The 70036-nt window shown below is 38.4% G+C and overlaps 3 protein-coding genes across 3 annotated transcripts; 1 reads left to right on the top strand and 2 right to left on the bottom strand.

Moving 5' to 3' along the window:
• Positions 1-29293: 29293 nt before the first annotated feature.
• Positions 29294-39649, bottom strand: LOC118797063 (frizzled-like). The gene is made up of 8 exons (XM_036556283.1): positions 39414-39649; positions 37630-37992; positions 34991-35054; positions 34310-34353; positions 32876-33023; positions 31432-31545; positions 30793-30863; positions 29294-29545 (listed from the first exon to the last, which is right to left on the bottom strand). Exons 1-8 carry the CDS (start codon positions 39492-39494, stop codon positions 29522-29524), a joined length of 909 nt encoding a protein of 302 aa, XP_036412176.1. The 5' UTR covers positions 39495-39649; the 3' UTR covers positions 29294-29521.
• A 7034-nt stretch (positions 39650-46683) lies between these two features.
• On the bottom strand, positions 46684-60575 carry sri (sorcin). The gene is made up of 8 exons (XM_036556511.1): positions 60414-60575; positions 52776-52844; positions 50640-50709; positions 50305-50348; positions 49200-49347; positions 48984-49097; positions 47585-47643; positions 46684-47344 (listed from the first exon to the last, which is right to left on the bottom strand). The coding sequence occupies exons 1-8, from the start codon at positions 60456-60458 to the stop codon at positions 47318-47320; spliced, it is 576 nt and encodes a 191-aa protein (XP_036412404.1). The 5' UTR covers positions 60459-60575; the 3' UTR covers positions 46684-47317.
• Positions 60576-63898: 3323 nt separating this feature from the next.
• On the top strand, positions 63899-69373 carry LOC118797184. Its single transcript, XM_036556440.1, has 4 exons — positions 63899-64111; positions 67107-67418; positions 67519-67606; positions 68573-69373. Exons 1-4 carry the CDS (start codon positions 63940-63942, stop codon positions 68643-68645), a joined length of 645 nt encoding a protein of 214 aa, XP_036412333.1. The 5' UTR covers positions 63899-63939; the 3' UTR covers positions 68646-69373.
• The last annotated feature ends 663 nt before the right edge of the window (positions 69374-70036 follow it).

A 70036-nucleotide genomic window follows, 5' to 3' on the forward strand; every position in this document is an offset into this window, starting at 1 on the left:
CTTGTTTCCATAAGCATGATTATTGAATAAAAATGAACTAAAAATAATACAGGTATTTTTTTTAATTTCCAGAAATCATGAGGACTTCTTACTTCAGGTCAGGCCTAGAAGACCTTGATGGCTCCCCTATGAACATTTCTCACACCAAGCGACAAAGGTGTCCTAGCTGATCTGATGACAGATTAAAAAAATATTTTATTTGATTATAGTAATTAAAAATGTCAGGGTTCATTTCCATTCTAACATCAGAATGACCAATAGTGAGCCTGCAGAAGGAAGCTACTTGGTTTTCTGTCCTTGTCTGAATGTATTAAATACAGGAAAATGAATCAAATCCACAGACTGTATGATACAGATGCAGCAGATTAGATTAAAAATGCTGTAGTATCCGTTTAACCCCTTATAATCCCAGGCGTATTACATACTAAGGCTTATTGTTCAGTAACTACAGGGACTTCAATGTAAACTGGTTAAGCTATTCTTAGGTTATAGAAGTGTATAATAAAACTTTGGCCCAGGCCATTTAAGGGGTTAATGTCCTCAGTTTGTAAGTCAAACAAATCATCTTGGTTCATTTCTTTGCATATGAGCTCACAGTAGGCAACACTCCTCACTTCTTCCACAGTTAGGCCACATTCATTACTGTTACTTAATCCTGTGAACACAGCTTGCTTTCACTGTTTTGTTGCTTGTCGGATCGCGTACACACCCAGAGGAACGCCCGTGCCTCCCACACGACGAGAACGAGTAAGGCCCGAGGCATGACCAGACAAGCGCCGGCCTTACTGTATGTGACCCTGTGGTTACGGATTGACAAACCCTGCTGAATTGCGGGAATGACATGCAGCCGCCGGATTAGCCCCCGCGGTCATTGCTAATTTCAGAAATGAATTGAGAAAAGCACTGTTTCATAATGACGCACAGGTGAGCATTTTCGCCCATTGTTCACCCGCGGTATGTCATGAGCGTAGCGCATAACAGGGCAACCTGTTTGCTCATTTCGCACAGCCAAGCTCCTGACAGCCGTCAATGGAGTGTTTCAAAGCAGAGACTGTTTTTTTTTTTATTCTTCAACTCAAGCCTTGAAGTGTAGAGCTGTTGTTTACAGTAAATACATGTTTGTGTGTGAAGCAGCTATGAGTCAGCATGAGTGAGGCTTTGTAAACACGAGCTAATGTGCTAACAAACCCCAGGTAGGACCCATTTTTCATGTCGCAACCTTTGAATGCCTGATATTGCCACACACTAACTTTTTTTCGGTATCATCACCGCACACGTTAACCACCTGTTTAACACGGTGTTGAGATTTTTTTTTCGTTCTTGCTAAAAAAGGCTATCTGTAGTGTCTCTCTCTCTTTCTCTCTCTCTCTCTCTCTCCAGCGACTAATAAACAGGCCTATAAATAACATCAGAGCTCTGCGAAAACAGAGGGGAAGAAAACTTTTGTTGTGGTTTTTTGTTTTGTCGCTGGAGGATCCTGCAGACACACAAACATCCAGACCAGTAATTAGCGTCTGAGGAGACGGAGAGAGGAGGCCTAGGGTGCGGAGGGCCACTCGGCGGTCTCTCCGTTAACCCTCCGGTCCATTAAAAAGTAGCACCAACATCTACATCCCAGCCAGCACAAGCGCACAGGGCGAGTCGGCTGAGCCAGAGTGAAAATAAGCTTTAATTGGAGTCGCAGACGGAGCGGTTTGGGTTTTGCTTTCATTTTTTGTTGCCGAGGTGAGCCGCAAGCGTTCCTGAGCAAAGTATTTACGCTTTCAAAAGAAGCAGAAAATGATCGTCAACATGAACATCTGCTCACAGAGAGCTTTGACAGCAAATGCATCATGGCTAAAAGGGGCCAACAGTCTGGTGAGCAGATTCCGACATTAGACAGAAGAGCTCTGGTTTGTCACTTTAACATTACAAAGTCACTTTGTATCATCCACATCCAGCCTATGATGGTTAACTCCCTTAACCTGAGAAATCAAGCAATACTGTTGCTATTCAATGCTATTCAAATGTAATTACCTAATTACATAGTCAATAACATAGTTATGTAACAGATTTCTTTTATGTTCTGTATGAACAGGTTTGGATCTAACTTTTATTTCAGATCATTTCAATGCCAAGAAATGTCAACAATGTAAAAGTTATTAAGTTATTATAACTATAACTTTTAATCAAATTCAGGTCAAAGTAAAATACAGTCATGAAACAGTTTAAATATACCTTACATGAAAATAAGATGACATCCTCTACAGGGAATAAATTTAAACATGGCATTTCTGCAAGTTTTAATGCACCATTTCTATTTATTTGCTGGGTTTAACACATTGAAAAAAATAAATATTGAATATAAAAATTAAAACATTAAACAGAAGATGTGCCATAACTTTTGCACAGGCCACATTTTTTGTATTCACTTTTTCTCAGCAAATCTGTGCAAAATCACAAAGATATCAAAGAGACATTGTAGCCCTCTTGAACATATAAAGCTTTCCACATGGAAATCTGATACATAACAATATATAAATTTCAAATATGCCTTTTATAAGCATATATGGATGCCAAATTGCCCATTTTTTCAAATATGGGACATAAATTCCAGCTGTTTTAACATGTACAAACAAAGTATGACACATATGTTTAACAATACAGTACATGAAAACATCATTCCTACATGGATTACATATATCGCTCAGATATGTCAGCTTCGTGGTGTGAAATATAAGTTATGTTTTAAATATATGCAGTACGATCCATGTATTGATGTGTCCATGACATATATTAGACATATATTAGACAGAATATAAATGATCCATATATTATGTGTATTTGTCCAATATTTTATCTTTCCATATACATGCACATATATTCATATATTTCATATACATTTGGTTTATGTGAAATGTACGCCTAATCCTTCTTGATATATGTCCATATATCGCTATATGATCAGATTTTTGATGGTTTTCAAATGGCTTTGAAATACCTTCAGCATCTTCAGCAGACATTGCTGGACAGTACTTGCAGGATCCCATTGAATACATTAATGAGCAGCAAACTAACAAAAGCAGCAGCAAGACTACAATCATACTCACTGTATGATATGTATAATATACACACTCATTGATTGGACCATGCAGCCTCTGTTGCTCTCACTGGATTTTAACGTTCATGAATGAAATTGACAGTAAGGTCACTTAATTATTGAAAGTGATAAATAAGTTCTAGTAAAGCTGATTTTGTAAGAAAATGAATGGTCAAATTAAATCAAACCTCTTGCACTTTTGCAGTGTAGCTCTTCTTGTCATAAGGCTTAAAAGAGTAGTGCTGCCTAACATGTCTCCAGTTGCGCCTAAAGCAGCGTCCATTGGAGGATCTGAGGATTTTTGGGCTGGTGGGCAGACGCTGGTAAACAGGAAGAAAGAAGCTATGGTTCAAGTGGTGGACACACACACGCACATGCACAGATACACACACTTCTTACGTGCAGGAAGGCAATTCTGTAATACCCAAGGGGTGGAGGAAGCTCTTCTTTACATGTTTTTGTGAGAAACAGAGAGAGAGCAAGTCTCGAGAAGAGAAAGGAAGAAAGAGAGAGTTTTAGCGATACGCTAACAGTGGTATGCTAACTCCAGATGCTGTCTGTAAACATCACTCCTAGTTACAGATTTGATTTTCCTCAAAGGTAAATGTCAGTGCCTGTATGTAACAACAATGTGTCTCATATGTATTATATATTTGTTATCACCTATATGTGATGAAATGTCTCATATGTATTATTTTGTTGCTGTCCAAAAAAAAAAGTCAACAGTCTCAACTTTTTGCATTTTTTAGTTTTCTGCATAATTTCAGTTCAGCGGATGTCCTTTGCATGATGATTGGTCCAATAGAAATGCTTCAAAATTGCTTCAAATAAAATCTCTTTACATTAACTTGCATTGACAGTAAAGAATGTTTTTGTAAAGTTACTATTTTGGAGATATTTGTTTTTTTGTGGACAGGGACAGTATGTTAAAACCTATATGTATTAATATGTCTCACATATATTTTATGTCCATTATTACCTATATGTAATAATTTTGTCTTGTATGTATGTATTACAGATCTATTATTACCTACATGTAATAATAATGTCTCATATCACGTCAGAACAAAACCTCATATCTCCAAAATAGTAACTTTATAGGAGAAGGAAAAAAACATACTTTACTTTTAATGTAAGTCAATGGAACCAGACAAAAATGGAGATACATCCGCGATATGTATTATACAATTATTATCTATATGTAATAATATGTATTATATGTATTATATATCTGTTATTAACCACATGTAGAAATGTCTTATATGTATTAATGTCTCATGTGTATTAGATATCTTATTACTTACATGTAAAAATAATACAGTACAATGCAAAGTACCAATTTTCTGTACCAATTTCTGTCATTTCCAGTCAAAACGAAGTACAAGTTATTAAGAGATAATGCATAAGATAATACACTTGCATTGAGAAGAGTCAAAGTCAAATAAGTAAAGGAAACTACTGTTCAATTATTTAAACAAGTAGACAAAAATGGGACTCGTAAAAACTGTGCAAGAGCCGCTAGACCACCAAAACTGCCCCTATCAGATAAAGAGCACTTAATGTTTTCATCTTTGAGAGAGAGGAGAAAATCAAGCTGCTTCAGATCTGAAAACATCCACAGGTGTTCCTGTCTATCCTTCCACAACTCAACACTGAGGGTCTGAAAGCAAACAGACAAATCAAACAACCTGCTGGTGTTCTTAGAACAATGGACTGACCACCCCAGAGTCCAGAGCACATCACTCCCTGTGTTTGGGTTTACTTGGATTGTTAGAAGCTGAAAATGCAACCAAATTTTAAAACCGAAATTTGGACATGTGGTGAAGAATATCACCCAAAAAGAATGAAAGTTAAAGCAAAGCAATAAATAACTTGTACTTACTGGTCACTTTGGCATGAAATTAAGTACATGACCGTGGTCTCTGGCTGCAAAGTACTGTATGTAAGTATCTATGTGTAATTGGAATAGGTCAATCCTAATACTAGAAAAAAAGAAAGAAGTCAGAAGCATTTTGACTGTATGAAAATCAAATACACACACACACACACACACACACACACATACAGGCTGTGCTGGCACCTGTATTGAGACTATTGTTTAATTCAGCACCTGGTGCCATTCTCCCTAATTCTCCATCCTGTCTCACTCACTTACACACACGCACACGCACACACACATACACACACACACTCGCTCCAGAGAGTGTTTAGGGCAAAAACACCGCTCTGAGAATAGCCTGAGTGGAAGAGGAAATCTAAATCCGGCCCTGACAGGAAGAAAAGTGTGTGAGAAGTATAAACAAACCAGGAAGTGCTGGACTCTGAATCCCCCCTCCCCGTGTCCCCAACGCCCACTCCCTCTCCTCCCTCTTCCCCCTTTCCCCTTCAGACTCTCAGTCCTAATTACATACAGCAGTAGCTCTGTCTTTATACTGTCTGTGTATCTTTTTTTTCCTCTTGTTACCCCCCCCCCAGCCCCGCCCTCACTTCAAACCTTTTGGAATGGGTGGAGCACTGATGTGGGATCAGGTTTTGTCTTCCATGATCAAAATAATACAGTCATGTGGGCAGTTAAAGCAAAAAAGTACTTACTTTCAAAATGTACAGAAGGATCAAACATGAAAGTGTAGTGAGTTGGATGTTATATTATATTGTTTGGATGAATGGTTCAACTATCACAGAGAACTGTGTGGCTGCAGACATGAAAAACAGCAATTAAAACAAAGCTAACATTAACACGGAGCATTTACTTCAAGTTATGTCTTCAATATTTCTCTTTGAGTAAATTACCAATTCATTCTAAAATAAGTAAACACAACTTTGTGGTAAATTTACTACAGCTGTTTACATTGTGCATGTCTACAGCTTTTTAGTTTCATTTGAGCTTTAGTTATCTGGGCTAGACAGATCAATCACATCAGCAAATGAAATGTTATGATTTGAAAGTACATCAGGTTTTGAAAGATATCTTAAAGGACCCCTATCAGGAGAACCCAAGTTTCCTTCCTTTTTGCAAATGAAACAGTTTGATTGGTATGTAAACACTTTTCAAAAAGTACTTTTTACTCCCTCAGTCCATGCAGTCCATGTGTGGAAGCTAAACTGCAAAAACAGCCCATTTTGAATGAATTATTTTTGTGATGCCATGAAAAACCGTTGTATTTAAATATATTTCCACATTCAGCCTGAAGAAGTTGGTCCTGCCCATTGGTGTTGAAGTTACATGGAGTGTCCAAGCCTGGACTGCTTTTTGAATGAGGCACAAAACCAGACAGCCAATCAACACTGAGCTCATGTACATGCAGAATGTAAAAAATGAATCATGGCTGTTTTTGGTGAATAAAGCCCCACAAACAAAGGCCAATGTAGAAAAGTGGCTATTCCTGCTGTTTAATCTGCTTTAATCTGATCTTTATTTAGTGTCACAAACTACCATTTTGAAGAAGAAATTGCCTGAACAGGAATTCCTATTCCACAAAAATGATCACAGTGCATCCAACAATAAAGGCAGCATGGAGCTTCGTTTATACACTGATAGTACACAGAAAACTCCGATTCCACATGCTGATCCCTCTTACTATGACCAATGTGGACATTCATGCTCACCAAGTTCTCTAGCAGAAGATTTTAATGAAGGGCTATTGACAAAATCTATGACTATAATAGTAGTGAGATATTTGATTTGATAGAATTAGGACAGACACTTCAAGGAAGTACTTAAGTATAGTAATAGGAATAATAATAGGGATTCCTATATATCACAAAAAAACTATCATAGTGCATCCAGCAATAAAGGCAGCATGGTGCTTCTTTTATACAGTGAACACAGAAACACACAGAAAGCTCAGATTCCTTATACTGATCTGTTTTACTATGACCAACATGGACACGACATGCTCACCTCGACAAAATCTATGAATATAATAGTACTTATTGGTTCTTAAGTACAGGTACTTGTCTACCACTACAAGTAAATGGCCTGCTGGACCCAAGTTTGGAAGCAATTGCTAACTTCATTGAAAATAAACACAATTATTATTATTATTTTTTTAATATTGGACAAAACAACATATTTTACAGCAGTGTGTGCTGAAATTGATTGTTATTCAGCTTAGTTCCTGTTGATTCTTAGCACTTTTATGCAGCTCTAATCAAATCCACCTGATTGCTCAGTTCAGATGCTCCTGAAAGCTTCACCAGTTCAGTCAGCTCTGTTAGAAATAAAGAATTAGAACTGCCCAATGTAAAGAAGCCTCAAGCATGGAGGATAAACAAATATACTGATGTGCTGCACTGGAAACCTATGAAAGATTCAGGAAAAAATCTGGAACTGAACAAGATGTCAGTAGGAGCTGTGCTGGTTGTTTGTTATTTGGCTTCCATACTTTTGGTCTTAGATCATATAAATTCATTATATATCCAAAGGTAATAGATAAACCTTAATTAGTGAATTCAGCTACTTTACAATACATCAATTCTTAATACAGTTTAACTAATCACCCAAGAAAAGCCTCACCAATAGAATGGGACCCTCTGGAGCAGCTCCATGCACCATGCCCATTGCCAAACCTAAGCTAGAAGGGTATAAAGCAACATTGGGCGTTGAAGCAGTGGATCTGCAGACTCTGAAACAATGAAGCTCCGTCATTGGAATGAGATGAAGTTCCAGAACTAACTGACCTGACCCCTAACTCTTTTGGCTGAATGCAATCAAATCCTCACCGCAATGTTCCAACATCATCTTTGTGTAAATCTTTCCCAGAAGACAAACTCCCTATTAATATCCTACATGTCGGAAGAAATGCTGGATAAGCAGGTGTCTACAGGATTTTAGTGTAAAGGTTTTCAGCCTTGTATTGTTTAGAATTGTTCTCCATCAGGTGCTGCAGTCAGAGTAGCAAACCCAGCGGAAGTGTTTGCGTTTCATTCTGTGGGACGTCCGGGTCGGCCTGCGCTGGAGAACTCGTTTGTTCTCTAGCCAGGTGTTTTGCAGAGGGAAACATATCCCTCATTCCCTCTCTCCGTTCCACTCTCTCTCTCTTTCCGCTCGCCTCGCTCTCTCTCGCAGCTGGCCAAGCTGACACCTGCCTCTCTCTCCGTTCTCACCCATTCACACGGACGCCATTGTCTCTGTGGAAGAGGAGGAGGATGTAGCTGGCTTTCTCTACAGCTGTGAAGAACATGGCCTTGCATAGCTGCATGTGTTTGTATGCGTGCATGTGACAGATTCAGAGCTCATAAGTGTAATAAAGTATAAACCATTTATAATAAACCATATACATATATATATATATAATGTATGTGTGTGTGTATACACACTGAATTTATACTTAGATATTTATGTATGCATACACAAACATGTCTACACCTATATATACAAATATTAACTTATTTGATTTGTATATGGATGAAAACTGTATATTATGTATAAATGTATATGTATATTATGCACATGAGAAACATATATATATATATATATATATATAATATATATATATATATATATATATAGGTACTTATATACATATAATACATATGGGACATTGTTATTGTATAGTAAAAACACAGTATATCATCATTGTGGATCTTCGTTTTCGGCATTTTGTACGGCTTAAAAACTTAAACTTTTAAAAAGTTTCAAATTTCCATATTGAATTACTGTTAGAAACTGTCTGAAATTACTTGGAAACGAAATCTTGTTACCATGACTTTCATTTAAAGCTGAAGAATGTTTTCTTCTGGAAACGTGAACATTTTGGAGATAGATAGATGAAGTTTTTGTTCTGAAATCTCCATGTTTGTTGTTTTTCACTTTTTGACATACTTTGAAAAAGGCTGTTGGCCTTTACATTGTGTGTAAATTTTATGATTAATGGACTAAAAAAAAGGGCCCAAAATTACTTGGAAAAAGTCTGGTTTCATTGACTTACATTAAAAGTAAAGCATGTTTGTTCCTTGTATTGTAAAGTTATCATTTGGTTACTCCAAAATGTTGCTCCAACAGCAGCGAGATAGATATATATATAATGTACATTTCTGGGACTACAGTTACATCAACTCCCGACACACAAGAACGAGCAGAATGCATACGACCCCTGAAACAAACAGCCCGTCAGGGTCATACAGTCAGGCCAAGAATGGCTTTCATCAGCTCTCTCCGCTCCACTCACTCTCTCACAGCAGACGGAGGGAGAGGGACGGGCTTCATTAGTGTATAAGGCCGCCACCTACTGGACATGCATGTACCCTGTCTGTGTAATTCAGATCAAATTGACTATTCTAGGCCTTGAAGCCAGTTCAAACCTTGTAATGTTGAGACTTTCATGACATTGAGAGAGGGAGAGAGATGAGAGAGAGAGAGAGAGTGATACCAGTTGATGCCATTCTTTGTTCTTTGAGTCTTGTCGCTTGTCTAGTATGTATCTACCATCTGCCATGTGTTCATATGACCTCATGGGTATCTATTACACTCTCTCTCTCTCTCTCTCTCTCTCTCTCTCTCTCTCTCTCATTAAGCCAGGGGTCTGGACCTGTGTAATCACATGGCTGGTAAACGGGGGCTGCCAAAGTGATGAGTCTGCGTCCAGTCTCTCTCTGTCTGCCCACAAGCACCGTATACACACAAGCTCGGACCCAGAAGTGATAAAACTTTACAACCATGACGCCACACACCAGACCACTTCTCATAAGAGCCGTGCTTGTCAAGCCGTACATCAGATTACACTGCATGCGTATGTATGCGTGAGTGCGTGGACATTAATAAGGATTTTAGAGGTGGCAGGAAGCAGCCTGTCAGGACTCACATTGTTCTGCTTAGTAATAAGAGGGACTTTGGAAATGGGCTGAAATTACTCCCATCTTTAAAGCAAGGCCAAAAATCACATTTGCATAAATCACCGTTTACCGCAAGCATAGTGCTGTGCGAAACTAAGAGACCAAAACAAACAGTATTTAATGTGTCTACTCTTTGCCCTTATTTCATTCCTTTCAGGAGACTCACATTCAGTTTTTCAAAGAAATCTGTGAAATATTTTTCCAATTTCAGTCTTAGAAGTTGGTTTAGTACCAACTAAACACCTACTAAATTGGCCATAATTTCCTTTAATTTCCCTAAACACACCACCTTTTAGAATCAACTGAGTTTCAACAGATAGTTTGTTAACAATTTGAACATCTGTAGATAATCTATAGAGAAGTATGATGGCCTATCCAAATAAAGTGAGACCAGGGTGGTCCCCAACATTCACCCAGAACTGTAGTCAATCAGCTAAGGTTTGTTTGAAGTCTGCTTCTTTAGTTTTGCACTGGAGCTACAAGGCTATTGTAGCTAACAAGTAATGGAATGCAATTAGCACAGTGCTAACTGGATTCTCAAACTTATCACATGGTTGCTTGTTAAGTTATCTCTAATAGACGTGTGGTTTGTGACTCTATGGCTTACTGTCATCTACAAAAATGGATGAGTACATATCATAGCAAAAAACAATAGCAGCTAATTTTAAGTCTAAATTTTGTCTGCACTTTTGGCATTTTTATTTGATATTATTTCATAACTCAACATGATTTGAGGCAAACGTATTGTGATTTTTGTATAATGAAAACTGGCAGCTTTAAGCTTCCATTACTTATTAGCTACGTTAGCCTCGTAGCTCCAATACAAAACTAAAGAACCTTCAGGCACCAAACAAGTCTTGGCTGATCAATTACATTCAAGGTAAGAGGAAAATTGAGTAAGCTTCTGCAAACCATTGCTTTTAGGGGATTTTTAAACTGTCTTTAATATTTTGCTCTGTTATTACACAGGCTAGTCATTACCAGCATCCTCAGTCATGCCAAGACTTCATCCGTGTGTGCTTGGTTCCGGCTGAAATCAGAGGGGGTGATTACGCTTGTAGGTCATGAGCCGGCCGCTATTATTTGGACAGGATTTACCCCCCCTGCCCGGAACCTAACGGGGTGACATGGTGGTCAACAGCAAAGCATATCAGAGAGTCCATATATCAAACTTTTATTAGGAGGAAGTCATTACGGTTGGTCTGACCCCTCCTTGACCCAAAGGGCAGATTAAACTGTAGCCAGAGGTCAGGGCGGGGTCTCGGCCTCCACCGTGCACTGTCCAGCTGAGCAAGTGGCCTTTCAGTGCAAGTGCTTCATCCCACCGAGTGCTGCGGCACAGGAGAGCATATTTTCTCTTCTGTTTGGATTTATGTCTATTGGCTTTTGACTGAGCTTGGACACTAATGCTAATTTTATATAAACAGAGAGTGACTGGGTGAATTAGATGACCACAGGGCTTTAGTCATGCAATGTGCTGTAAATGGTCCACATGTGGGTTTGACCCAATGCACACTGATACCCCATCAAATAAAAGTGATCTGTACAGTCAGTTATGTGAGAATGTGCAGGCTGCCGTAGTGGTTTTAATATATGTGTCCAGACTTAAGACTAATTAAGATGATTAAGTTTCTCCCCGTTTTAATTGATACTAATTTTACTATCATTATTATTATTATTATTATTATTAGTAGTAGTATTAGTATTATTATCATCATCATTATTGAAACATTGTTGAAACACCACATTGCAATTATACTGTTTCATTTTTCAGTCACAGTGAGTGAGTTTATGTGCACCTAATCATCAGGTTACTGCAGAAAATCAGATTTTATCAGTAATCCGATCAACATGTTAACATGCACTTGAGTAATCAGATAATGCGAAACTCCGGGTCCACATGAGTCAGAGAGTAATCATATTTCTGCTTTGCAACCAGCCAATAAACTCACAGAAGGAGACGTGACAAGCACCATGTAAAACTCAAACTTCATGATGTGGCTTTTTTTAAAAAAAACATTGCGCCACTTTACCAAAAAAACATGAACATATGTCATCTAGAAGATGAAGAATATTTAAATCCTTCATTTCGTCAGAAATGTATTTGGTTTCAGCATCATTCTAACAGTGTTTTGCTGTGTCTTGTGGCAACACTGCTTGCTTAGTTCCGGTACCGCAGTCTGTTCCGCACCTGTGCAGACTGAGAAATACAAAAGAAATCAGAATAAGAGTTTACATGCTCTGAGAAATCTGATTACTGAGCTAAAATACAGCTCTCTTTATCAGATTTTTTAATGGGATTTCTATGGTGTTTAAATGACCATTTGAATAATCGAATAACTGCAGAAATTCGAGTGATCAGATCGATGTTTCATCTGCAAAATGGTAACTTTACAGGAGAAGGAAAAAAAAATTAATGTAAGTCAAAGGAACCAGACGTTTTTCAAGTCATTTTGGGCCGTTTGTTTTGGTCCATTTATCATGAAATTTATACACAGTGTAAAGGCCAACAGGTATTTTCTGGTCAAAAAATGAAAAACAACAAAAATGGAGATACGAGGTTTTGTTCTGACAGCAGCGATATTCAAAACACATTGATAAACCCTTTATGTGGATCGATGTTACGTGGTAATAGAGGCAAAGGCCAACCTCATGATAGTAATTAGCAAACTGATATACAAAAGTTTGCGCTCCCCTCAAATGACGATATGTTGATTTTCTAAGTGAAAATAAATTAATTCTCTACAGAAAATACACTTCTACACATTTTAATTCACAAGTACTGCTTATTTGCTGAATTTACATATTTGGGAAAAAAAATAAAACAGAAAATGTGGCCTGTGCACATGTGTCGTACACTTTATACTTTGTTTTATTTATTTCTCAATATTGCAGGCCCACAGAATTTATGCACTAATTTGCTGCAAAGCATATGTTAACCTAATTTCACTTAGAAAATCAACAAAACATAATTTGGCAGAGGATGTGCAAACTTTTCCATGCGACAGTATTCTGCATCCCTAGCTTTAAATGAGGAGAAACTGGAATTTTACCTCGAAATCTAGAAAATGTGTTGTATGTTTGTGTATCTGCTCTATACTGACAGAGTTCATAGAGCATGAGGGGGTCATATGCCACAATCGGGACAGGGACGAAGGGGCACCCGAATGCCTACAGGGCCCCCAATACTCAGCAGAAAAGTGATGATGGCTCCTGCCCCGCCATCACCCACATTATCACCCGGCTCTGCCTGACCCCTGTCCGGAGGTGAGTGGGGAGTCCTAATAGCTGACCTTTGGCCTTTTGCCCCTCTGAAAGGTGATACCATGGCAGGAAGGTAAAGCTTGTGTCAGGACAAGGGGATGGCCTCCGGACCGTCCACTCACACAACTAAACTCTAAACATAATAGCCTCTTGATGTCTACAATTATTACAATCGTGATGCTATATAATTTCACATAATGCATCATTGTTGATATATTCAACATCATCATCATCATTATCATCATCATCATCATCATCATCATCATCATGGTCATCACTTTTAGTTACATAGCACCTTCGCCATGCTCAATGGTGCTGTACAATCAGACACTTTACAAAAATAAAAAATACATAATCAACAATAAATAAAACAACACACACACACACACTCACACACAGAGTTCTGGCAGGGGGCATTCCCCAGTACCGCAGTACAGAGTCACTTAACCAGCCCGGAAAAAGTCCTTAGCAATAGGGGACGGTCTCACTCTGCCTGGGGGCCCTTCAATTACAGTGCAGCGTCACACAGGCGGCCAGTCCGGGAAGCCTCGAAGGCTGGAAATGTCCTTAGCTGCAAAGGGATAGTGTTTTCATGCAGCCGAACACCACCAGTCCAGCAGCCGTCCAAGGCAGCCATGTAACTGCGATGTAGCATCACTGAAGCGGCCAGCCCAAACAGCCTTGTAGGGGCATAGCGCTGCTCATGCAGCCACACACTAGTCCAGGCAGCCCCACAGCTGCAGTGCAGCATCATCCAAGCAGCCGGGCCAGGCAGCCATGTGCCTGCAGTGTAGCGTACAACAGCCGATTGGTCCAAGTAGCTTTGCAGCTGTGATACAACGCACTCAAGCAGTCAGTCCAAGCTGCACTGTAGCTGCGATGTAGTGTCGCTCAAAGGCCCATCCCAAGAAGCTATGAGCCACAGATGGAAAGTCACTCTCAGCCGCTATCTTGGTGGATGTGATGGCAAAGTCCTCAGCCAGTGGGGAAACATCAAAACACACACACAAACAGTGCAAAATAAACAAAAAACAATTTAAAGTGGCAACCATATTGCACCGGCATACTTACACCGGCACACACACACACACACACACACACACACACACACACACATGTGCAAACATTCATTATTGGTTTGCTTTATTAGAATAGCAATAAAAGGTGCCTGAAGTGTGAGGTACAGTCCTATTTATATATTGGTTTGCTTCTTCAAATTGGCACAAACAAAACATAAATCACTTTTTGGTTTTGTATAATCATGTTTTTCTACATATCAAAAAGTAACAACAGCACTGAGAAATCACAGCATTCAAGGAGAAGAGAAGAGTAGACAAAAGGGCAGAAACAGACACTTTGTGGCCCTAGGATTCATTACAATGACACAATTAGATGCCCAATTACACAGTTGATTATTGAAGGAATTCCATTCACACTACTATTCATAAGTTCATCACTGTTTTCAATCTTTTAAAACCAATTTGTAGATATGTGTACAAAAATATATTGTACTGTGATGCTGCCTCTCTGCAACTTCAATTCAACTAATTAGTAGGAAACTGTAAAAAAAAGACATTTTTAGTGTGTCCAGAATGATGAACAAATATGTACAAAAGGTGGAAGGTGATGATCTAATCTCGAGGTAGGTAACTTTATAATCCTAATCTTAACCTCAACTATGAGCTAATCTTGGTCCTAAACCTGGTTTAGATCGTTGCCCAACCTTACCATAACATTGTTGAGTTTCACCAAATAGTTGGTTAATCTGTAGGTAGTTGATTTGGGATTTGGGATTTGAGTGAAACTGTAGTTTATGACATTTCAAACTACATTGTATAAATTATTATTGAATAAAATTTCAGCAATTATTTATACGAGAAGTGACACATTTAATTTACATTCTGTTTAAACAGATTTTCAACTTTTTTCATTTTTTGCCATGTTTTGTCAACAAATGACAAAACATGACAAACTTAAAAGATGTTTTTTCTTTCTACAAAACAAGTAATAATAAGAAAAATGTATTAAAATGGGAAAGAAAGAAAGCAAGGGATGAAAAACGGCAGAATACAAAAGGAAAGAAGAAAGAACAATAAGAAAGGAAGAGACAGAAAGCAAGCAAGGAATGAAGGAGGAAACAAAAAGGAAGGAAGAAAAAGAGACAAAGAAAAACGGAAGGACAGAAAGAAAGAAGAAAGGAAGGTTGGAAGAAAAAGAAGAGAGAAAGGAAGAAGGAAAAGGACAGAAGAAAAAGAAAGAAAGCAAAAGAAAATGACAAAGAAAACACGTTATGAAAGGAAGAAAGACAGAAACAAAGAAAGAAAGATAAACAAGTAAGAAAGAAACAAACAAAAAAGGCTGAATCGGAGAGCAGTGTGCAGTAAACGCACTTTCAACAAGCTCAGCCAATCACCTTCAAGCACACTATGACATCATCAGCTGTGGTAGCTGTGATTCAAACTGTGTAAAGTTTCCACCATACAAATCGGTGGGAAAATTACTTTAATCTAAAATATTTTAAGAAGTATAAAAGGTATCAAAATGAAAAACAGACAGCACAAATCTCACCAACATGATCTACAAAACAGCGTTCGAACAGAGTCTGTATGTTAAGTAATGTGAGCTGTATTAAGAGCTTTAGGAGAAGAAAAAGAAGGAGAATAACAGCTATAAGCAATACAGTGCTCGCCCTACAAGCACAAATGTGGTTCGGATTAAAAAGGTTAGAATCTGCACTTTCAACACAATTTCTAAGCTTGTTTCAATGAGAAATGGTTCATATCGAATTGAGGGCTAGAAAAGCTGAAGGCCGTATGCTGAGCTTTTCCCACGAATCTGACCTGAAGACCTGTTTTTGTTTTCTTCAGAAAACACCCAATAAACTTTTTCGAGTGGCTCCGTGCCGGTGCGTCCGAGCTGTTTACAGTTGGGGGGGGCGGAGGGAGGGAGGGATGGCCGGCCATTTTTAGGCTGAACTCGTACAAGCTGGTTTCCTCTGATTTACTGTGTGTTGTGCAACGAGAGAGAGAACATTCTGCCTCCTGCAATCTTTATTTGCTCTATTTGCCCTCCTGGAGCACGTTCTTGTTCTTTGTCATCACTCAGTAGAGGCATTTTGATGACGCATTAGTGGAGTGATTTATTGCGTTTCTCGATGTACTTTCCAGATAGGTCCTCCATCCTGTTCCAGCAAGACTGGAACACCAGTTAGCCAAGACCACTTTGGGATTTAGAGCTTCTCATCATGAGCCGGTTATTGCGTACAAATGTGTACATTCTAATGGCTTACTCACCTCAACAGGAGCCTCCCTGCCTCGACACTTGGACCACAGATTGGGAGGGGGGCACTTGGGCTGTGGCTCGACCTAATTTTTTATGGGCTAAAGAACTTTCACTAACTTAACCCTGAATAAAATCCCTATGTATTCCACACATATTGTTACTGTCATAACCTAAATCCCAAAATATTATCTCCAAAATATGAGCTATAAAATATGAAGAAAAAATTCTGCTGTGTGTTAACAAGATTTTAATCTACATATCTTTAGAGCATTTCTCCTGGTCCTTGTGGTTATGACGAAAATGTGAATGTGAGTCCTTGAAAAAGTCCCGTTGTAAAAGTTGAAATCTGCCCATAAAGTGCAGATGATAAACTGCCAGTTGAACATCACTGTTTGCCGCTAACTGACTTGCTTAAATGTCTGCAATTTGCAGGCAAACTGGTAGGTCACTTCTAGTCTTCATAACTTCAAAAAGGTTTAAGGTACAAACATGATCCACATATCTGGACATTCAGCAGACCCGGCCCTAACTAGCTAACTAGCATCATCAAGCTTTGATGTCAGCATCAGTGAGTAATTTGGCTCAAATCACCTAAAATCCTGATATTATTGCTCTGCTTTTTGGCCTTAATATTCCAACAAAAAAGGTGAAAAAGGCGATAAGAAGGCAAAAAACTGCAGTGTCCCATTCAACACAATGAGCGCATCTTTCCATCTTTCTCTCAAAATCACAAAAAACAGGCCCATGCATTTTAACAGATAAATAACAATAAATATGACAAACACTGTAAAATTAATAATATCTAGCTCTTTGTTTACATTGATTTTGAGTATTAAAAATATCTGATATTAAATATGCAACTCAATTTGTAATTAAAAATAAAGCCTGTCTTGCTGTGCATCTACTGAGTTTTAGCACTCAGTATGAATCCAAGAGGACAGAAAATCAATAAAAAAATCTGCCTTATGCTATTCGGTTATTTTTACTCATAATGACCAATAGAATGAAGCACCATCAAATTATCGCACTTTCAGCTCAGAGACATTCCAGACTAACAATTTCTGAAAAGGTTTCCTGTTTGCAACTTGTTTTCTCGATCTCTATAAGCAAAAAAAAAAAAGGTTTTTGACCAGCAATGACCCAAATTCATAAAGATGTCAAATTTCTTTTAGCATTTACATGTCAAACAATGGCATATCTGAGTGGCCCAGTGTCTCCTGAAAATAACAACGTATGGCTTGTATGACTGTCTCATGTAAATACTTTATAATTGCAATTGTAATTGACCGAAAATACCAGAAAAAGCTTAACTAGTTTACATGTTATATTTTGTTTATAACCCTCACTAGCAGGCTGAGCATATCAGCAGAAATTATTAAAAAATGTAAATGAAATTAATTTGTTAGCGTGAATAATTGGTGTAGGTTATGAACAGGGTCCTCTGACTAAAGCATTTCTCTCCCACAGGTTCAGATTTCTGTTGACAAAGTGACACGTCTTCAAGCATCCAATATAAATTATTAATATTTTTATTTATTTGGACATTTCTCTTATGTTATGCTGTTATAAGCATCCAACTCACTGTTTCTTCATGCTTTCTGTTTATAAGTCAGTCAAAGCATCATGGAACCACAGAAATAAAGTGAATTCCAGGGAGTTCCACTAGTTTTTCAACTTTTCTGCATAATTTAATCATTGAGATAAAACAGTCAGTCATTCAGATTGGTTTGATGTAAACGCTCCAACCCAGAGAAACTTAGAGTCAGATTTCTTCACAGTGGTGGTGATAGGTACCAGGGGTCACAATGTCAACAATACAAATGCAGCCATTTAATTTCTAAATTATCTAAAAATCTAATATCTTAAATTTAATTTAATATCTAAAATTACCTGTAAACCTACAAGTGTGAGCTTTAATATTTAATGTTGATTATGGTAAAATATGGTATATCTGCATATAAGGTACATATATGCTACCACCACTGTGAAAAATTCTGACATGGTAAGTTTCCCTAGAACACATCTTTTCACACGAAACCACTCTGAGTTTGTTTACATCTTAGCGATTGAAATACGCAGAAAAATCTGTGGACTTTCCCTGTAAGGTAAATTACTGGCTTACCTGTCACATATCCAGTGCAATAATAGAGAGGTTTTGGAAAATTGCTAGGATTCTCCTTTAAAGTAGCTCACTGGCCTACATGGATCAAAGTCATTTAGGCAAAATTAGGCAAAAACTCTGAACATTTGGTGGAATTATCCTTTAAAGTAACTTCTAAGTTCTACTGGTCTCACAATCAGCACAATTGTGCAGAAATTTTGCAAAAAAAAATGCTGGAATTCCCCTTTAAAGTAACTTATTGGCCTATCTGCCACAATCTATCACAATCACTGCAATAAAAATCTTTTGTTTCTTAATGATTTAATTCTGCACCCATTGAATTTTGACCAGTGAGGCCTCTTTCTGCAAGTGATGACAAACTATCACAGCATTGTGGAAGCAGACTAAACACGCTCTGTATGTCATCTTGATGGTAGTATAACCTGCACTGAGTGACTACCATAAAGCAAAAGAATACTTTCTATAAAACAACCAAAGATTCTTTCATTTGTCCACTAATCAGTGGACTGCAGCCTCGTTAGAAGCACTGTGATTGGTCAGGAGCTGCTGTGTGATGTATAGGGCTGCTGATGGAGCTCCTGATGACTCTGATAGCCCCTGAGAGAGGACGCAGAGGGGTCGGCGAGGGTCAGTCAGAGGGAGACACTGTGGTCATAGTGATGACAGAGGAGGACCGGGGAGGGGCTGAAAGAGAAAAAGACATGATGAGGGACGCAGTACGGCAGGAGGAAAACAGGAGAGAGAGAAAGAGAGAGAGAGAGAGAGAGAGAGAGAGAGAGTGAAAGACTGCAGAAAACACGTCAGCTCTGGAAGAGAAAAATTAAAGCAAAAATGTAGACTTGCCCTGTGACCTTCCACCTGGGGGTCAAAAAGAGAGGAAAGGGGTGGGCACCATGAGACATTAAGCTGTCACCATGTAGCCTCCCTATTTCAGCACAACAAACCCACTGCATGACCATTTAAAGTGACAGTTTGGCCAAAAATCAAATGTAAACAATTTTTAACCTCTCTAAACTTGCTAGGATCTAAAGACATTGGGAGTTTAGCCTGGACCATCTTTTGAAGGGGGGTCTGTGGATCATTGGATCATTTTGTTTGGAGGAGATTTCATGTATTCACTGCAATTTGAGACAAACAAGAAGACCCAAGATGACTGTACTTTAAAAGTACCTCACAACAAGAGAGCAGAACCTAAACGGTGAATCAATGTTACTTTTTTTAAAAATAATTAAATTAACGTTCATACCTAATAAAGAGCGTTAAGCCATTAGGCCACATTTTCAGGTTACTGCTGAACGATTTACACCATTCAGTATCAGGTGCACTCACACATGCACAAACAGTCCAAATACTTTAAATATATTATAAACAACACAAATAAAAAGTGACAGTTTATTGAAATGTGTACTCACTTCACTCTCCCTCTCTCTCCATCCTCTTCCCTGAAGTGTTATCGGTCTCTCTTCCAGTCCCCTTTCGCTTGCTCGTCTTTCATTTCTTCCTGTCTGTCTGTCTGTTTTTCCTCTGCCTTCATCTCTAGTGAAAAGGAAGACATTACAGTTGTGTTAAATATAACCAGAGTGTAGTTTGTCTTTGTATTTCCATTTGAAAGCATATTTCTGTAATGTTAACTAAGGTTAAATTATCAATATTCAACAAAGCTGTTTACTGTTACAAAAGCACAAAGCACCATGTTTGTATTACACGGAAGATGGATAACATTATTTAAACAAACAATTATACATTTATCTAGTTAACTTTAGTCCTTAACTAACACATACGGAGGTGAATTGTTCTATAGTTCAGTTCACAGAAATTTTCCGTTTTAGTGTTATCCTCCCACAAAGTTACGTTTCAATGCATTTTACTTTTTATTATTCTAACCATGATGGCGTTTTTTGCTGCAGTTAACTAGTTCATCATGTAATGTTATATTTAAAGATATTTGGTTACTGCCATTATTCCTTAATGACTGCTATAAGTGCAGTCCCTGCTGTAATGTGATGTTCCATTCATATTGTGATTGATACCGTTCTATACTGTTGTATCAGGATTGTTCTCTTAGCCATGCGTGAACGTCCAAGCATTTGTTTTCAAAAGCTCGGCATCAAAGGCTCAAAAAACCCAAGTTTTATAATAGTAATTACGACACTGCGGTGGCGTTCATGCGCGCTTATCTTGTAAAATCAATATTTTCAACGTGACTTGAAGACGGCATTTGATTTAGCTTCCTTAGTCGTGGCTGTCATATCTGGCTTCACAAGCTTGGCTTGCTACATAACAAGGATTATTTTTATTTAACAGCATTAATAACGGCAAACAGTCTAGGCTACTTAAAGGTCTAGTTAACTTTAGTCCTCAACTAACCCATACGGAGGTGGGGTAGATATTTCATGAAATGTGAGCAGACAGCCGTGTTATAACGTTATAACGTTCATGATTACTAGCAAGTAAATCTTTTAGCCAAGTTACCTACCTATAGCTTTGTGTAGTAGTGGGCAGCTAATGTCAGCAAGATTCATGTTTGTAGGGTAAAATAATGTTAAGTTTAAGTTATGTAAGTTAAGTTTAATCTATGGCTTGGGGTTCTTAACCTATTCCACTTCAAGCCACACCCATTTCAGACAAGCAATAATTACCTGCATTCCTAAAAATATTTAAAAAAAAATTAAACACCATGTTAATTCTAAACCTGAATGATGAAAAACACTTATTAGCAGATTTCTGCTTCTAATAAAGGGCATCAAGTGATACTTTTTTATAGAATGACCCGTCTGTACCCATGCCTGTCATACATACACATAGGTCTAGTTTGCCATGGTTTAAGGCAAGCGTGTGATGAGTTAAGCATGCAGTTAGCAGAATGCTAATTGCTGGAGCATGGAATGCCATACTTGTTAGCTACAGTAGCTCTGTTGGTACAATGCAAAGCTAAAGTAGCAAACTTCCAGTACCAAACAAGTCTTGGCTGTGTGACAAACTTTTTGCGTCAGGGAGAAATTGTGTAATTTTTGCCGTTTTATTTCTGTAAGCTTGCGACATATACCGTAGGTTGGTTTGACATGTAGTCAGTCTTGGAAAACAGTGAAGACTTTGTCCGAGATGGACCGAAAGTAAACATCCTAGCAAAGCGGGTTGCGCAAGAAAGAGAGGGAAAGAAAAAGCACCTTGACTCATGTTATCAGCCGAGCTTGAAAGCAGTAGCTCGAAACCCAGCCCTAAACAACCCCCACCCACTCTGCAAACGCAGCAGATACACCTCCAGAGCATCGAAAACGAATCTGTCTTGCGCTTGCCTATTAGCGATGGCATGTTATTGCTCAAATAGGGCTATTAGCAATGAGAGTGACGATGAGAAAGAGACGGAAAAAGAGAGGGAGAGATCATGGGTCATTACAAACAATAAGGACGATGAAAAGTGGCGAAAAAATAAGCGATCGCTTAAGACCTGTCCTAGCACTTAGCACTAGCTTTGCCTTTCACAACAGCCTGAACAGAAAGCAATTGTAAAGTGATGGTTGGGGGGGTTAGGCCTGAAGGTGATAAGCCTTTTTAAGGGACCAGGAGCTCCTGGCAGGTCCAAAACGTCTGTAACTTAAGAATAACTCAGCTAAGTTGCATTGCTGTCCATATCATTTCTAAATAATAAGTCTTTAGGATGTAATCAGGGTTTAAACTGAGATTTTGGAGTTGGGGGAAGGCATATTTTTCCATGTATTGTAAAGAGATCTCAGCACTGATACCAAGAAAATATGATTAAAACTAATAGCCTGTATTTGGAATGGGAAAATACCAGCCGTCGTACCTAACTGACTAACCAGTTTACCTCTGCTGAATTGATGGAGCTGATTAGCAATATTAAAGCAGAGACACGATTAGCTCGCTATGTGCAAGTGTGCACCTCTGAGTACATTTACCAACAATCAGTTGGTAAAGCAGTAGTAGCATGAATTCCATGCTGGCCTAAGATGGTCTAATCTGGTTTATGCTGGTCTACTGCTAGTCATGTTGGTTGACCAACATACCAGCACCAAAACACAACTGGTTTTGACGGTCATCAACATATTAGCTTCCATTGCTCCTGACCAGCATCCTAAACAACATATGCTGATTTTGTTGGTTTTGTTAGCAGGGAACCAGCTCTTCATGAACTCACTGTTTTCCAGCTAAAAGTTATGAGGAGAAATATGAATAGGATAGGAATAGCAATGTTAGCTGAAGTGAAAACAGGCACTTAGCACTTTGTCTATTTATCTTATCGACTTTACATTGACTACTCTTTCATTTTAAACATCAAGTCACATGTAATCTACTATGGATTTTATGGGATTTAGTGTAGCACAGTGTAATTTGCGAGCATTGTTTGCAAAAAGGCTAGCTACTGTGAAATATGCCAACTTGGTGAAAGTGGTTTTGGATGGAAAAAAGATGGATGCCCAGTGATTAATGCCTTTTTTCAGCAGTCATCTATCGTATTGATTAAATACAGCAGATTGCTGTAAAGAATTGATGTATTTCAGGAGAAATTGATCAAGCTTTTTTCTAAGAAGTTAAAATACTGAATTTTACAGTAATTAACTGTTTTTTGCAAAACATGTTGGGAAAGTAGGAGGTTCTAAGCAACCTGTCTTTAAATGTTATATATAATAAGACAAGCCTATACAAATAAGACAGTGTGTATGGTGCTTCCCAGCATTCCTTGTAGTTTTGTTTGTTTTTGCTAATTTCCTTTTATTCTTCATTCTACAGTTCAGTTCACAGGAATTTTCCGTTTTAGTGTTATCCTCCCACAAAGTTACGTTTCAATGCATTTTACTTTTTATTATTCTAACCATGATGGCGTTTTTTCTGCAGTTAACTAGTTCATCATGTAATGTTATATTTAAAGATATTTGGTTACTGCCATTATTCCTTAATGACTGCTATAAGTGCAGTCCCTGCTGTAATGTGATGTTCCATTCATATTGTGATTGATACCGTTCTATACTGTTGTATCATGATTGACGTCCAAGCATTTGTTTTCAAAAGCTCGGCATCAAAGGCTCAAAAAACCCAAGTTTCATAATAGTAATTACGACACTGCGGTGGCGTTCATGCGTGCTTATCTTGTAAAATCGATATTTTCAACATGACTTGAAGACAACATTTGATTTAGCTTCCTCAGTCTTGGCTGCCATATCTGGCTTCACAAGCTTGGCTTGCTACATAACAAAATGTTTCAGGATTATTTTTATTTAACAGCATTAATAACGGCAAATAGTCTAGGCTACTTAAAGGTTGAGACATGATGAACAAATGCGTTTAGCACATGAAAACATGTTCAAACAGCAGAGAGGATTCAATGCTATTAAATACAGGAATTATTGTGAAACCCAGTAGAACGATACGAGGAAACAGTGCGAAATATTGAAAAGATTTGTATGATACTATAATGTAGTGTTGTATTAAAGGTTTAAATTAAAAGAAAACAATAATAAAACGCAGCTTAAGCATCACTTAAACATAAATATTAGCTCTATCTGAGAACTATCTGGGCATGGTCATAAAATTCTAATACATGTGCCTGATTGACATCCCTTGTTCTAACACAACCAACTTGATAGACCACTAAAGCAGGACAAAACTCGACAGCCGAGCAGGAAGAAATGAGTGAAATGGGCTCATGTTGAAGACTTGCCCGCTGCATAGATGACTCACTAAAAACATTATGCGACTTTTTTTTTTGTATGGTGACAAAGGTTGCTCTTGACTTTTCAGCTCGATACGCATTCAGGGCCTGTTGAACGAACAAACATTCGAATGGACAGATGGACGGACACATGACAGGCAAATAAGTAAGCTAGCTCAGTTATGCTTATTAGGTTAGCTTTCGCTTGGTTGTTAGCTTTCCACACAGAACATTTCTACAACTGGAATACAAAGACAGCCGGGGAACACAGTTTTGTTTATGCTGTGTTGGCGGGACAAACTACATTGGCCTTGTGATTGGAGAAGATACTGCTTACACTGTTAGAAATAAAGGTTCTGTGCAGGTACATTTGTCGTTCATCAAGGTACAATCAATGTAAATGTTCCATCATAGGTATAACAGTGGTTTTAAGGTCCAATTTTGTACCTTAAATACATTTTTCCAGGTACATTTGTACCTTTTCATAACCTAGTGTTTTAAAACAGAACAATAAAATAAAAGCCTGGAGACGAGACGGGGTGTGTGGAGTCAGTTCAACTTAGACAGTATCATTTCAGTGAATTATGGTACAGTTATGTTCCCTGACTAAAGGTACTGAGATGTACTCTTGAGGGTCCCACCCCAGTGACAAGAGGGGTACTGCCCCAGTGACCGTTTACTACCTTTTCTCTGAGAGTGTATGTACCCTGACCCAAGATTAAGAGTGTCCAGTTCACATTGAGGGAGAAAATATTGGTAAAATACATTTAGTGGCCATTTAATAATTGTTGAAACATCATTCGCATGACATACGTTGTGTATCTATATTCTTAGCCCATATGAGCATGATTAGCATACTTAGAAAGATATGGGTTTAGGTTCCCTGGGACTTTAACTCCTGCATGTAATGATCCTGGGACTTTGAGGGGTTACTCAACAGTTAGTGGGATGAGAGTGTTAAGGAGTGTGTATAGGTCCACGCCACTTCTCTGACGAGCCCCACGTTAATCTGTAACCACACACACAAAAACCAAGGATCATGTCTGCCACCATAGAAACTGCTGTGCGTGCGACAAACACACAAGAGTCATATGTGACCTTGTCTAATTAAACCTGCTAAATTAGTCTTTAAGTCGTTAGGCCTTATCTTGGTCATTCCTCTCCTAGATATTGCACTGCTTTCTCTCTCTTTAAATCATTATGGTGCAATAGCATGTGACATGTTCTTCACACACACACACACACACACACAGGTTGTGTAGAATTAGTGTTCATACATTCTTTCAGCAAACGCATACGTAAACAAAGAGACACACCTCAGAGACTCTCTCAGCAGGAGATGTTCTGCTTATTGAACACAATGAATCTTGTTGGGATAAATGATGACTATAGTTTGAAATGTTTATTTAGGCCAGGAGTCGGCTCTGGAGCCACATGAGGCTCTATTACGGCCCCGTTGTGGCTCCACAGCAGAATTAGATTTTTAGATAAAAGTAAAAAAATCCTAATTTGCAGTAAAAGTAGGCTCTGCTGATCGTTCTAACAGTTTTAACACTAAATGGTCTTGAGTTAATGTATGACACCTTTTATCACACCTTTGAATCTAGCTAGTACCAAACAAAAATGCAAAGAAAAAGATTTAAGATGAACATCGATAATTTGGAGACTAATGGACTTATTTTCCATTTACAAATCATTCCAGCTGGTTTCCTGATGTGATTAATCTGCAGCCTCAAACTGTCACACTAAAAAGTCACGAAGCTCAAGTCGGCTTCTCATTTGAATTCTCCCGTTCCAGCTTAAATGGTGCAGCAGTTACATTCTGGTGCCTCAGACACCATTTAAGTGGAACGGGAAATTTCAAACAAGAAGCTGGCGAAAGTGAAGCTGACTTTAGCCTTGTAAAAAAAAAAAATCAAACATTGAGAGACATTTTACCAGAGATGCGAGAAATGCAGCTATGGCTGAGCTAAAGCTTAAAGCAGAGCAAAGTAAGTCTGTGTTTTCGTTTATATTATATTTTTAGCCAATACTAGTACATTAGCACATACTGAAACATATTTACAGCCAAGATGTTCAAACATTATTCAATAACATGGACATAAAATCCGCCCAATGACAGCTGGGATAGGCTCCAGCACCCCACCGCAAACCCAGAAGGATAAGCGGTTTAGATGATGTATGTATGTATGTATGGACATAAAATGTGGGTCCCAAAGAGGTTTGATTGTTGTTGACAGAACAAAATGGCTCTTCTTAACATTTGAGTTGCCGACCCCTGATTTAGGCTGAAAAAGCACAGACTGAACTTACTACAACAATTAGGATGCCATCTAAAGGAGGGTTATTATTCTGATGTTGATTTATTTATTTCCTTTTGGTTTAAATACCCACCTGGGCTAAGTACCATACCCATCAGCCCTCTTCAAAGGTGTGACAAAGGGCTGCTGTTTGCCATGGCCTTAAGTAGAGGAGTGCTTGGAGGAGTACTTGTTTGTCTTTGGACAGTGACGATATATATTTATATATATCTATAAAAGGTATATACCAAATCACTCTTCACTCTTTCCCTAAAAATAGAGTTTTAAAAGTGTATATATTGTTGTTGGAACAAAGATTCTCCAAAGTGGTAACTTTAGAGGAGAAGGAAAAAACTTATAAATAGATAAGATACAAGGTTTTGTCCTAATTTGTGACGATATGTCCCCTTTAAAGAAAATGTTACTTGCATTCAGTTTTGAAACTTTAACAATATTTACATAATATGAACTCTTATTTCAAGCAAGGAACATTTCGTTTTCCATTAAATGGGCTCTTTAATCTGCTTTCTTATTCAATTTGTTTTACATGATGCGGTTGCTGTATATTGGTCTCTGGGTTCCCTCACATATAACTTATTTTTTACCTATTTGCTAATTTGGTGTTTGTTATTTATAGGACTTTTAAATGTATCTTTTAATTGGTGCAGTTTCAGATCATGTGACCCCTCATGGCTTTGCACTGGCTTATGCCGGTCACCTGATACTGCTTTTAACTTTTGGTGGTACATTTTGAACAATGGTTCATATGCATATACTGAAGTAAGCGCTGCTCTTTCACCTGTCGGGGGTTTCTTTTTACACGTTACAATCGAAGGGTCGAAGTCCAGATCACCCAAAGCCATCATAATTTTACAAACATCCAAGCTTGTCCACCTTCGTCCAATCAGGTGCAAAGTGTATGCTAAGTGTGTGATAGCCAGCTGACCTCCTCTGTGGGTCAAAACATTTAGCATAGCGGAGCTGCCGTAATCAGCGATGCCCTCACGGGTCACCCTGGAAGGTTTCATAATCGAAGTGCTGGAGTCCATGTGCAATTACGCTTTCTCTGCTTGTAGAGAGTGAAGTTGTCAACAAACACAGCTTAGGCTGGCTGTATCTGCAAAGCAGGTCAGGTTAATGTGTGCTAGAGTTTAACTCACAGCACCTTGAGGAGGGTGTCAGGGTCACTATTAGATAGGACTCCTGAAATATCCCTTCATTAAAGAGAAATTCCAAAATTAATTTAGTTGTTATGATGTAAACAAAGACACACTCACACTGTGAAAAGGGTTATTGTAGAGAAACTTACAGAGTCTGATTTCTTTACAGTGATGACGATGGGAGCCAAGTGTCACAATATCTACAACACAAATATAGCCATTTTATTTACTATCCAAAACCACCAGTGAACCTTCTCTTGTAATGTTGATGGTAGTAAAATGAGGGGCAAATATGAGAGAAATATGTTTTGTTTAGGGACTATTTTGCCTCAAAACACCCAGTATGTACCACACACACACACACACACGTATATATATATATATATATATATATATATATATATATATATATATATATATATATATATATCTCAAAGCTATTGTAAACAATGTCTCGTCAGACACCATTTTCATTATGTAATGTCATCATGTAATAACTTTTTGTGAGGGAGCATTTAGAAGCTTCAGCTTTAGACATCTGGTTTCTGTCACCACCACTATAAACAATTCTGACTTGGTAAGTTTCTCTACAATTAAGCATTTCACACCAAACCACTCTTAATTACTTTGTTTACAATGTAATGACCTAATTATGCCCAAATTGAGAACATTTTGCATAATTCACTTTTAACACATAAACAGCTGTGTTTTTATGGGCGTAATTGGTATGACTACACATACAAAGGTGAAGGATTAGTAACTAAACGTGTTTAAAATACTGCTTTATGAAGACTTCTATAGATAAAGAGCGTCAGTGATGGAATACCATTTGCCTTGATTGATTTTTCACTGTGGACTTTCTTGTACCAAACAGACCTTTTTTTAGTTTGTGCCTTTATAATGACTATGTCCTATGTACAAAGGACAGCGAACAATAAGGACCCTGCTGGAGCAAGACACAAGGTGGAGCAGTTGGTTTATTTACTCCTTCTCCGCTCAAAACAAAGCTCTTAGCGCCATCTGTTGGAGGATTTCATTTTATTTTATTTTGCAACTACATTTCTACATTTCAGTAAGAAGAACATATTACAGGAGTAATACAGTACTGTGCTGTGCTTATGATTGAAGGGAAAGCACCATCACACAGAAACCTGAACCCACTCACTCTATAACTCTAGAAAAATTACATACACAAGCCTTGACATTCGTGCAAATTCTGCACATTTTCCAGACTGTTCTGTTGGTTTGATAGAGCACCTACCTCAGCGTTAGTTCAGTTTATACGCATGCACATGAAATACAGAAGGGAAAATGTATAATATACGACAAACAATATGTAATGTAAACAGTTCAGATTATAGTGTAGGGGTGGGCAATATGGCAAAAACACAAATATAAAATACAAATATACTTTACAATGTGTATCATGCCAAATCATGAACAAAAACTATACGTTTTTATAAATATAATGTTTTTACATTGCACTAAATCCAATTAAACACGACTAACTATGTTCTCTTAGCAGACACAATTTGATACATATTGCCATATTACCCTCCTCTATTCTAGCACCTTTTGTCTATATATAAAACTGTCTTTAAAACTGCTGGATTTTTTTTTTTTGTTTTAGTCACTAAAAAACATTATTTTTGGGAAGGCTTGTGTTTTCTGTGAATCCAGAACATGGTTAACCTAGATAAGGTGGCTTGTGGTGATATTGTGAAATTGTTGGTGGTTCCTGGCGTGTTCATGCTCCAGAACCACAGGACGTGTAGCTAAGCATCCGTTCCCCACAGCAGAGCACAGAACGCTTCACAGCAGAGTGTCTCTGATGAACTGAAAGAAAAAAAATGACACAGTGAAACGCTGGGTGCGAAAATCGGTGTTTGGCTTTTAGAAATTCAGATATCTACTACAACACAAATCACTGGCATTTTATATTTCATTTTCCTTCAATCTAGTAACTTATTTTCCAGTAATGTTCAGTAATAAACTTACTAGCTAATCAAAACTGTCCAGTAAGTGTCCAGCACGGTTCACGTCTTACACTCTTAAAAAGAGAAATAAAGGGTTCTACTTATGACCATGAACCATTCTCCATCAATATGAGAAACCATTTAACCATGCAACAAACCATTTTAGTATGAAATGGTTCTATATTCCCTTTACTAAAGAACCCTCCAAGAACCATCTTTTTAAGAGTGTATTGTCTAGTATCTAGTAAAGAATAAACTGTATAGCTACAAAAAAGAAAGCTATTTGCAAATCTAACATAGAAGCTGCTGGTGTTCTCAGAACTGTCCACTCCAGAGTCCAGACCTCAAAGTGTTTGGGATTACTTGGATTGTGAGAACCAGAAATGCAACTAACTTCTTAGACTGAACTTCGGTGGAGTGGAAAAATATCCCTGCAGATTTCTTAAAATCCAGAAAGCAAGTCTCCTGAAACAAATGGACGAAGTAGGCAAGAGTGCACACACTAAATACTGAATGATGTCATATTTAGTTGTTGAGGTTTCTACACGTTTAAAAAAGATGGTTCTTCAAGGATTCCTTAGTGAAGAAAACGACCACTCAAAGATCCATTTGCATGACTTAATGGTTGTTTGCATGGTGAATTGATTCTTCAGATAAATGGATGCATTGTAGATGGTTCTATAAAGAACCCTTCTGACAATGTTTCTATTTAGCACCAAAAAGGGTTCTTATATTGTTACAAGTTTGACAATGTAACAATAGAAGAGCCCTTTTTGTTGTTATTTAGAACCCTTTTCCTAAAGGTTCTATATAGAACCTTCTACAGGGCATTCTCTATCCATCTAAAGAACCATTTAAGCACAAAGTGGTTCTATATAGACTTGGTGGTTCTAAATGGAACCATTCCTTTACCAATGAACATTTGAAGAACCATCTTTTTTAAGAGTGTATAAAGGCAAATACTTGAGGTTGTGAGTTATTATGAATCCAGTTCGTATCAGCGACCCAATCACAGTCACAACGTTATTCATGATAATACACTCTCTCCTGTTCTATCGCTTGAATATGCATTATCGGCAACAATTAAATCAATAGAGTAGCTCTTACATCGTCCAGTGAAAAGCTGGCCATCACACAGTCACATGGCAAATTTGTCATTCGATGAGACTTGAAGCGCTCTGAAATGAAAAAAAAAGGATAGTGTGAATAAACAATCTTAATTCAATTGTATGTGCTGTTAATCTTCATCAAAACAATCTGTTAAGTACACATATTCTACACTGACAAATGAGGTGCACTGATTTTACTGAACTATTGCTACAGTTGCTATAGTACGGTGGTTCACAGTGCTGCCACCATGTGGAAGACTGGGGTTTAATCTCAGGCCTGGGTAATCACACTATGCTATACCAATTAGAGTCCTTGGGCAAGACTCCTAATGCTACATCCGCCTATCTCTGTAATATCAGCGTCGCTCTGGATAAGAGCATCTGCCAAATACGTAAATGGAAATGGCAAATTTGTGTTGATGTCATATATATATATTTCTATATTTATATTTCTAGATGAACAAACACAACGTAAATTGAATGCACCACTTCTTTCTGTGTGTCAAAGCTCTTTAATGTCATACCCTAACTCATATTTATATGAATGTATGCAATATGATTAGACAATGTGAAAAAGAAGAAAACAGCAAAAGCTGGTCAGTGATCTTCATCAAATGTTCCTGTTAACAAGATTTACCCTTTAAGGTCTCCAGTCTTGCAAGAAGGGCCACAAAGTCGTCATAGTTGATCCGTCCTGCAGTGCTGTATCTGTCCCAGAGCAGGCCGAAATTCAGGTCATTTAGCCGCAGGTCTGCATAGAAGTGGAAAAAGGGTCCACAGTGTCAGGACCACAGTAAGATCACAGTACAAGCTAATCATTTCCACAGACCACAGTGCCAGAATATAGTGCCAGATACATTTCGCTTGAAAGGTTTGCATCAATACAGCACTCATATGCAGTATAGAACTGCTCATTCCAAAATCAACCATCCTAAAAGCAGTTCTTCAAAGGTTCTCAGTACATACTTAAAAAGACAGCTCTTCTTTTTAAAAATGGTCCTATATAGCACCAAAAATAGGGTTCCTCTATTGTTACAGGCTTGACATCGAACAATAGCAGAACACTTTTTGGTGCTATATAGAACCCCTTTCAAAAAGGTTCTACATGCTCCATAAATCTGAAGAACCATTTAATGATGCAAAGAACCCTTTTATCATGTACGATAAATTATCATGTTCTATGTAGAACCGTTTTCTTTACTAAAGAAACTGTGAAGAACCATCATTTTAAAGAGTGTAGTAAAGACAATGGTTATGTGTGGTTTTATGTATTTGTTATGGTTATGTGTAAAACCCCAAAAACTCATTATTATTATTATTATTATTATTATTATTTATAATCTGTTTCTATATTTCTGTAAAAAAAAAAAATCTTTTTCAAATGGTTTTATAAAAAGTTCTGCTCTTGTTGAAAATCACAAAACCCTTTTTATGGTACTGTACAGAGCTCTTTTTGCTTGGAGTGAAGGTTATTATAATAGAGAATAATACATATGCAGTAGTCATTGCCTCTACTCTTCTAGCAAGGATTTCCACTTGCTGTTGGAATGTTGCAGCTGGGATTTGATTCTATTCAGCCACTAGAATGTTAATGAGGTCAGCACTGGTGTCAGCCGGTTAGTTCTGGATGATTCTTCCCAAATGTATTCAGTGGAGCTCCATCTCTCCAACTGGTGCACAGTGGAGCTTCATCACCAAACTCATTTCAAAAGGTGTTCAGTGGAGCTCCACCACTCCAACTCATCCTAATAGTGTTCAGTGGAGCTTCATCACCCCAACTCATCCTAATAGTGTTCAGTGGAGCTTCATCACCCCAATTCATTCCAAAGGTGTTCAGTGGAGCTTCTCCACACAAACGTATCTTAAAACTTAAATTTCCAGGACCAGGGTTGGTGACCACTTGTCTACTACATCTTGAATGAAAGGGTAGATTTCTGGATACTGCTTAAGACTAAGACTTCACTGCTGGCAGGGTTTCTTAGTTTATTATCCATTTGGTCTAGGAACTAGGACTAGGCCTAAACCATGTGGAGAAAACTAGTCCTGAAAGTTGCGAGTTTTTTTTTTTGCATTTGTCTCACCATGTGCTGTGAGGGCATTCTTCATTTGACTCGCACTGACTGCACCGTTTTTTGCTCTTTGATAGTCCTCAAATTCTCTTTTGGCTGCAGACACGTAACTCTGCAGCTCCTGATATCTCGGTTCGTCCAGTTTTCCTGACCTTTCATCCTACACGGCCATCATTAAGGAATTTTAAGGCATATAAAAGACAAAATTGAAGCAAAAGCAGAAATATGACTGAAGGTACAGTCCTGCGCAAAGGTCTGAGGTGCCTAAACCATTTATCTGGGCAAAACGACACATTAGAATAAATACAAATAAACATAACAACAGTAATAAGTAACAAGAAGTTGCACTGCAAAAAATGGTATCTTGTCAAGTGAAATTATCTTAAATCTAGTTGATAAATACAACATTTCCCAATTGAGATGGTTGTGCACCTATAAGATTATCTAGCTTTTTTTCCAGAATTTTTTACTAGATTTAGGTCAATTAATTAAGTGAAATTATCTCACTATCCTGGCATTATAGTGAGATAATTTGTTTCTTAACACAAGCACAATTATCTGCCACAATAGTGAGATAAATCTTTTCGATAAAATTACCTAAAACAAGTAAAAATGTCTAGAAATTAGTCAAATAATCTTAAATTAATCTTACAACAATATGAACAGGAGAAATAGAAGATTTTTTGAGTATATTTAAGACAATTTTACTTGACAAGACACCATTTTTTACAGTGTGGTAAGATGAAAAAAGTTTGATTACAGATTTCACTTTGATGCATCCAGTCACTGCATGGATTTATTAAACTCCATCATCAGCAAACTTGACTTAACACAATGAAGCATTGTTTAGCCAAACCAGGTACCGGATTATAACCACAAGTAACACCAGACTTCAGTGAGGAGAGTTTTGGAAATGGCTAAATGAACATTTGGTATGCATAAAATCACTACTTTTTATATTAATAATCCTTCTATTTCTTATCTAAGCTGCTTATCCTCCTGGGTCACAGGTGGTGCTGGAGCCTATCCAAGTGGTCATTGAGCGAAAGGCAGGAAACACCCTGGACAGGTCGGCAGTCCATCACAGGGCAGACACAGACATACACATTCACACTTTAAATTAGCATCTGCAATTCACCTAACTGCATGTATTTGGACTGTAGGAGGAAAATGTAGCGCAGCTTTTTATAGATAAAAGCAAACAGAAAAGCCAAATCAATCAAATAAGCTGCTTGTGTTCACAGAACAATGGGACCACAACCCCATCACTGAATGTGTTTATTACTTGGATCATTAAAAGCAGAAAATGCAACCAATTTTTAATACTAAACTTTGGATGTGTGTAAAAATATCCCTGCAGATTTCACTGAAACACTGAAAGTAAGTCTACTGAAAAGAATGGATGCTGTAATGAAGGTAAAGACCATGATAGCATGAAAAGGATACATCCTTCAGAGACACCAAGACACGAACAGTCTGAAGACTCAAAACTGTAATAAAAAAAACATTTACAAATTAGTGTCTGCAAGATTTCGTTGTTTATTACAATCTTTGTTCTTTCCTAAAGGGGAATTCCACAGATTTTTCAACATTTATGCATAATTGATGGCCAAGATTTAAACAAAGACATTCAGAGTGGTTTGGTGTGAAACGCTCTGTTCTGGAGAAACTGTCAGAGTCAGAATTGTTCACAGTGGTCTTGATAGGAACCAAACGTCTGTAAAAAGCTCCATCACAGAAAGTTATTACACAAAATGGTTGCCTGATACCTGAAAAGTTGTCTTATGATCGTGTGTGGTGAGATCAAATAGCACTGAAAGTAAAGGATGGTAAATAAACGGCTATATTTGTGTTGTAGACATCACAACCCCGGTTCCTATCAACACCACTGTGAGTCGGAAAGCTTCTCTACAGTAAACTATTTCACATCAGACCACTGGGCCTTGTTTAACCCCTTAAAATCATAGGCTTAGCCTTATCATTCAGTAACTACTTCAATCCAAATTGGTTGAGCTGTTCTTAGTGTATAGAAGTGTGTAATAAAACTTTTGTGGTCGCTGGCAGACCCTGGCCATTTGAGGGGTCAAATCTTGGTGATTAAATTTTCCCTTTAAATGCTCCACAAACCTTGGTCTCCAACAGTGTGGCCTGTTTGAACCAGTTTCTTTTGGATTTCAGGAGCAGTTAAGTCCTGTGAGGGGAAAAAAGCATTATTTCTTAACAAAAATCAATCAGTGCAGTAAATCAATTTATTTAATAAAATGAATTAAAATCAGCCTTGTCATAAAGACACAATTTCAAACTGCCCTAAAGTGAGCTACACAGTATCTTCACTGTTGACTGTTGTTTATTAATCTCAAAAGACAAATGTAGGTATCAATGGAAACAGTTTTGGGGGGAGTTAATCAGCTTGTCTTAACTGTTAGATGTAGTTTGGGCTGTTTGAGTGGAGTACTGCTTGAATATAGGACACTGGCTATCTGCTAGATATAACAGAGGAACTCAACTTGCTAGTTTGCTACTATCTCTACCATACACACTAAAAAAGATGGTTCTTTCAAGGGCTCTTTAGTAGAGATAGAATGGTTCTAGTAGAAATGGTTCTAGAACCATGAACATTTAAAGAGCTCTTTGCATGATTAAAGGAAAAGCATTGAAAAGCATTTTTCAGATTGATGGAGAATGTGTTTTATATAGTTCTATATAGAACCAAACAAGGGTTCTTCTATTTCTACAGGCTTGACATTGTAACAATAGAATAACCCTTTTTGGTGCTGTATAGAACCCTTTTTAACAAGGTTCTAAATCCACAGCACATTCTCCATCATTCTGAAGAACGCTTGAACAACGCACTTAATCATGCAAAAGGTTCTTTGAGTGTTAACAGTTCTATATAAAACCATTTTTAACTAAAGAACCCCTTATAAACCTTCATTCTTAGAAATGTAGCCCCTAGACCCAGGTTATGGCTAAGCCAAGACTAAAAAGCATTTCCAGTTGTACATAATATGGCCAAAAGTATGTGGACACTTGACCAACAGCCCTATATGAGCTTGTTGGACGTCCCATTCCAAAACCACAGGCATTAATATGGCTTTGGCCCATTTTGTAGCTATAACATCCTCCATTCTTCTGGGAAGACATTCTACAAGATTTTGGAGTGTGTCTGTGGAAATTCAGGCACTGATGATGGACAAGAAGGCCTGACTTGTACAAATGCTACAAACAATGTTTTTTGTTTGTTTGTTTGTTTGTAAACATAATATTGTCACTGTCAAAAAACATATACCTCAATTTTTTTTTTTTCTACATCATTTGAACACAGCAGCTGACCTTTACATTGTCTGAGAATTTCATGATGATTGGACCAATAGAAATGCTCCAAAATTACCTCACTAGTTTAGAGATACATGTTTTTGTTTGGCTGATATGTTGATTGCCTGTATTAAAATATCAACCCTGCACCAATACTGAATGCAGGCCTCTATTACGTTGCTAGGATCCTTGTACAATCACCATGAGGATAAAAAAGCTGACTCTGTGAATATCACTGTAAAAAGCACTGCATAAATATATATTGACTTGGCTAGTTTAGGTAGCCATTGTATATATCCTTAAATGCCTTTCTTTAATTGTAATTAAAAACATTGAAAATATGGAAATACTGGGGTCACATTGTATGACAAATGAACTTATTCTACAAGATTACTGCTAAGTGATTTGTACAGTAATACAAATGACAAAACCGTCAAAATTTATTATTCAAATAAAAATAAATTTAAATAAATTTAAGTGAAAAACGGCCAGTCTGGCAGCATATGCTGGTGTTATTCCAAAAAATACTGGTTGAAAAAGAAGAAAAAACAGTTTTCAAGGTCCCACATCCCGTTGGCTTTCTGAAAATGCATGAGCTTCAGTGAAATGTGTCTGGGCTTGTCTTTTCCAAAGAAATGACTCTCAAATGTTCATGTGCTCACCAACCACCTACAACCCACCACCCACCATCCATCCTCTCTGATATAGGTTATAAACGCTGTCATGTGGTGGTTTTTGCCTCTCAGGTCAAGCTTACTGGGGCCTTAAGAGGACATTGTGTTTCTCACAAAGGAGTGGTCAGGGTTACTCTGCTAGTGTTACTTTTCTTGCATTTTAGCTTTGGCTAAAGACTCCACACAGAAGCCTCTCAGAAGCCAGCTACAGTCACATAACCACACCATAAACATGTTATAACAGACATTATGTGCTGTCATAAGTTGTCATGATTATGTCTTGTAGTGTAACTACAGTAACGTAACTACAGTAATGTAACTAAAGTATGCTTAGCAAAAATTAGCATGTGACATAAGCTGTCGATGACAATTACCAGTCCGCCTCTAAAACACTGTCTGAATTTTGATTATATCACAGGTGGGGAAAATGATATTAACCAGTCACCTCACCCTCCCACCACTATCACCTATCATCTATAACAGGGGTGTCCAATCTTATCGACAAAGGGCTAGTGTGGAGGTTTTCACTCCAGCCAGGCAGGAGGTCACATGATCAGTTGTTTGAAGTCTGACCAATTGACTAAAGAAGAAGAATCAGGTCTTCTTCTCCTGCTTGTAAGGATGAAGACATGCAGCCACACTAGCCCTTTGTGGATAAGACTGGACACCCCTTGTGAGAACCCCCGACTTTACAATACGAAAATAAAATGATTTTCAGTTCACACTGACTTTCAGTAATCTACCCGATGCTAAACATTCCAAAGCAGTGAGACGCACCTGTTCGCAAGGCTCGGTGGTGAAGGATTCGCACTCAAGTAAAGTTGGCCAGCTGAAGCCGAACTTCTTCATGACCGGTTCACAGCCAAGTTTAGCTGTCTCGCAGGTGGTCCTGCACACAGGCTTGGCTGTCCCGTTCTCACACTCGGGGCTGTAGACAGAGCACAGGAACTTCTGGAGTTCAGGGGAACACTGCACTTTCACCAGAGGATAAAACTGATGGATTTCCAGTCCAGCATCTTCCTGGTTTGCGTGGCCGAGTATGTTAGGCATCACGGTGTGGCTGTAGGATAAGCCTTGGCAGAGTGGAATCCGAATGGGTTCGCATTTCCCGGGTGATGGCAGGGGGTCACCTTCCTTCCTCTGAAAGAGCAACATGCATTTCTCAATCACTTAAAAATGCTAATATGGCTAACAAAAAACAAAAGCTAGCACTAGCTACATTTAATCATTTGAATCATGCTAACTGACCTCAAAACACTAGAAAACCTTGATATATTTTTAAAAAAATACCAGCTACCCAAACAATGCTAACAGGACTAAGGAAGGCATTGCCAGCCAACATGTCATTTGTCATTTGAATATTACATTAATGTCTATATTCCAAAAATAAACACTTCAAAATGCTAAGGTGGCTAACAATGAATAAAATCTAGTACTAGCTACTATTAATCATTTGAAGCATGCTAACTGACCTTAAAACACTAAAAAGCTGTTATATATATATATATATATATATATATATATATATATATATATATATAACAGAAACCAGCTTTCAAAAATTGCTTTGGGGTTAGGGTTAGGATTAGGGCTGGGTTTAGAGTTAAAGAAAATTATGGTGAATTTAGTAGATATTTAGTTGAATTTAACATCAAAGTTAATTAAGTATCTACAAAGCATCGAAAGTGGACTACCCGAATAAAGTGTTATCGAAAAAACGTTCCAAAAATGCTAAGGTGGTTAACAATGAATGAAAGCTAGTACTAGCTACTGTTAATCACTGGATCATGCTAACTGACCTTAAAACACTAAAAAGCTCATTATGTATTTTTTAAAGGAACCAGCTCCCCGAATAATGTTAATGCGGCTAACAATAAATGAAAATTAGTACCAGTTACAGTGTCATATGTCATTTGAATATTATATTAGTGTCAATATATTAGAAATAAACACCCCACAAAATGTTAAGGTGGCCAACAATGAAAAGCTAGCACTAGCCACAATTACCCTTTCAATCATGCTGACCTCAAAACACTAGAAAAGCTCTACAAAAGAACCAGCTGTCCAAAAAATAATGCTAATTTGAGAATAATGACCTTGCTAAAAAAAAAGGAACATTAAAAACCATTAGGATTAAAACCTTGGAGTGAGAAGTGGCTTCCAATAGAGACCACTAGTTTCCTGTAGAACACCTTTAGGTCCCTTTAGGACACCATCAAATGCATTTAGAATCAGCCGTTGTTCACCTGGTAAACCAACAGGATCTTTTACATTGTGATACCAACCCATCAAAAAAGGCAAAACATATTACAAAACCATTAGGAGCCAACAGAAACACCTAATCGTTTCTATGGGTGTTTTAAGCAGGGGGATAGAAGCTACCAGCTACAATATCATTTGTACACTGTCCTCCATAGACCAGAGAACACCCCATCACCACTAATGTGGCTAACCATGAATAAAAGTTAGCATGTAAGCATGAGTAATGCTGAGTAATGTTAACCGGCTTTAGTAAACTAGAAAAACTCAATACAACTGCTAAAAGAAAGTTGCTTGCTTACCTTCTCAGGATTTCTTGAGGAGACAGAAAGAAGGTCTAACGTTAAAACAATCATGATGTACGTAACTCGAGCAAACTCCATGTTCTGGATCCTAGAGTTTTTCTCCTGGTACTAACTCTGCTGCACTCACAGCACTAAATATTAAGGGCTTTTAGGCACAGCTGGAGAGAAATTCTTGTGCTTTTTAACTGTCACTAAAAAGAGCTTTTGTCCAATCCTGAACCAGCCCCGGAACACTTCCCCCTGTTAACAGACCCGAGGGTCTTTGGAGCAAACAGCATCTATTCTTTCCTTCCATAATTAGGTTTTTATGTGGTGAGGAACCATCTGCTCCAGTGACCAAAGTGCAGAGAGGGTTTGGAGGACCGTTCCAAGATCTCACAGAATAAATCCACATCCACAGAATTAATGATTTAACTTTGTGGAAAATGTGGAAATGTCCAGGCAAACGTATTAATGTAACTTGTTGCATTGCTACTTTATTAGATTACTACTATACTTCCTGTTTGCCCACTTTTAATCAACAAATACTGCAGCTGTGGTATGTTGAAATATGACTGCCTCAGGGCAAACTGTTACCTCAGTTCCAAATCAGTTGGGACAGTATGTAAAACGCTAATAAACACAGAAAACAGTGATAATTAAGTTCTTTTGGACCTTTATGCAGTTGAAAAGAGTACAAAACATTATAAAAATATATTTTACCTTCCTCACTTTATTGTTTATTTGTAACTATGTGGTTGTACCAAATTCCAAAAATGTTTGTCACCTTTCCTTTTCACAAACTGATCCAGTTCTAAAAGAGGTTTCTTAAGTGAAGGCATTGGTTCTATTTAGAACCATGAGTTCTGTATAGAACTGTTTCATGCTTACATGGTTATTTGCATAGTGACATGGTTCTTCAGACCGATGGATAATGTGCTGTCTGTTACCCAAGAGTTATGTTATGGCTCACCTGAAATGATAGAGGATGCCCTCCACAGGAAAGTGGAAGAGTTTCCAAGAATCACTAATAAAGATATTCATAAGCTAAGGGAACTAGGAGATATTCTTTTAGAACTCGATGCAGCTATGGCAGGAGGACACCTACCTGGTCTTTCTTATCTCAATACCGCACGTGGAGTAACTCCAGTTGTTCAGAAGCTCCCATTGTTCTTACAAGAAAAGTGGATCACCATAGGGTCTCGTTACAAAGACGAATACAGAGCAACTTACCCACTCTTCTCCTTCTTTGTTAAGTTTGTGTGTGATCAAGCTAGGACCCGTAATGATCCCAGTTTCGCCTGCATAACGGACGTGGGCTCAAACGTAGTCAAGATAGAGAAAGGCCCACCATTCAAACCCAACATCAGAACACCTGTTGCTGTAAGGAAAACAAAAGTTTCAGTAAATTCTGAGTCTAGCCACAGTCATTCATCAGTGAAAAGATCTGATGACCCTGACAAGCAGTGACCCTTACACAACAAGCCTCACCCATTATGAAAGTGTCGTGATTTCAAAACCAAACCCTTAGAAGAGAGGCAAGCCTTCCTCAAGGAATGGAACGTATGCTACAGATGCTGTGCTTCAACTAGTCACTAGTTGCTAAAAATTGTGTCAAGCCCGTAGAGTGCAAGGAGTGTAACAGCAATAAACACCCTTCTGCTCTACACCCAGGTCCGGCTCCGTAGAAAGCTGAGACATCACCAGCTATTGAAGGTCAAGGCGGGGAGCAGCAGGAAAGTACTACTGTGTCAGTGACGTCCAAGTGCACTGAAATCTGTGAAAAAGTATCCACATCAAGATCATGCTCCAAAATCTTACTAGTCAGAGTGTATCCAGCTGGCCAGAGAGAAAAAGCTATAAAATCCTATGTCATCCTTGACGAGCAAAGTAACAAGTCACTGGCACGGACTGAGTTTTTTGATTACTTTGAGATCAGAGTGGCTGGGGCTCCATACACCCTGAAACACTCCATGCTCTGGAGTAATCGAGGCAGCTGGGCGACGAGCAAATAACTTTGTTGTGGAATCACTGGATGGAAGGACACAAATCTCTTTCCCCACGCTGATAGAGTGTGATATGTTACCAGATGACAGATCCGAGATCTCAACACCAGAAATTGGCAAACAGTACCTGCATCTCAGCTCAGTGGCAGATAAGGTTCCTCCTTTAGACCCAGGCAGCCATCCTCCTTCTCCTTGGACGAGACGTACTGCAAGTTCACAAAGTCAGAGAGCAGCACAATGGACCTCACAACGCACCGCTCGCCCAATGTCTCGACCTCGGATGGGTGATTATTGGAGAAGTGTGCATTGGAGGAGCACATAAGCCATCCAGCATCAATTCATTCAGAACCACCATTCTGAGTAATGGACGCACCTCCTTTCTTAGACCCTGTACCAACAGTATCCACATTAAAGAGACTCTTGACATTGCTATACCACCCCACAGTTTCACTAGCACCACAGACAACATTACTTTCGGTGATGAAACAGACGGCTTTAGCGGTGAAGTGTTTCGAAGAACACTGCATAATGACAAACCAGCCATGTCAGCAGATGATAAAGTGTTTCTTGAGATCTTGAACCGAGAAGTCTACATGGATTAATCAAATAGTTGGGTGGCGCCCATCATGAAAGCACACTTTTTCAAATTCATGCAGACCATGTTCGACTTAGATCAAGCTGAGCCAGCCCCACTGCTTGAAGAATATCAAGAGCGTTGGTACTTACCTTTTTTCGGTGTCTATCACCCCCAGAAGCCGGAACAGATACGGGTGGTGTTTGACTCTAGTGCGAAGCATGATGGTATCTCCCTTAATGACATCCTTCTCAGTGGACCAGATATGAACAATACATTACTAGGTGTACTCCTTCGTTTCCGCAAAGAACCTGTGGCGATAATGGCAGATGTACAACAGATGTTCTACTGTTTCATTGTCCATGAAGACCACCGTGACTTTCTCAGGTTTCTGTGGTTTGAAGGTAAGGTTCATGTGTTCAGGAACAGCCCCTCTCCTGCCGTGTCCATATATGGCTTAAGGAGAGCTGCTCTACAGGGAGAGAAAGAATATGGGACAGAGGCTAAGCAATTCATCATGAGGAATTTCTATGTGGATGATGGACTCACCTCACTTCCTTCCGTGGATGAAGCAATTGCTGTGCTGAAAAACACAAGAGAAATGTTAGCAGATTCAAATATTCGACTGCATAAGATAGCCTCCAACAGTCATGTTGTGATGGAAGCGTTTCCTCCCGAAGACAGATCTAAAGATCTGAAAGACCTAGAATTAGGAGTAGACCCCTTACCTGTACAGCATAGCCTAGGGCTCATTTGGAACCTGCAGACAGACAGCTTTACCTTCTCTGTGAATCAAAAAGAGAAGGTATTCACTAGAAGGAATATTCTGTCTACAGTAAATGGCCTGTATGATCCTCTGGGTTTTGTAGCGCCTATAACCATACAAGGGAAGGCTCTGGTAAGAGAATTATCCAGCAAAAAAACGAGACTGGGATTCTCCTTTACCACCTGAAAAGGAGACACTGTGGAAGACATGGACAGACTCACTCTTAGAGCTTGTACATTTGCAGGTCCCAAGGTCCTGTGTCTCAATTTCACTGCTATCTGCACAACACAGAGAACTCTGTGTTTTCTCAGACGCATTCACTGTGGCCATTTCGGCCGTGGCTTACCTCAGGGCAGTCGACATGGAGGGATACAGTCATGTTGGGTTTGTCATGGGAAAATCCAAGCTGGCTCCATATCGGCCCACACTGTCCCTCACCTCGAGCTTTGTGCTGCAGTCTTAGCAGTTGAGATGGCAGGCTTGATTACAGACGAATTAGGCATTGAGATTCAGAAAGTGAAGTTTTACACTGACAGCAGAATTGTCTTGGGTTATATACGCAACACATCTAGACGATTCTATGTGTATGTGGCAAACAGAGTCGCCCAAATCAGGAAGAATACTAATCCAGAACAGTGGCACTACATCAGCACAGAACAAAATCCTGCTGACATTGGCACACGCCCTGCCGCTCTCTTGAAGCATTCCACCTGGATTTCCGGTCCAGCATTCCTGTGTAAAGATGGCATAGATGACACCCTGCAGCCGGAGACCTTCGATCTTGTTGAGCCAGACACAGATGCTGAGGTACGTCCAGAGGTTACCACTTTAATGACCAACACATCAGAAGGTCAGCTCGGCTCACACAGATTTGAGCGTTTCTCAAGCTGGAAGGGCCTCATACATGCTGTAGCCAAGCTTGTTCATAGAGTCAGATTCTACTCAAAAAGCCCCAACACCAATGCAAGTACTACAGATGAGCTAACACAAGCAAAGACAATGATAATCAGAAGCATACAGCAAGAATACTTCGAAGAAGAGATGAAGTGTCTTTCCAAAAGGGAAGCAGTATCAAAGCACAGCAGTTTAAGAAAGCTGAACCCCATCCTGGACGGCGATGGTCTGTTGAGAATTGGAGGATGGTCTTCTTTTGCTGAAATGTCCTGGGAAGATAAACATCCACTAATCATACCCAAAAATCACCATGTCGCTACTCTACTTGTCAGACACTATCACGAACGAGTTTCTCACCAGGGCAGACATTTCACTGAAGGGGCTGTCAGATCCGCAGGGCATTGGATTACTGGAAGTAAAAGGCTCGTGTCAAGCATCACACACAAGTGTGTTGTCTGCATAAGGTTAAGAGGAAAATTGCAGGAGCAAAGAATGTCTGACTTACCTCCTGACAGAATTACCCCAGATCCTCCATTCACAAATGTTGGATGTGGATGTGTTTGGACCGTGGACCGTCAGCTCCCGACGAACTAGAGGAGGCCTAGTAGAGAGTAAATGCTGGGCTATCCTATTCACCTGTTTGGGAACGAGAGCAGTGCATATTGAAGTTATCGAGTCTCTGTCCACTTCAAGCTTCATAAATGCATTAAGGAGGTTCACTTCTATCCGACGACCTATCAGCCTCTTTTGTTCCGATCGTGGAACCAACTTATTGGTGTGAGCAAAGAGCTTAAGATGAATTCAAAGGATCCTGAGTTCACAGCTTACCTCAAAGACCAAGGCTACACTTGGATTTTAAACCCACCTCACTCATCGCACATGGGTGGAGTGTGGGAGAGAATGATAGGAGTCGCTCGACAGATCCTGGATGCCATGCTGCTCAAAGAAGGTTCCCCTCACCTGTCACATGAGGTCCTTGTCACTCTTATGTCAGAAGTCATGGCAATCTCCACAGATCCAGACATGCCAGCAGTTCTCCGGCTATGCTTCTAACCCGAAAGCTAGAGCCAGTTTCTGCACCTCCAGGAGAGTTTGACCTCAAAGACATGTACAGCAAACAGTGGAAACAAGTGCAGATCCTTGCAGACTCATTCTGGAAACGATGGAAGCAAGAGTACTTGAAGACGCTCCAGCCGAGAAGAAAGTGGCAGGTGGATCGGCCTAACTTGCAAGTAGGAGACATTGTTCTTCTTAAAGATAATCAAGTCAAGAGAAATGAATGGCCCACCGGAGTGGTGGTGAGCGCTATTCCCAGCCAAGACGAAAGGGTTCGCAAGGTGGACATAAAAGTCATCAGTCAAGGCACACCAAAAGTGTATTCCAGGCCCATATCTGAAGTTGTGCTGCTCCTAAAAGGGACATAGTGGTATAATTCGTTAATAGTATAAACCTGTTATCTATCTGCCGAGCTAGCCGCAGAGGCAGACTAGATAATGTGTTGTATATGGTTCTATAAATAAAACCTTTTTGGTAAATGGTTCTAAATAGCACCAAAAGGGGTTCTTTTATTGTTACGATGTTGAGCTTATATGTTTCTGCAATAATGACATTGTTCCTCTCCACAGCTTCTCTCTAACACTTTATCTATGTGTAATTATGTATTTTATTATACATAGAAATATACCTATTCTATGTTTATTTTTTTTGTTCTTTAGTTTATTGCCTATTTTGTTTGGGCTATCTGTCAACAATCTGTCTGCTTGTCCAGTCTGTCCAGTGTGTTATATGTTATGCATGTGTGTGCTCACCAAGACTAATTCCTTGCATGTGCAACACACATGTCTGATGCTGGAGTGGGTGATCGAGAGAGTTCGGGAGAATTCATGGTGGGCCTGTAGCGTTTTGGGCTGGTAACTGCAAGCTAATGTAGCGAAGTGTATTTCTGTAGTAATTTAAAGTGGTGCAGCCCCAGGTTTGCAGATTGTAAATCTTGTACAGTGAACAGAGATTAAATGAAGCTGAAATTCTCACCTCCCGTTCCACCTTAAATGATGTAGCAGCTACGTTTAGATTCAACTGTGTAGCTGACACAGACTCCCAGCACGATTTAAAGTGGATAAGAAGCTAACATCACTCTCAAGAGATTAGCATATCGGTTCATTACTGTTTTCCTTTAACAACAAGGCTGTTTTCATTTTTGAATCATTTGAAGATGGATAACAGCAAGAAGAACTGGAAAAAACAAGTAGAGACACCAACAAGACAAGAATGAAAAAGCTACGTAAAGAGGATGAGGGCATATCCGAGCAGGTGAGAAGTGAGAAGTGCTGATAGGCCCCTAACTTACTTAGCACTGCTTTGTAGCAAACTGCCTGTCATGATTATTTCACAGTTCAGATATAAGTAAAAGCTTTAGCTAGTTAGTGAACTTGGTTATCTCAGAGTAGCATATAAATAAAAAAAAGTATAAAATGAAGATGAAAATGCCTGAAATGTTAGGAAGTTATCTTGCACAAAGGCAGTGCTCTGTGTGTGTGTGTGTGTGTGTGTAGTGTTTGGGGTGGGCTGGCTTGCATCACATAACTCCCAGCCTGAAAACAAATCCCACTCACAAATGCCCTGTGCATGGCAAAAAAGTGATTCTGATATTTACTAATACTTTATAATGCTGAATATTTAGTGAACAAACCAAACTAGAAACATTTTTTTAAGGAGATTACTAATAACATTATAGTCTGTAGCTACACTGGAATAGCTCTGGAGTTTGAGTAGTGGGAGAATGAAACCGTGAATGAAATCATGGATGAAGCTGATGATAATGTGCACACGAGCTGGGGTGAAACTGTGATATGTTAGCATTATGAGGTTTAGGGCTGGTTTAAAAAATATCTGGAACTACAGCCCCAGGAACCTTCAGCCCGGCAACGCACCTGGCCTGAGCTATTTGATGCAGGAGCTGTCAATCAAGAGGTAATCATGAACATGCAATACATTGGCTCACATCCACACAGACAAATTAAAAACAATGAAAAAAGGTGATGACTGAAGTGCATAAAAAAGCTTTATTTTTGTCCAGAAACTGAGCAGAGCCTTTCTAGTAACTTCAAATCTGGTACATCTGGAATGAACATTTACTGCAAAGCAACATTGACATGGGATCATTTTCTGAAATCCACAAAAATGCAATATTTAATTTTAGGGAATCGATTTGTAAATTGATACTGGGTGGCCTGTTCGCTTGGGTGAGTGAAATGTTTTTACATAGAAAATTAAAGTTTCAGTTAATTGTGTTTGATACACATGAACAAACACACTCACCAGGTTTCAATAAAAGGATTCAGTTAAGACTATGTATGGATAATTACACTAATAAAGAGCATCATAATAAACAATGACGATAGTACAGTCAGTACAAGAGTGAAAACTTTGGGTTAGTCTTTTATTTATGTCAAGTGGTTTATTCCCTTTGCAGTTATATTGTACTTTATTATGAAAGCAATATCAGTAATAACAGGCATTAACAGATTCAAGTCCATGTTATGGTGATTGTTAATAATAAAAAGAAAAACATAACTATAATAAAAGTTCTCATAATGCAGACTATATAAAAAAAGAAGCATTTATATTATACAAATGAAGCTGTTACAAATGAAGCAAACTCATGCTGGTCTGGAGATTCCTCTTAGGTGCTCAAAGTGCACTGGATGAACTGAAACAAGAAAGACATTTTTGTAAATACAAATAATATTCATAAAAGCATCAATTTAGTAGACAATAATGTACTGAACACATCTGCCCTTTTACTTATTTTACAAACTGATGAACACATTAAGTTTGTCCTTATTTTAAATACAGTCGGGATTTTTGGCTTAAGTTATCTGAACCAGTGACTCCCCCTCTACCCTCCAGAGCGACAATTCTACTGTCTGTTCCTAATTACTCAACTTACATCATCATACTGGAATGTGGCCATTCCCTGCTGCGCCTGGTCCCGTCGTCTGAAAATATCTGGACACAAGAGAGTTGTGCATGTCAGTACGAATTCAATGCAATAGTATGTGCACAGCAACCACTGGAAATCAACTGACAGATAACAGGTCCATATGCTATAGTTTACTTATGACATTTGTGTTGCTTTATGTACCGAAGATGATAATCATTCTCCAATCTCTCAAGATTTTAACAGGTTGTTTTTCTTCCTGTGCCTTTAAGACTGGTACTTAAATGAATCTGATTTGATTAGCGGCGCAGTGGGTAGCGCTGTCGCCTCACAGCAAAAATGACCTGGGTTCGATTCCCGGCCGGGTGACCAGGGTCATTTCTGTGTGGAGTTTGCCTGTTCTCCCCGTGTCTGCGTGGGTTTCCTCCGGGTACTCCGGTTTCCTCCCACAGTCCAAAAACATGCAGTCAGGCCAATTGGATGTGCTAAATTGTCCCTAGGTGTGAGTGAGTGTGTGAATGTGTATGTCTGTCTGTCTGCCCTGTGATGGACTGGCGACCTGTCCAGGGTGTACCTCAGTATTAACAAAGTTAAATAACAATTTATATTTACAGTCGATTTCCATTCTGTATGGACAGATTTGAGTCTGCATTCTGACTATTTTGATGGTTTTATGTCAAACCTTCACAAAACAGTTTATCCACTTCAATTCCAGGGTTTATTAAAACTTATTGTTAATGACAAGAGAAGCAATGCAAATGCAATGTTATTCCTAAGTTATAGGAGAGTAACTTCAGGCTAATTTGATTTTTTGTCAAGAAATCACAGCTTTTTGTCCTTTACAGTTTGAACTACATTTTGTTTTTGCCAAAAATAAACAGATTTTCCCACCTAAGTATCTGCCAGCTATTCATTCATTCGTTCATTCATTCATTCATTCATGGTGGGTGTCAAATAATAAGACAACTACAATCCCACCACAGGATGGAATATTTCAGGCCAAAGTGGCTGCCACACATCATGTTATTAAGGGTATACCTTTTAATGTCAGCTTGTCAACAGTTAATGATTATGTGTGTGTGTGTGTGTGTGTGTGTGTGTGTGTGTGTGTGTGTGTGTGGAAACATAAATTTAAGCAAATTAAAAACGTTTTTTTGGTCATCTTAAAGATGGAACTTTAGCAACCGTCTACATACATGTACAAAATGCCTATACGTGCCTATAAAAATAATGCCTATAAAAATAAAAATCTTTTAAAACATTGTGTCTCCTACATTGCATCTGGTGTAAACTGCACTCTTTTTATGGAATGACTCAGGAGAGAGGAATGACCACGGGGTTAAAAACTAATTACAATAAACTGAAAACTGAAACTGAAGTTTCAGGATTGAGAATTTATCATACTTACCAGTCAAGGTCCTCAGTCTGACACAGCACGCAACATAATCATCAAAGGTGATCTTTCCATGAGTACTGTAGCGCTTTATGATGCAGTTCATAGCTTGAGGGCTCAGCCTGTAGCCTAAACACACAAACAGAAAGTATTCTCATTACAAAATATACAAGCTTTCACAATTAGTGGACATATGGCTTCTGATGAAATGTGATTATGAAAACATTGTACCCATAGAGGAGATGGCTTGGTTCATTTCCTGTGGGTCCACCGTCCCACTCATGTCTTTGTCGATGGACATAAAGTGCTGCTTCCAGCCATTGATCACGGCCCACAGCTCCTTAAACTCATTGAAGCCCATGGAGCCCGACATGTCCCGCTAATGAAAAAAGCATGTTAAGGAGCAGCAACTTCCACTTTTAGTTCAACTCAGGACAAAGTTTTGAACTTCAATTAATTATTCAGAACACCAAAGTAGCTGAATTTTTGAAAAAGCATGAAGTGTCATACTAAAAAACCCTAAAATGCTATATATAGTATGGCATGATTATAAAGGATTGAAAATGAACCCTCGTCTCATAACAGTGAAATCAACTGAAGTCAATGGGAATACATCATAGATTTAAAATGGCCTCCTGATTAAGACTCACTTTTACGCCAGGGCCAAAATAAAATGTATTTCTGCCTTTTAATCTACTCTTTTCCTTTAATAATATGATTTCTCAGTGCTGTCGATACATTTTATATATGTAAAGTTTTGAGTTCAACATTAAATGATTTTCAATTTTTCTTTGTTAAAAATGTCTAATTATAAATGTAATTTTATATTACACACATTGGTTTATATTATATTGAAATTGTTTATTTCAAAACAAAAGACTGCAAAGAACCATGCCCTGGTGCAAAATAAGTATCTTATAAAATAGGTAAGATATCTGATATTTGCATATAAAATTTATAAGATTTATAAACAATATGAAAACCTCAGCTGCCTTATATCACACAGTATAGCATGACATATACAGCATGTCTCTACTTTCAATGCCCCCCCCACAACGTTAACACAGATTTAAATTTATAATGCACCGCTTTCAATGTTTCTACTTTTATCAATAGACTTTTATCCTTCATATTTAATTCACCTTTTACTGTTACTCTAATGAAACAAATCAATAAGTGTTTCCATAGTGATGTGAACTGCATTCTGAATGTGTGCACACATCCAACAATAAAGGCAGCGTGGAGCTTCTCTTACACAGTGATAGGAAACACATTAGCACTCAGAAAACTCAGACCAAGATCTATCAGTGTTAGACACTGTAGCTGTAAAGGATACATCAAGCATGCTGATCATCAACCTGCATGTCTCCAAGTTGAAAGCTGAAAAAGATGACAGACTGATCAGACCAGTAATGCAGTTATATATCTCTACATCTCAGACTGGAGAGTTCAGCTAAACGCTTCACAGCACAATGAGCAATAGAATGTGATTACCAGTTTAATCACAAAAGGGTGACTAATATTCTGCAGTGCTTGTGGCAATTAAAGCACATCTGAAAGTAGTTCAGCTCTTTTATCCAGCTGTATTTCACAACAACCACTTTGACTGTAGCACTTTCTGGAAGTATTTTATGGCCTGAGAATTAAACGCAGATGTGTAAATAGTCTTACGTTTGTAGCCACCAGAGAAGTTAGCCTGGGTCAAACAGGTCTGGAGCTCCTCAGAAGATATCTGACCATCCTGAAGCAAAAGAAAAAACAGACATTTGAGCACTGCACATGTTATTATTTTCTTTATAAATTATGTCATCACATGCTTTTCTGTGTAGTTCATCTTGTTTTCATGTATTATTTTATAAACCTCTAGAACACTGAACAACTGCATGAATCACTCAAAACATGAATTCAGAACATTTACAGACAGCCTGTAAACAACACCCAGAGTACAGTATTCATAGAAATTGCATAGTAACCGTTTGGTAGCTGATTGGATGTCAGCCAATTACGACATCATTTTATTTTATTTATTTATCTACTTTCTTGCAGTCTTGAGTTTAGTTCCGCATGCTTTTAACATCCTGCCCCTCCTTTACCTAGCACTACTGTACCTGATCCAGCCAATCAAGGACTTCTGAAGAAGTTAGCTGGAGCAGGTGTGGCAAAAAGTAGTTGGAACTCAATTCAACAGGAAAGTAGATCCACAGCACCAGGGTTGGTGAGCGCTGATCTAAAGCCTGCTGTAAACTGTGTAGTAACAGCGGTCTAACATTAATTCAAATGCGCAAATGCAGCACATAGAATGTTGGGGGTGCCTGTGGCACATCTTAAAAGAGAAAAAGTTTCATTTATGATATTACAATAAAGACCATAAATAACACACTTATTATTTTGACTACTGATGAGGGTACCGGTACTAACTAGCCTCTAAGTAGCTAAATCCAACTAGCTTATAAATCCTGATATTTGTATTCCACTTTTTGTAATTGTGATTCCATTATAGTATTTTGGTAAAAGCAGTGTTCAGTGTCTTAAATATGCATTAAGTATCTAAAATTTAGTTTCAGTATTAAATAATCATAATATAATTAGTAAAAAAGAGCCCTATTTAATAATAACAATCGTACTTTACAGCTGAAGTAAGTTTAAAATTTTACTTGTGCATATTTTTATTATTTCCTCATGAATTACTGGTGTAAATAGGGTCACGAATCACTGGGGTTACAGATTTTCCATGAGCATCTTTACTTCTATCGTTATCAAACATTACTATATCATTAGTTAAGTTCTATCTACTAGCGCACATGCATTCATCTTTAAATAGCGTGCGTTTGCATCAGACATGGTTTCATGGTGTCGGGTTTCTCTATTTTAATATCCTAGTATATATATTTTTTGGAGCTGAAAGCAAAGTAACAAGCCGTTGGTTGTCAGTACTCTGGTGGTGAAGGTGGGGAGGTTAGAACGTCCTGCTTTACCAGCCGAAAAACTGGTGTTTTTGTCTAAGCCACTAACAGTGTCCTGCGGCAAATTAATACTCTAATTAAGTCGGACATCTGGCAATAATATCAACTGGAAACAACGTCACATTCAGCTTCTTTTAATATAATCTAGATCAAAAGTCTATTGGAAAAAACAAGGCATGTAAAAACAGTAATTACTTTGTGTAAACATTGTACAAAATATCATGACATGAGAATGTTTGGATGGAGGGCGTTAGAGGTTTGTTTTATATTTGTTCATGACCCCAAGAGTTCTTTTCGCTTGAAAATGATTGCATTCATTTTTAAAGTAGATTCAACCCATCCTGTCTTACAGTGCAGAGAAGTAACTGCATTTGGTCACAAAGACACTAAATTCCCCACTAAAAAATGACCTTTAATTAGTGAATTCTTGCAAACTACTGTACATGTAGCTTCTCATGATGCATAATAGTTTGGTTGGTGCATTTTGTCCTTTCCAACTTGTTCACAAACCTCGTAAAAACTCAACATAGGGATAGATACTGTGAAAATGTCTTCAGGGAATCGTGATGTTTTAGTCTTGCCATATCACCCACCCACACTTTGAACCGCTAGAAAAACGAAGAATGATAAAGGACAGGCGCATGTCTTATCTGAGGCTTTCTTCCACACAACCTTTACTGTAGATTATGTATAACAGAACGATCCCAGATGCAAAGTCCATATTTCACAAGATTAGCAACATACAATGCACAATGCTGCTGTACAATGTACAAAATACAATGTGCTATTTCTACGTTTTGAGCAGAGCTGAAGAGAAATGAGAAATGAAGGAAGGCCCACATACCTGCCCAGCAACAGCGGTGAAGTAACCAAAGAGGGGATCCTGCTGCTGCCCTGGGTATCCTCCAGGAAACTACAAAAATACAGAAAATTAATACTTTTAGTTTAGTATACTGCACAAATGTAATTATGTAATTATGTAATTACAATGGATTTAACAATACAACATACTGTATTGTACTGAATTGTATTGCTACGTAACATTTATTCTATCATGATTCGCATGTTAGCTTGTGGCTACTGTGTTAGCTTGGGGCTAACATTAGTTTGTGGCTAGGCTGTTGTATCAGGACACTACAGCACAAAACGTTATGTGGTCTGACTTCATATTAAGTGCCTAATAACCATGTAGTTACACATTAACAATACATGCAACAACAGCATAACAACTGGTGATGTATTCACTGATGCAGACGGATCACAGTAGTACAGCTTGTTAAAATACACGCGTGTCAACTTCCGTTTTAACTCTTGTAATAACACAAGTGTCTCTTTTGTCTTATGTAATTACACAGCAACAGCAGATCAATATTTATCTTTATGTAGGTATTGTGGAATTATAGATTGGTCTTAAATGATTTGATCAGATTACTGTGCTACAACACAAATATTCCACAATAACTATGTAGAAGTCACGCTTGAAAAAAATGGAAAGTTTCTGTGCAGTTGTTATGTAGTTACGGTGTAATTACAGATTCCAGACATTGATTTTGTAGCAGTAACACAATCAGAAAGGTACTGTTGGAAAAACAGCAGTTCTTACAAATGTAATTACCCTCATCCTATTACATAAGAGAAAATAAACTGTTGCAACTATCAAGATACAAGTATGTTTACATAAGCTGTGCTACAGTAATCCTTCTGTAACTGAATCATATGTAGCTGTTAATGTGTAATTACACAGTTATTAGAGATAAAATATTGAGTGGAACCAATTTTGTTTCAGATATTGTACTTTTATAATGTTGGGTGCTCTAATAGACTAAAAAATGGAAACAATAAGATAAAAGCACATTTTCAGCCACTCTTTCTTGCTGTTTTAAAAAGTTTAGTGAAAGACAAACATTGTATCGAATGGAATTATATATTTTGTAAACACCTCTAGTAATTACATAAGTAATTACATACTGAGTCATGCAATTAATTACATTTACATTTAACTTGCATCTTCTGTATTTTTGATGTCAAGAAATGCAAAATGTTTTTCTCTTATAACATCATCAAATTCAGTTCTGCTCAAGAGGAGACATAAAGGGTCCATGTCTTACATTACTATTGTATTTCATTTTTTTCCCTGAGGTCCACTTATGTTTGTATGGTTTTATGCACCAAAAACAGTCATAATTAATTTTTCCATGACCATTTTTCAACCGCACTTTATCCTTTAGAATCAAACAGGCTGTTTTTGCTACTGTTCCTTTAAGACTGGTATATGTAAATGAGCTATGTTCCTATTGGCTTCCCTGAATTGTGCTTCATTTAAAAAGCAGTCTGGGTTGAAACACTCCTTGTAACTTCAAAGTGAATGGGCGGAGCCAAAATTCTTCAGGCTGAACAGGTGGACATATATGTAAATAATAATAATAATAATAATAATAATAATAATAATTTTCATTTATACAGCACTTTTCATGCCAGTGGCAGCTCAAAATGCTATAAAAAGACAGGTGATGACATTTAACAGTAATACAAGACATTATAAGAATTCATTTAGAATCATATAAGAAAACGATACATATCAAATTAGAGAATAAAAACCACGAGACGTAGAGTTTTTACTAAATGCTAAGTTGAAGAGATACGTTTTTTGATGCTTCTTAAAAGTGGGCTCTGAGCTTGACTGTCTAATAATAGGTGAATTGAGTTCCACAGTTTAGAAGCAGAATAACTGAACGAGTCTCTCCATGTTTTCTGTATTTTATAGAAGGTGTTTACAGAAGCTCAGTATTTGCAGATCTAAGATCATGTGCTGGAACATAAACAGACAGACACTCTGTGATGTAAGCAGCTTTAAGGTAATTTAGAGCCTAAAAACTACAGGGAGATTCACTGGAAAGAGGCCCCGAATATTCTGTAATAACTCTCTCTAGGACGAAGCAATCTGAACGAAACAACAAGCAATGTGCTTCTCAGTATATGGAGCTTCAAAAAAGCCGCGATGCCCCTGCGTCGGGGGGATGAGGTAGGCGCCGGACAGCTGTCACGACGGTTAACCTCTGTTTGCAACTTCCAGGATCACTTCCCATGTAATGCAATCGATTACACATACGTCAAGGTATGTAGTGTATTTTTTTTGTTCAGATTGCTTCACCCTAACGGGAGTTACAACAGAATATCCGGGGCCTCTTTCGAGTGGATTTCTCTGTAGTAGCAGAACTTGTCTATCCTGAACAATACAGGCAGCCACTGCAGTTCTTTCATAAATGGGACTGATATGATCTCTCTTTTTTGTTTTTGTTAGAATGCTGACACATTATATACGAGTTGTAAAGGATGTATTGTTTTCTTAGGAAGTCCAGTAAGAAGATCATTACAGTGATCGACTCAGCTTGTAACAAATGCATGACGAAGTTTCTCTGCATCACTCTGAGATAGAAAAGGCCAAACCTCAGAGATGTGTCACAAATGATAAAAAGCTACTTTAATGACTGTGTTTACATGCAGGATAAAATAGAGCTCAGAGTCTAAGATCATGGTCGTAGATAATGTGATGGTTTGTGTGATATAAAAACAAAAGCAAATTCAAAACAGGCTATTTTTGAAGCTCTATGGACTGTATGGGCTGGAAAAATGCTTTGAATGTCAACCGTTTTTACATTTTCACACAACATCAAACTCTCATTTCAAAAACATAAGTAAATTCAGATTTCTATAATAAGGGCTCTTTAAGCATCAAGTCTCCAGAATCTTAGTTGTCATCCGTTCCTTCCTACTCTAATCCTGTTAGGCCAAACACTTCATTTTCAATGTCAATTGCTTCTACTGAAAACTTGCCTTTCAACTAATCTTAACTTGTGCATTCAGCTGCTCTGAAAACGAACGATGCTTAATTGATGTGATTTTCACAGCTATTCCACATATTAACGTTGATGGACCACAGATCTTCACCGTGCTTATTCTGAAGTGAAGAGACAGCTTACTGTGCTGATGCTAAAGCAGCACAGGTGTATGGACTGCTTTTGGCTGTGTTATAGTGGGTTGTGGTGTAGGTTGTTGAGTGTTGATTTTCCATGAAAAGTGATGGCACTGTGGGTGGTGTGGTTCTTTTTTTCCGTTCAACGACCAGACTCTTCCACTTCCTTTCTGTGGGCCGGTTTCTGACCGATGACCTGTTTTGATTTGCTCTTTTTTTCCAGTCCACGTTTTTTTTTTTTAATTATATGGTCTTCTTATCCAGTCTAATTGTCTTGTTACTGTCTATAAATAGAATCTGATCTAGACTTAAAATGCTGTTATCCATTGACACTAACACACTGTAGCCACATCATATGTACACCGATCAGGCATAGCATTATGACCACCTCCTTGTTTCTACACTCATTGTCCATTTTATCAGCTCCACTTACTATACAGGTGTACTTTGTAGTTCTACAGTTACAGACTGTAGTCCATCTGTTTCTCTGCATACTTTGTTAGCCCCCTTTTACCCTGATCTTCAGTGGTCAGGACCCCCATGGACCCTCACAGAGCAGGTAAAATTTGGGTGGTGGATCATTCTCAGCACTGCAGTAACACTGATGTGGTGGTGGTGGACTATTCTCAGTCCAGCAGTGACAATGAGGTGTTTAAAAACTCCAGCAGCACTGCTGTGTCTGATCTGCTCAGACCAGCGCAACACACACTAACACACCACCACCACATCAGTGTTACTGCAGTGCTGAGAATGATCCACCACCCAAATAATTGTTGTTATGCTTTGATCGTCTATGCTGCAGTCTGCGTAGTGATAATAGTATTGGATAATAATCACAACTCTCAGAAACACTGATGGTCCATTTGCTGAAATGGCACTCTGTGAATGTGTGTGAGTGAAGACGTGGGTGCTGTTTGGTATGTTGGTGCAGTCAGGCTGCTTAATTCACTCAGGTCCTTTGCTAAAATGCCTCTGATCTGGGTGATTTGTATAAGGTGTGTCGCTTTCTTTTAACAATTCTACCCTTTTCTATTTGGTCAGCTTTTCTGCCAGCCTCTGTGTGGCCTTATAGGGCCCATATCCTTGTGTTCTTGTATTTACATTCTTCCCCTATAGGCACACTTCTAACTTTTTTTGGTTTTATGGACCAAAAATGGTCATAATTCATGTCTACATGACCATTTTCCAACCTGTCTTTATCTCTTAGAATTAAACTGTTTTTGTTACTGTGCTTTTAAGATTCAAATGATCTCGGTTCCTGACCGGCTGCCTTATTGAAAACGCACTCAGAGCTCAAACACTTCTATGTGACTGGGCAGGGCTAGGCTGCTACCACCAGAATAAGCAGAGACGTGTAAAAGGACTGGATCTCATGACATCACAAAAACAAACAAAGACACAAAGCAAAAAAATTATTAACAGAAATGATTGTATAATGCATTTTCACAAAAGCCTAGGTCATTTCTTTCCATTGAAATGCTGACTGATCTATGCTTTCACACTTGAGATGATTCATACTTCTTTTCCTTTCTCCATATGTGACAACTGCAGCCCACACACCACCAGGCCACACCCCCAGTTCAACAGGTACAGCTTTGCGTATCGTATATATACACAAATAGTGACTATATACACACACACACACACACATATATATATATATATAGTGACAATTAGTCACAATTTCATGATGAATGGACCAACAGAAATGGTGTTCCAAAATGACTTGGAAAAAAATATTTTCACATATATACTTTATTATTACTATTATTATTATTAATAATAATAATAATAATAATAATAATAATATTAAAAAATGTTTAATTTATATAGTCCCTTTCCTGAGCCCAAGGTCACATTATAGAGCATCAAAACAGGCCAGCAGAGCCGCCAATTGTGAAACACAAAGAAAACAAAACAAGAGGGAGGATGTAAAAGAAAGCAAACAACACAAAATATCCACAGCAATAACAAAAAAAACAAAGCAAAAAACACATCAAAAAAGACAATAAGAGGCAAAAACAATAAAGGAATGTAATGAACAGGACGGTGCTGTGCAAGTAGAAGAGTAGTGAGTGAAGAGGAACGGTTTAAGTTTCAAGTCAGTTTTGAAAGAGGAAATGGATGTTCAGTCACCGATATGTTGGGGCAAGACATTCCAGAGGTCAGGGGCCACAGCATTTACCACCCATAAAAGACCTCAGCCTAGTGCCAGAGGACAAGAGTGATATGGTGCCAGACCATGCAGAGCCTTAAAGGTAATAAGAAGTATCTTATATTGAACACGTGAAGCTACAGGTAGCCAATGTAACCGGTATAAGACAGGAGTGCTATGCGCCGCATGTTCGTTGTGGCTGAGCACCTGTGTCAGCAGAGAGAAGTGATCATTAACCGCCTCCTGTAGGGCGGTTTCTATGTTATGAAATGTGCGAAAAGCAGACAAGACCTGCAGCTGCATGCCAACAACTTTTTTTCCCTAGAAACGGAAGGTTGGATATCGGCCTGTAGTTATCAAGAAAGGGTGTATCAAGGCTTCATAAGGATGATATAGCAGTGGTTCTTTTAACAGTGATAGGAACAAAACCAGCCATAACAGAAGTATTAAAGTATTAAGCGAGAAACAGGAAGGGAAATTAGAGATGAACAGACTTAATAAAGGTTGGGGAAGGATCAAGTGGAGGGGAAGAAGAGTTAGACTTACTGATCAGCTCAGCAGTAGAGAGAGGGTTTGTGATGGTAAAGCTACTAAACAAGTGCCTAATCAACTGGTCAGTCTTTAAACAGATGCTCATGTATGAAAACCTGCAACCACACCGTCCCTGTGTGGATAAGACAAGACTGGACACGTCTGACCTACACTGCTAGACTGTAATACTGACACAACGTGATTTTGGTTTTCATTTCTAGTGATATGTTTAGCATAATTTGACTAATGATGAGCATTATATCCGTGTTATAATGGCCATCAAACAGTCCCTGTTGCCGTGCAGTTTGCTTTGAGCTTTTTCAATATGTTGCGTTTTCCTCATGGCATCCAGCACCTGACTGTTAACTGCACTGTATGTTATTTGCTTTATGTTAAATATGATAAAATACATCATTTTATTTAAATAAATATTGGGTTTCCTTTCGACTTCCTCTCTAGTTAATGTTTAGGACACTGTGTAAAGTTCCCTTCGGTGTCGTTTTAATAGCAGAAAACAGAGAAAAGCCATAGTCAAGCACACTTTTACTCAAGCAGCATGGATTCAACAACTTTACAAATGCTAACTTATTCGCTTTATTAATGTCAACGTAATAATCTGATAGCACAGTATATCTGAAAAACATTATGATATTGAATTTTAGTAATATTGCCCCAGCAATTTGCCCAAATAAACATTCAAATAAGGCCTGTGATTTAGGCCCAGCATAAAACTAGACCCAAGGTACAACTTCAACAACAACACATCACCCTTACTGAAACTATTAAAAAACGTCTCTGCTGGGTCCCTGTGGTGTTCAATAGTCAGTAATGTTGTTTTGTCTTTTCCTGATAGGTTGACATCACTGTGTAAACTGTAGAGGATCATGATGGTTTACCAAGTGCTCTGATTCCATGTGACTAAAGGTGCCCTGGTAACCATTAAGCCAATTCCCATTACAAAGCAAATCAGGTTTCAATCCTAACCATTCTAATTTTCTTTTTTCAGCAGGGACTTACACCATTAACCTCACGTCATATCAGGTACAGTATTAAGGTTATTAAAGGGGAACACCACTGATTTTTCAAACTTTCTGCATAATTAAATGGTTGAGATGTAAACAAAGTCGTTCAGAGTGGTTTGGTGTGAAACGCTCCGTTCTAGAGAAACTCACAGTCAGAACTGTTCACAGTGGTGGTGATAGGAACCAGACGCCCACCTCTAAAAGCTCCCTCACAGAACGTTATTACAGGAAATCGTTATGAAAACGCTGCCTGATTTTTATGATAGCTTTGTGATATTAGTTTTGGCCTAAAAATATTTTGTTTCAATCTATTCATGGAGGAGGGAAACATGAAGGGTGTTCTAAAGCAAATTAGTCCAAAAAAAAAAAAATTATATTTTTTCTAGATTTATGACTATTTTCCCATCATCAAGATATGTGTAGGCACACTGGTGGTTTTGGATAGTAAATAAAATGTCCATATTTGTGTTGTGGACATGCTGACCCCTGGTTCCTGAACCATTTCACATCATACCACTCTGAAAGACTTTGTTTACACCTCAACCACTGAATTATGCAGAGATTTTGAAAAATAGGTGGAGTTCCCCTTTGAGGTTATCTCTCCACAGATGATGATCTGGTCTCTAGTGTCGTGCTGTATGGAGACTTATGAGGTAACAGTTACCAATCCTAGCAGATGAGACCACACCTAACCTACACTGGCCTCAGGCTATAAGAAGCTAACTCTAACTAACTGTTAAACACGCGTTCGGACAAAAACATGAGCGCTAACTGCTGCTGTCCTGCTACAGCCGCACTTACCGCTCCCGGATGTCCGCCGGGGGGAGCTCCGTAACCGTAATTCATCTCGGGGTGATAGAAATGATCTTCGTGGGCTTCAGAGGGTGTGGGAGTAGGACCACGAACGAACTGCAAACTCTCACTTTTATTTTATTAAGCAGCTCCTACTTCCGCAATGAGAGGGTCATAGACATACCTAGACAGGCACGTCAACGGCGCCGCCATTTTAGGGCGGTCAACATCGCTGCTGGACTGCATTCAGTACCATTACAGACCAGCAGTTTCAGAAAAATACTGTCCAAAATGACACTATTTCAAGAATATTGCTCTCAGAAAGCGGGATAGGATTATATAACAGAGGGAACGCAGCGATACATACATGTTTGTGTGATGCGTATTGTTTGTGTGATGTTTGTGTTGATATGGCCGTGTTCTTCTTATTTGCCAGCATCTTGTTCGAATTTTCCCGTTCCACCTTAAATGCTGCAGCTTCAGGCACCAGAAAGTGACTGCTGCACCATTTAAGGTGGAGCGGGAACAACAAGCTGGCGAATAGGAAGCCAACTTTCATTTTACTGTGTTTTGGGGGGTTTATTTGATATTTATGTAAATTAAGATTAGAAGTGATTCACACATTGATGAATTTGCTGATGTGTGTGAGTTTGTGCTCCTCGCGCTGAACTCGGTTTTTAACGTCAGGTGCAGACTGAATGCTTTCCTGCTGGTCCGGACGGCTAAATAGCACAATCACAGTTATTAAAGTAATAAAAGCTATTAAATATACAGTTATATACAGTTATTGAAGTAATAAAAGAGCAGTCCCTACAGCCTAGATTAAAATACTGAGGATTATAACAAAACAGACTTGGTGAAAATCTGTTGAGTAATAAGGAAGTTGTGACTGATTTAATCCTCAGACTCATCGTCTCTCAATACAAGTGAATTGGTTCAAAAGCGGATCTTGACCGCTCCAACATGGCGGACGCGCAGACGTATCGCGCCAGATAAAGAACAACAGGCAACCCGGCATCTAGGTATGTGTATCTTTGTGTCAATCGACCTTTATTTTGTCACACCCGTTTTCCGGCAAACCCCGCCCTCTTTCACTGACGTCACCCGGAGTTCTTAGCCCATTTCGCTTATTTGCTGTCTTATGATATATTTTGTTTTGACGAAGGTTGTATATGTGTAAAGTTCTACGTGTTTTAATTATATAATAATAATTATTATTATTACAAAAATAAAAAGCTCGCTTATTTACTTCGCGAACATTTCCAAAGCGTTTTAAAGCAAATAATAGTAACAGTAATAATTTTTGTGGTTTATTATTGCCACTTTTATATTATTATTATTTTCTCTATTGCTTTCTATTCTATTTATTCTATTCCAACAACCTTTAAGATCTTTCAGATTGATGTGTTCTGTCAGCAAGTCTCTCATTCACTCCTGATAGTGGAGGATTGTGGTGAAGAAGAATTGTTGAAAGGGAATTCCACTGACTTTTCAAAATTTCTGCAGAATTAAATCATTAAGATGCAAACACAGTCATTTGTTCTGAAACGCTCCGTTTTAGAGAAACGTACTGTTCACAGTGGCGGTGATGGGAACCAGACGTCTGTGAAAGCTTTCTCACAGATGTTATGACATAAAATGGTTCCACTGTCTGATGTCTGAGACATTGTTTTGATTTATCACTATTTTACTGTTATCATCCTTACATAAAACTTACATGTAGGTTCACTGGTGGTTTTGGATAGTAAATAAAATGGCTATATTTGTGTTGTAGACATAGTGACCCCTGGTTCCCATCACCACCACTGTAAATAAATCAGAATCAGTAAGTTTCTCTACAAATGCACCACTTCACATCAAACCACTCTAAGTGACTTAACATCTGAGCGACTGAATTATGTAGAAATTCAGAAAAGTTGGTGGAATTCCCCTTTAGAGCAGAAGAGAAGCCAACATTTTGTTTTATTTATTTATTTATTTATTTATTTATTTATTTATTTATTGGTAGCATGACACTTCATATGCATTGTCAATGACGCTGCTAAGACAGAGTTACAAACATTATAGAGACTATAGAGATGAAAATATCATTTCCTGAATGATATTTAGTAAATAGAAAATCTGTAGAAATGGTGTAGGTTTTTACAGTATTGTGCTACAGTTATTTTTTAAAAAGGTCATTGTAAGACCTAAAGAGATCTCTTTTTTTTGGGGTATTATGGTCACACAGTGGCAAAAAAAGAAAAAGGGCAGGTTTGTTAGGAGTAAGTGACACCAGTCAAAGTAAAAAATCCACTCAAATAAACAAGACAAACAAAATGTGGACTCAAATTTAAAGGTAAACTGTTATCAATAAAGGTGACCTTAAACAGGGATTAATGTCTGCTGGAATAAAATCACTTTACCTGTGATTTAGTACATTTGCTGAAAATTATTATTATTATTATTATTACAAGTAGTAGTAATATGTTTATTATAATGCCACTGTCTTTATTTTTCATGGGATCATATGGGCAATGGTTCACTTCACAGACTGTAATCACTGTAAACACTGCCCTCTGCTGGAGCTGGAGTTAAAGTGCATTTTCTCAGGATGTACTTTTGCTTGCCAGGCGAACACAAAGGATGTTGACCAGGAGGTTTTATTGTCCTCTCCTTGTGGAGAAATAAAGGTCAAAAAGTCAAGTGAGCGTTCCTCAGACTGTCACAGGTCCACTGTTTCTGATACACACGTACCAGCACCACACACAATGCTAGATTCTGAATGACAACAGTTTGGCTGCAGTCTGTATTTATACATCTTAATAGTGGACATAGGCAGACCTCATAAAATGGCCAGGGAGTGGAAACATAAGGTAGGAGTGGAGGTACAGGGAAGGTGTTTCTGATAAAGTGACCAGTAAGAAGAAGCAAAATGTAGGTGTTTTTATTAAAGTGTCCAGTGAGTGGAAGTACAAGGTCAGTGTTTCTAATAAAGTGGCCAGTGAGTGGAAGTACAAGGTCAGTGTTTCTAATAAAGTGGCCAGTGAGTGGACGTACAAGGTTGGTGTTTCTAAAAAAGCAGGCAGTTGGTGGAAGTACAAGGTTGGTGTTTCTGATAAAGTGGCCAGTTATTGGAAGCACACGGTTGGTGTTTCTAATAAAGTGGCCAGTAACTGGAAGTGCAAGGTTGGTGTTTCTAATAAAGTGGCCAGTGAGTGGAAGTACAAGGTTGGTGTTTCTGATAAAGTGGCCAGTGAGTGAAAGCACACGGTTGGTGTGAATGTCTGAACTAAATCTTGTTATCTTGTGGATGAGTAGCTTTGGTTTATATTTGGCCATAAGTTGTACTGCTTACCATTCTTTATATAGCAGTTGAACGTAGAGCAATGAGAATCACATCACATCCTGCTTGGACAGGAAACCGAATGTCGTGTCTCATTACAGAAAGGGTGGGTGGCTTGGGCAGCACTGCCCACTTACCTTCTACAATCTGTTGACTGATTTGCAGGGAACAGAGCATTTGAAGATCCCCAATCCACTGCGAAATTTGAGGATGTATAGTCAAAACCAGTGTCAGTGCTGGGCAGACAGACTGCCTGTCTGTAGGCATAGCTGGAGAAGACACCTTGGTGGATTTGGCTACGATTCGTGTGGGCAGCAGCAGGACGAAGAGGACGGCAATGTTGCATGGACACATGAACGACCAACTGTGTGTTATTATGCAGGTACGACATGAGAATTTAGTAGATTCTTGTTATTTATTACGTTATTACTGTTTTAGTAATGTTATTGGTTGATTGATTAATATAAAAGCCAGTCACATCAACCTCTCAAACCCCTGGCTTATTAATCAGTTATTAAAGAATGTTAAGTATCTTAAGAAGTTTTATTCAGTAAAAAAGTGAGAGTTTACAGTTTAAAGCGTTAATATTCGAATGCTGATAGTAAAGTCTAAAGGTTTGGATAGTCTATCTATGTGGTTTCCTTGTTTGCAAGTGTGAGCAGAAAGCCTGTGGTGGAGTGCCATACCCGCTCTCAGCAGGCCCGCTGGCACACACTACAGAGAAAGATGGGCAAATGGAATCACGTCATCCTGCAACACAAACACCCCCTCCCTACCACAACCACCCCCCCCCTAACATTCTCTCTTCTTGTAACATCATGAATAAATCACTGTGTTCAGCGTAAAATCCACAGAACTTTGGAATGTTGTGGTGGAGTCACAGTAACCAGTGGACCAACAGTAACAGCACACAAATTTTAGGATGTTGTGGTTTTTGCACTCTGATATATTTTCCTAGGGTGACCATTTTTTGGTTTCCAAAAAAAAAAGAGGAGCAGGAGTTTGGCACAGGGCAGACAGTAGAACGTAAATGTCAACATGACGTCAAAGCCAAATCCTAAATCAAATGTAGAAATTACAGCTGGACGCATTTTTTAGGTCCCATGTTTTGGAAAAAGAAGATGTATATTCACCTTAATTTTCTGTACTGAAGTAAAAAAATCGTCAATATTCATTTTGCTTTGATTCAAACAATATAGAACATGTTTTTGTTGCCAAACAACCATGGATCTCTAAAAGAGGCTAAAAACTTTCAGGGGCCCATCATTGTACATTGCACTTACGTCACTTTTTAGAGTTCTAGATAAGTAATTGACTACGAGGATGAGTGGCAGCCTGTGCATTGTATTTCAGTCAGTTCTTGGAAATTGAAGACAGCAGAAACTCTGCGCCAGAGCTCTTTACTGAAGCTAAAATATATGTTAATATCTGATCCATGCTTCAAATAAAACATGGAATGTCTTTTACAAGCTTCAAATGGATGTTAAATCTAGAATGGCCAAAAAAGGGGTCCTGTGAATCGCGGCTAGCTTTGAGCTAGCAAACCCACTGTTAGCAGAAATTAACACATGCTAGCAGATGTTAGCATTACAGTAGAGGTGTTTTTTTTTGTTTGTTTTTGACAGAGTTTTGACTTTAATGGCTGAACTGAAGACATAGCTTTTTGTCACGGTTCACCACCGATAATCTCAATTCCGAAAACCAAGACAATACAATATTAAATACATAATACACTATTTTCATTGGTAATATAAATAAGAGGGTATCTCAACATATTAACTTAAGGGGTTATTATCAGTTCATCCGTTATGAACACAACATGTCAGTTTAATTGCATGACCCATTTTACACTTTAAAGGGAATCTGGACTAGCTAGCATTAGCTACATTAAAGTAGCTACTGGGGGTTCACTAAATTGTACCCGATTCTCCTCTGTCACCCGTTTTTTGGTGAGTAAAGATTTCGTAACTGTTTGAAGTATCTTTTAGCCTGTTATTCCTATATTTTAGTCTGCTTATTAAGAAAACAAGCTCTCAGACCCTCAATTTAAACAAAGAACAGGTTCTTACTTCACCCATACATTCGATGGTCCATGTGAGCTGTATAACAGTTCATTCACTGAACAATGGATTTTAGTGATGCCACATTAATACAGAATTCAGCTTTTATGAGGCATAGTTTTTTATATGCCTAATATTTTACAACAGCTGTGAACTTTGCTCAGCAAATAACTATATATTTTAATTACAAAATGAATAGTAATTTTTTTTTTAACTTGGTCAAGAACCTGGTCATATCAAGCACAATTCATGCATCTAAAACGTCTTCTGAGTTGTAAAATGATAATAACCAGTAATATTGTGTTTCTCCTCCGCCTCCCCTTGCCACCACCTCCACCCATCATCAAGAGAAAACAATCAGCCAGCTAGGAGACCCTCCCTAACACTGTGTTTCACTCAGAAATAGGAATAAGTCACATAACAGTTTTGTTAAGATTCCTAATTAATTTTGACTTTAAAATACAGTAACATTTCCATCAACATAAAAAGCTAAATTATATAAAACCCACCTTGAGTTTACTTGAATATCCAAATCAAGTTAAAAGGGAAATCCACTGATTTATCAAAACCTCTGCATGACTAACTGATTAAGATGTAAACAGTCATTATAGTTGTTTTAATTTGAAATTTTCCATTATGGAGAAACTTAATAAATCAGAATTGTTCACAGTGGTGGTGATAGGACCCAGACATCTGATGAGTTTAATGTCTCACAAAGCTACATCTACAATAGTTTTGAGAAGGTTTTGGCCTAAAATATGCTTCTAAAACACACTGATGGTGGAGAGGTATGTGCTGGCCATTGTAAGGCAAAATAGTCCCTTTTTCAGATTTTCAACTATTTTTCCATCACCAGCATTACATATAAAACATCATAGACACGTGTAGGTCCACTGATGGTTTTGTATAGTAGCCCTGCTAGAAACACCAGCATTGACTAGCATTGCTGGTTGCCAGCAAAACCAGCATAGGTTGTGTTTTGGATGCTGGTATGCTGGTCAACCAGCATGTCCATTCTGGGTGACTAGCTGTTCAGCACCAGACCAGCGTAAACCAACGTAAACAAGCTTAGACCAACATAGAATTCATGCTAGTCAGTGTTGGCCTTTTCAGCAGGGAAATAAAATGGCTATATTTTCTGTATACATTGGGTTCCTATCACCACCACTGTACAGAAATTTGAGTCTACAATGCATCATTTCACATCAAACCACTCTGGTTGACTTTTCAAAGATCAAAATATTCGGATTTTTTGAAGAATGTAGTGAGTGGAGTTTTCTGTCCTCTTTTGTGTCATTCACAATCTTTGTCTTTCAGGTGATGGTGACCTCACCCATGAGTACATTGAGATCGAGACAGATGCCTGCCTGACTGTTGCTGGACAAGATTTTGGGGAGCCCCACACTGGACAGGAGCTGGACGACCATGGTGTCTGGGTGCAACCGTCCCACCAAAGTGATGATTGCAGGGAAGATGTTCCTGGAGCGTCTCACCTCCCAACAAGTCAAAGAACGAATGAAGCGTCAGATCAGATTGATGACTGCTTGTGCTCATGCAGGACAGTACATTCAAGATGGAGCAGTGGAGCAACCAATCAGTGTCTGTGTCTGCCTCCGCCATGTTTCAATGGTCTGTATCAGTATCACTTACAGGCAGATTCATTTCGTAAATATAGTAACAGTGAATGATGTGTCTGTGAGTGTTTAACTGTAGCTTTTCTTCTGTTTAGTGAGGAAGACGCTGGTGGTGGGAGTTGAGGTGGATGTTCTAGAAGAGCTGGTTTATGAGGATACAGAAATCCTGCACACGCAGACAGTGTAAGTATGACAATCCATTTAGATGGATATCCAGCAGGATGGTGTGCAGTGATAGTATAAAGTGCAATCTTGGTTCATGTTTCATTAAGTACACCTAATGTTTCTACACTCATTGTCCATTTTATCAGCTCCACTTACTATATAGGTGCACTTTGTAGTTCTACAATTACAGACTGTAGTCCATCTGTTTCTCTGCATACTTTGTTAGCCCCCCTTTTACCCTGTTCTTTAGTGTTCAGGACCCCTACAGGACCACCACAGATCAGGTATTATTTGTGTGGTGGATCATTCTCAGCACTGCAGTAACATGGACGTGGTGGTGGTCTGAGTGGATCAGACACAGCAGTGCTGCTGGAGTTTTTAAACACCTCAGTGTCACTGCTGGACTGAGAATAGTCCACCAACCAAAAATATCCAGCCAACAGCGTCCTGTGACCACTGATGAAGGACTAGAGGATGACCAACACAAACTGTGCAGCAGCAGATGAGCTATCATCTCTGACTTTACAAGGTGGACTGACAAGGTAGGTGTGTCTAATAGAGTGGACAGTGAGTGGACACAGTGTTTAAAAACTCCAGCAGCACTGTTGTGTCTGATCCACTCGTACCAGCACAACACACACTAACACACCACCACCACGTCAGTGTTACTGCAGTGCTGAGAATGATCCACCACCCAAATAGTACCTGCTCTGCGGTGGTCCTGTGGGTCCTGACCACTGAAGAGCAGGGTAAAAGGGGGCTAACAAAGTATGCAGAGAAACAGATGGACTACAGTCTGTAACTGTAGAACTACAAAGTGCACCTATATAGTAAGTGGAGCTGATAAAATGGACAGTGAGTGTAGATACATGGTATGTAGGCTTATGCTAAGGTTGCAGTATGATAGCAGCAATAAGCAGTGATTGTACTGAGGTATGTTTAAATGGAATTCTTATTCTGCTGTTATTTGTCTTTATATTGTAGGTTTGATGGAGGCCTGGAGAACGATCTGATGGACTCCACCTCTTGTGTTTGCAACCAGTTGTTTCCTAAGTGACTGTAAAAAAAATATGCAAAAAAATATGCAAATTATCATTATTATTTTGCAGTTTGCAGATGTTTACTTCAGTTACTAGATGACTAACTGCAAGTCCTGTAGAAAGGGTGCTCTAGTTAGTATAATGATGTCATTACTATTATTAATAGTTTGTCTGATTACAACCACTACGATAATGTTCATTTCTGCTAGCCAGTGTGCAAAACACCTCTTTAGTATTCAAGGGCTGGCTGGCTACTCCAGTGCTGGCTAACCGCTAACTTACTCACCTTAGTGGCAATAGTGCTAGCTTCAGTAGCACCGAAATGTTTGGTTCCACAGTTCTTCTATTGGAAAAGCTCTGTTCTGGTTTAGTGATGCAGTTGCCACACATTAGCCAAGATCTTACTTATCTTCTTTAGTGTCTTTGGTCTGAGAAATGAGTAACAATTCACTCTTTCCACCATCTCCTGCAAAATTGGTTTTCAGATACACAAATATGATGTCTCATTGTAAAGCTTCTCACAGGTATTCTGTGCATAGTTACAGTTGCTAGGCTATGAAGGAGCAACAGGGTAAACTGATTTGCTACAGCTTAAATAAACTAAGTTAATATAATACAATCTGCTGATGTGGACCCAGGCCTGGTTCTGAGAAAGAAACATGATGTAAAAAATACATTATATCACACTGAGTGCTTGATCACTTGGAACACTATACAGAGTTTACAACTAGTTTTATGATAGTTTTGTGATAAAGTTTTGGCTTAAAATGTATTTCAATCCATTTATTTTAATCCATTCATGACAGATTGTGCATGCAGGGTGTTGTGAGGCAAAATAGTATCCAAAGAAAACTCTTTTTTTTTCTAATTTATAAATATTTTACCCTCATCAAGACTAAATATAACACTCAGAAGACGTGTAGGTTCACTGGTGGTTTTGGATAGTAAATAAAATGTCTATATTTGTGTTGTAAACGCAAAAATCGTTATGCTGTGTAACGCTAGAGCTGTAGCAGGTCTCTTGTTGGAGGAAAGTAATTTTTTAGAATAATTTAAAGACATTTAGGCCAACTCTCCGTTCTTAACGTTTGGATCTTTTGTAATTTTAGGCATAATTTCCCACAAAACGGTAAGTTTGATTTTTAGAAAAGTAGGATTTATGGTGTTGGCAGAGATGAGATTTTTTTAGCTTACATTTCATTTTCTCTCCTGATGTTCACATTAAACGGTTTGTGGTTGTTGGACTCACGAGGCTGAAGTCGGCTTTGTATTCGCCAGCTTCTTTTTCGAAATTTCCCCGTTACATCTTAAATGCTGCAGCTTTTAAGGTGGAACGGGAAATTTTGAAATTCAGAAGAGAAGCTAGGTTAGCTGGCTAACCTCTGCTTCGTCCTCCTGTTTCACATAA

The sequence above is a fragment of the Colossoma macropomum genome, unplaced genomic scaffold (genome assembly GCF_904425465.1).
Source record: "Colossoma macropomum unplaced genomic scaffold, Colossoma_macropomum, whole genome shotgun sequence".
Classification (NCBI taxonomy): domain Eukaryota; kingdom Metazoa; phylum Chordata; class Actinopteri; order Characiformes; family Serrasalmidae; genus Colossoma; species Colossoma macropomum.

Excerpts from the sequence above, each read along its gene's own strand:
- sri (XM_036556511.1), bottom strand. The coding sequence starts at position 60,458 with ATGAATTACGGTTACGGAGCTCCCCCCGGCGGACATCCGGGAGCG. Across the intron at positions 52,845-60,413 it reads CCGGCGGACATCCGGGAGCG|TTTCCTGGAGGATACCCAGG; the intron begins GTAAGTGCGGCT and ends GTATTTTTGTAG. Across the intron at positions 49,348-50,304 it reads TGATGATCAGCATGCTTGAT|CGGGACATGTCGGGCTCCAT; the intron begins GTATCCTTTACA and ends TTTTTTCATTAG.
- LOC118797063 (XM_036556283.1), bottom strand. The coding sequence starts at position 39,494 with ATGGAGTTTGCTCGAGTTACGTACATCATGATTGTTTTAACGTTAGAC. Across the intron at positions 37,993-39,413 it reads CCTCAAGAAATCCTGAGAAG|AGGAAGGAAGGTGACCCCCT; the intron begins GTAAGCAAGCAA and ends TTGCTCTTTCAG. Across the intron at positions 31,546-32,875 it reads GAATGCCCTCACAGCACATG|ACCTGCGGCTAAATGACCTG; the intron begins GTGAGACAAATG and ends ACTTCTATGCAG.
- LOC118797184 (XM_036556440.1), top strand. The coding sequence starts at position 63,940 with ATGTATAGTCAAAACCAGTGTCAGTGCTGGGCAGACAGACTGCCTGTC. Across the intron at positions 64,112-67,106 it reads AACTGTGTGTTATTATGCAG|GTGATGGTGACCTCACCCAT; the intron begins GTACGACATGAG and ends TTTGTCTTTCAG. Across the intron at positions 67,419-67,518 it reads GCCTCCGCCATGTTTCAATG|TGAGGAAGACGCTGGTGGTG; the intron begins GTCTGTATCAGT and ends TCTTCTGTTTAG.